The sequence below is a fragment of the Sarcophilus harrisii genome, chromosome 5 (assembly GCF_902635505.1).
Source record: "Sarcophilus harrisii chromosome 5, mSarHar1.11, whole genome shotgun sequence".
Taxonomy (NCBI): domain Eukaryota; kingdom Metazoa; phylum Chordata; class Mammalia; order Dasyuromorphia; family Dasyuridae; genus Sarcophilus; species Sarcophilus harrisii.
Window position 1 is genome coordinate 282795 of NC_045430.1, and position 72089 is coordinate 354883.

Genomic DNA, 72089 nt, shown 5'->3' on the forward strand with positions numbered 1-72089 from the left:
ATAATAAATATGGTTTTTAAATAAATAAATAGAAGAATAGCTTCTGTAATTGTAAAAATGCCTTTTCTTTTTTCCTTTCATCTCTGCCCTTGAATGGGGAATCTCTTCTTATCTTGAGAATAAATCTTACCAGTTACATTCTTAGTGTTTCCTTTTCTCCCTTGACCGATTCCCTTCTTTCGCTACTGCTCTAAAATGCTTTCCTGGTTTGCCCCAAGTCCCTACAGAATATTGTTATTTGATGGCCTGAAATTTACAGAAGCACCGAATCTTTATCCCAATAACCTGAGTCTGCTCCCTCTGACAAGTAGCACCGTTATCCTGGCCCATGACATTCTATATAGCAGGGGCAGGTCACAAAGGCGGGTAAGAGGTATGGGAGATGTGGAAGAGGAGAGAAAAGGGAGCTCAAGAAGGATTCCCTTAACTTTTTTTTCTGTAAAAATGAGAGTTGAGAGAGTTGACGGAGGGAAGCAATGAAAGGGTTGAGGAGGGGTGAGCAGGTTTGGGAGATCTGCTGTGGAGAGTGGGAGAGTGAGCCAATGAGGGTGATCTATCGTCTTGGAGTCTCAGGGGAGAGTTGAGTGCCAGGTGGATCCCAAGGGTATCCAAGGAGGATGAGTATCTCTGGTGTGAGGGCTTGCCAAATGGTTCTGCATGTATTTATAGTGTTACACTTTGAATGTCAAACTTTTTATTGAGTCTTTTGGTTGAGAGTATAAGAACAATTGGTGAAGTGCTCTATAAAAGTCAAAGCTGCCTCAGTGATCCCCTACGATGGTTTTCCAGGTGAGCCCCAGTCTGGGCCTGTCTAAGGGACCTCTCTCTCCCCAGAGGCCAGTTCTCTACAATCCAGCCTGGATTTATACTACTGGCCATCCAGGATTTATACAAACAGATTTGTTCATCCGCAAAAGGATCCCTGAATTAGGGTACAGGCAGGTCATGAACCGCCTCTAATGTTTCAGGGTAAAACAATTCCTAGCTGTGTGCAGGGGAAAGGCTCCCTAGATCAGCATCCTGTTTACAGCAGAAAGCCCCAGGCAGTCGAGCAGATAACCCACATGGTGCTCCATAAAGAATCTGCTCCTTAAGAAAAAGAGAGAGAAGAAGTGAAGGGGATGATGAGTGGTGATGGGGAAGGAGGAGAGAAACACGTTAGGGAAAAGGGAGAGAAGATGTAAACAAGATAAAAGGAGGCATTTCCCCTAGGAAACCCTGTTAGCAGTTGTGGCTTCCTTGAAATCATTATGGAAATTGCCACAGTGCCCAGAGGGCGCTGGCTTTGGGCCTCCAGTAAAAAAATAGATGGCAGGAGAAATTCTACAGCAAGCCCCATCATCTTGGGCTTCCTTTCAGCAATCAAGCTTGGAGGGCGAGAAGAGCCTGAAGGGTGAAGGGGTGTCCAATCCCCTGACCTCAAGCAGGTCAGCAAAGTTCTCTGAGATCTTTCCAATCCTGAAATCCCAGCTAGATTTCTAAGCCGTGAATGGGGGTGTAAACGAGCCATTACTGAAATTACTTGATGCTGATTCAGAAAGGGAACAGCTTGGAAGAGGAAAGATCATGAATAATGACACTCAAGCCAATGGGGGATAAACCTGAGAACTTAATTCCTGATAGGAGAAGGTTGTAATCCTCTATAAGGGTCAAAGTTTGGAAAATGGAAAGCATTTTGGCAGAAATTAGGTTTAGATCAACGATTTATACCCAAGATAATCATGAGTGCTGTGCCAGATATAAATGTGTGAGCAAGGTCAAATAAAGGGAATGTCTGCATTACCTAGGACAGAAAGCAATTTCTGAATATTTTTCTCTTAGGCCTTCTTTGCCCACAAATTATAGCCAGAGAATGAGTTCAGATTCTAAGAATGGGGTTTAGAGTGGTGATTAAGGGTATGAAGTGCGGATTAGGCAAAAGAAAGCCAGGGTGACAAAGCCTGCTTTTTCCCTTTGGGCCTGCAGGACTGAGGATTTTAGTGCGCACTATCCTTTGGTGCAGAAGCACTGGCTCTTGGACCTTCATCCTTATCTCAGAATTCCAGGGACAGAACTATTCTGGCGCCAGGTTACACTGTGGGGCTGGGGCGAATAACCCTTCTGGTACATGTAGGGCTTCCCCAAACTCCCTAAGGTGTGGTGTCCCGAGCTCCCAAAACACTGCCACAGGGGATGCTTCAAAGCTCCAGCAAAGGTAAAGTAAGGTTCCCAACTGGCTTTGGTAGTGAGGGGTGGGGCTTCCCAAATTCTTATGGGGTGGAGCTTCCAAAATGAAGAAAATTCCCCCATCCCAAAAGAGTGGGGGCGTGGTTCCCGGGAGTCTTTGTTGCCTAGGGGCGGGGTTCTCCAAATCACCCTGGAGACCTGAGGTTGCCAGAAGCCCCTGTAGTACGCAGGAGGGGGGGCCTCTACTTCTCTGCTTCTAAGACCTTCCACACTTAAAGACGAGACCTGAATTCGACCTGGGTAATTTTACAGCTTCTAAAGGGTATGTTGAGGCCAGCTCTCTGTTAACAACAATGGGGTGGCGGCAAGTAGACCCCAAGTTAGTGCCATGTTGGAATATATTAATGCGGGAGTTATTGGGTCAACTGGGCTCATCTTGGGGCCGTATTATTGCGGGCAGTGCCGCTGGGCAGGCCTCCCCTGTCCCCACCTGACCCCACACAATGGTACAAACTTTGGGTTTGTACTACTGCAGGTTAAGATGAGGGCGCCCACTTTGCAGTCGAGCCGGCCAGAGACTCTCGGCCCCTTCGATGCAGGAGCTGCAGACCCTGCAGCCGCCCAAACCGAACCCCTTTGGGCTACATTACTGTGGAGGAGTATGGCTGTAGAAATAGCACTATTCTTGCCTCCTAAGAGCCTTCCAAATTGACTCCGGGGTCTTCTAGGTCGTGAGGTGTGAGACGGGGGCCAGTAAATCAGAGAGTGTTTTGGAGAAGCCAGCCAGAATGGGAGGGCCTGGAGCCCATGTACTCTAATGGGTTTGGAATTGTTTCAGAAGAGCCAGGGGATTCAGAGATTTCCAGTATCTGAAGTTCTGTCACTGAGGGGAGGGTTCAGCCTTGTTCAGCCGGGTCCCAGAGAGCTGAAAGGGGCCGGGAAGAGGATTGGCAAAAAAGCCCACTGAGGCTGGAAGTCGGAGGAAAGTCTTCCTCCAGAGAGGTGACCTCCAGTGAAATGGGCTGACTTCTTGCAGTTTCTTTCTTGCAGCCTGGAAAGTAGACTAGAGACCACTTGAGCCCCTCCCAGTTCTCATGGCTTCTTGTGTCCATACCTCCATAGGTGATCCAGACAGACGCAGAACCAAGATGTATAAGTTGGTGGTGATGGGCACCTTTTGTGTGGGCAAGACTGCACTGATCATGCAATTCACTAAGAATCATTTTATGACTGAATATGGCCCCACCATCCAAGATTCCTACCGTAAGCACACAGTGGTGGATGAAGAGCAGTGCCAGCTGGACATCTTGGATACCACAAGCACTGAAGCATTTTATTGCCTAAGGGATGAGTCCATGCACTGGGGAGAGGGATTCCTCTTAGTCTATGCAGTGAATGACCTCTACTCTTTTGACAATGTGAATATCCTCTGGGACCGTCTACAGGGAATCAAGGGCACCAACCGTGTACCCGTGGTGTTGGTGGCCAACAAAGTAGACGTAACTGATAGGCTGGTGAACCATACAGTGGGCCAGGAGGTGGCCAGGAGCTTCGGGATCCCTTACGTGGAGACATCAGCCAAGACTGGGCAAGGTGTGGAGCAAGCCTTCCATGACTTGGTCCGAGAAATTTGTAGGCTGCGAGCTGAGGAGGAGCTCAAGAGTCTCCCTAATACTGAGCAGAAGAAAGTCTGGGAGTTCAAGTTTTGCACAATCCAGTGAGCAGGTACACCCTTACCCTGATCCTGCCCCCTAATTCCCTTCTCACCTGGCCTAGAATACCTTCAAATCCCCTAGCCACTCCCCAGCCTTTAACACCTTCATCTGGACCCTTCCTTCTGCCTGCTCTTCACTGCCAAGTTCTTTTCTGCATTTTCAGGATTTCTCCAGGAACCTTTTGGAGGGAGTCATCTGCGTTTCTGTGTTAAGGCCTTTTTGGATTTTTACTTTTGTTGAGCAGGAATGACTACCTCGGTGCCTGGGTATCCTGATCAGGCAAGAAAAGACTCCATTCCTCCTTGAGTGGGCAGCCTCCCCCTGCCTCTCAGCCTGCCAGAGGTCCCAGAGATAGCCAGCTCCCTGGCTGCTTTCTCTCCAATATGGCACTCATCTTCAGCAGCCTCCTCTGCCTTCCTGAAGGTTGTGTTTGGGATTTTCTTTATTGGGCTTTCCCCTCCTCCCCCAAGAGAAACCCTTCCTCTGGAGACCAGGGCAAAGTGATTCACCATCTTGCCCCTGGATTTTGTGTATTTGTTGTCTGGAGCCTGATCACCACCCCTGTCGTGGCCCAGAAGACCTTGTTTGTGGTGATGGTGAGCAGCCCTGTTCTGAAGTGGTCCCTATTCAGTGACCCTCAAGACCAGACTGGGGGGATATGGGTAAGGTTTTTTTTGTTACTCACCTTGAGCATGTTTATTCTCAACTTGGTTTTCATCTGGAGCACTTTGGATAGCAGTAAGAGGCTGGGTTGAAATGGGGCTGCCTCTTACCAGTAGGATGCCTTTAGACGTAAGTGCCATTAAAATTATAGTTTCTGTTTTAGCAGCCAGATAAAGACCCTCAGACATTGCAAGTTGAATTAGTTTAATTGCCTCCAAGAGAAGTGGAGTGGAGGGGCCTGTCTGTAAATGTTCTGAACAGATACCTCACAGCTGCAGTTCAAGTGGGGGTCTGCTTAGGAACCTTCTGACAGGGACATCTTTGTATTATCTCAGGAGTTCTGGTGAAAAGGGCAGTGGGTGATTCTCCTGTTTCAGTTAAAGGTATCGAGGATTCTAAAGCTACCTGTTTGGCTTTTGTTGGGGGCAGGGTGAATGAGGAAAAATTCATTTTAAAGGGACTTCTTTCACACTTGAATTCAAAGTTGATTATTTTTCTTTTTCTAGGATTTCTTATAAATAAAGTTGTTTGTTTATATGTGTGTTTCTGGTAGTTTCTCATGGGTTGATATGTTTGGGGTAGGAATCATACAAGGGCAGTATGGCCTACTGGAGAGAGAGCTGGGTTTGGGAGTGAGGAAGGCATGGGTGTTGTAGCTGTGGGACCTTGGGCTTCAGTTTTCTCACCAATAAAATGTGGGGGAAGAGAAGTGGAGGGTTGATCTAGACTCTCAGGACTCACTTAACTCTACCACTAGAGTGGTTTTCAGTCTATGAAGCTTAGCTCAATGAGATGATAGTGATCCCTGGAAATAGTCTTATCTATCATCTGGCCATCATGTATCATAATATTTATCTCTGAATCTCTCATCTCTATATTAACTAATCATCTCTATTAATGTCATCTCTCATTTATTATAGACCAGTTCTATATCACCTATTCCCTCATCTTTTTATATAGTTTTCATTTCTTTCTCCACACTCTTCCAGCGCACCTCATTTTTAGATTAACAATCAAAAACACTCATTTTGCATTTCATAATGTTCTCTAGTTCATTGTCCAAAATATCCTCCCTTCTCCAACGATATGACAAGGTAGACTATTTTTTATTCTAATTTGCCTATAATATCTCCCTTTATGTCTAAATCATGAACCTATTTTAACCTTATGTTGGTGTAGGGTGTTCTATGTTAGTCAATGCCTAGGTTCTGCCATAGTATTTTCCATTTTTCCTAGCCATTTTTTGTCAAATAGAGAGCTCTCAGCCCAGAAACTGGCGTCTTTGGGTTTAATCAAACACTTGATCACTATAGTCATTGACTATTGTGTCTTGTATGACTTCATCTATTTCACTGATTCCCTACTCTTAATACACCAAAAGATTTTGATGACTGCCTCTTAATAAATATGGGATTAGGTCTGGTATGGCTCCGCCACCTTCCCTTTTAGCACTCCTTTTACAAGATTTTGAATTCCCAAGTTTTCTCCCTCCTTCCTTCCTCTCCCCTCTTCTGAAGAAGGGATGTAGTTTGATCTAGTTTATTCCTGAGCTATCACGTAAGACACAATTCAACATTAGTCACAGTGTGAAAGAACATGATCAAAAGAAAAAAATGAGAAAAGAAAAACAACGCTTTGATCTGCATTCAGAGGCCATCAGTTCTTTATCAGGATATGGATAGCGTTTTCTTTCATGAGTTCTTTGCACTTGTCTTAGATCATTCTGTTGCAGAGAAGAGCAGAATTTCTCATAGTTGATCATACAGTGTTGCTGATGTTGCACACAGTGTTTTCCTGATTCTGCTCATTTCACTTTGTATCAGTCTGTACAAGTCTTTCCAGGTTTTTCTGAAATTTGCCTGTTGATTTCATGGTGTACAATAATATTCCTTTATATTTCTATACCACAACTTATTCAGTCATTCCCCAACTGATGGGTTTCCCCTCAGTTTCCAATATTTTGTCACCCCACAAAAGGACTCCTATAAATATTTTTGCATATTCACATATATGTTTATGTATGAATATCATTTCCTTTTTGCATGATCTCTTTCGGATACAGACTTAGTAGTGGTATTGCTGAGTCAAAGTGTATGCACTGTCTGGTTGCCCTTTGGGCCTAGTTCCAACTATCTCTGAGAATGGTTGGATCAGTTCAGGACTCCAACAATGCCTTAGGTGTTTCAGTTTTTCCTGTCTTCAACATTTATCACTTAATTTTTTTTTTCTTATTGCCCAATCTGATAGGTGTGAGGTGGTATCTCAAAGTTGTTTTAATTTGCATTTCTCTAATCAAGTGATTTGGAGCACTACTCCATATGTCCAGAGAAAGCTTTGATTATTTTATTTGAAATCTGCCTGCTCATATCTTTATCTAGTGGGAAAATAATTTTTATTCTTTTAAATTATGCTTATATTTCATAAATGAGGCCCTTAACAGAGATACTTGTAATGATTGTTTTCTAGCTTTCTGCTTTCCTTCTAGTCTTGGTAGCATTTGGTTTGCTTTGTATAAAAGCTTTTAAAATTTAATTTAATCAAGATGATCTATATGCATTTTGCAATGTTCTCTCTATTTGATCAAAAATACTTCTTCTTCCTATAGGTTTGACAGATAGACTATTCTTTGGTCTTCTAATTTGCTTGTGATTCCCCTTTATCTTTAAATCATGTAGCCATTTGGACTGTGTCTTAATATAAAATAAGAGAAACTAGTCTGTACATACTTTGTATCCAATTGCCCCCCCCCCCCGTTTTCCCAGTTTTTCTGAAATAGTGAGTTCTTACCCCAGAAGTCTTTGGGTTTATCAAACAGTAGATTACTATAGTCTTTTACTATTATATCTTATGGATCTAATTTCTTTCACTGATTCACTATTTCTTGGCCAGTACCAGATGACTTTGATGGTTACTGCTTTATACTGTAGTTTTAGATCTGATATTGCTAGACTACCTACCTTCTTTTGTTATTTTTGTCCCCATTATTTCCCTTGATATTCTTAACCTTTTTTTCATCTAGATGAGTTATTTTTTTTATTATAATAACTTTTTGTTGACAGAACCCATGCCTGGGTAATTTTTTACATTATCCCTTGCACTGACTTCTGTTCCAATTTTTCCCCTCTCTCCCTCCACCCCCTCCCTCAGATGGCAAGCAGTCCTATACATGTTAAATATGTCGCAGTATATCCTAAATACAATATATGTGTGCAGAACTGAACAGTTCTCTTGTTGCACAGGGAGAACTGGATTCAGAAGGTAAAAATAACCCAGGAAGAAAAACAAAAATGCAAACAGTTTACATTCATTTCCCAGTGTTCTTTTTTTGGGTGTAGCTGCTTCTGTCCATCATTGATCAATTGAAACTGAGTTAGGTCTCTTTGTCAAAGAAATCCACTTCCATTAGAATACATCTTCATACAATATTATTGTTGAAGTATATATAATGATCTCCTGGTTCTGCTCATTTCACTCAGCATCAGTTCATGTAAGTCTCTCCAAGTCTCTCTGTCTTCATCCTGCTGGTCATTTCTTACAGAACAATAATATTCTATAACATTCATATGCCACAATTTACCCAACCATTCTCCAATTGATGGGCATCCATTCATTTTCTGGTTTCTAGCCACTACAAACAGGGCTGCCGCAAACATTTTGGCACATACAGGTCCCTTTTCCTTCTTTAGTATCTCTTTGGGGTATAAGCCCAGTAGTAACACTGCTGGCTCAAAGGGTATGCACGGTTTGATAATTTTTGGGGCATAATTCCAGATTGCTCTCCAGAATGGTTGGATTTGTTCACAACTCCACCAACAATGCATCAGTGTCCCAGTTTTCCTTCCAATATTCATCATTATTTTTTCCTGTCATCTTAGTTGATCTGACAGGGGTGTAGTGGTATCTCAGAGTTGTCTTAATTTGCATTTCTCTGATCAATAATGATTTGGAACACTTTCATACGAGTGGTAATAGTTTCAATTTCATCAATTGAAAATTGTCTGTTCATATCCTTTGACCATTTATCAATTGGAGAATGGCTTGATTTCTTATAAATTAGAGTCAATTCCAGATGAGTTATTTTTTTAAACTTCTCTTAGTTTTTTTTGGTAGTTTGATGGACATGGCACTGAATAAGTAAATCAAATAGAATGTATTTAAAATCAAGAGCTAATATTATATATAATGGAGATAATTACAACCTTTTCCCATAAATTCAGGGTGAAGCAATGTTATTCATTGTCACCATTTCTGTTTGATACGGTATGACAAATTTTGACCAGCACTAAGATGAAAAGAAAATTGAGGGAATAAGTATAGGAAACCAAGAGGATTCGCAGTTATCACCTTTGTGGATGATATATTGATGCACCTAAAGAACTTAGAAATTCAAGTAAAAATTAATTGGAACAATACTTTTAGTAAATTTGCAAGAGATAAAAACATCCACACAAATCATTGTTATTTCATCCTAACTCCAATAAACCTCAGTAGGAAGATAAAGAGAATATATCACTTACAATTACTATAAAATATATAAAGTACTTTGGAATTTCCTAACAAGATATATACGTAAGAATTATAAAAATACAATCATAAGTAACTGCTTCCTAACAGAACTAAACAATTGGAAAAATGTATATTAACTGCTCATGAAATTCAATAAAACAGTTGCTGGCAGTTGTGTGCCTCAAGGTAGAAAACATTATTCATATTAACATTTTGTATTATATACTAGTAGCATCCCATAGCATCCATTGGGGGAGAAGGGTTATTACTGCTCTTGTTAGTTATCCCCATTGCTCTGGGAATTTGTGGGAGCCAATGAAGGAGGGATTTTTTTGTAATCTCTAGAGCCATTCTTGGGAGATGCAGAGCTTAGAGTCCAGTAGAGCTTGTGGCTAGCTTGTGGTGTGATGGTCACCAGCCCAATCCTTTGGAGAACATTTGGAGAGAATCCTTAGCTCCCAGGTAGGATAGAAGCAAAAGAGCCAGATGACTTCTTGGCCTCTCTGGCCAGGCAGGGATGGAGAGAGAACCCATGGAAGCAAGGCAGAGCTGTGTAACAGTGTCAAGCAGGAGATTCTTTTCACCTGTTAGTTAGTCACTCTACATATTATGTGCCAGGTGCTGTGTTAAGTGCGGCCACAATTGCTTCACTTTTCTCTAAAGGTGGGAACCACTTGGCCACTCTGCCTTTCAATTATCTCCTGTTGCTTTCATAGGCTCTAGGCAAGTAAGCTGTGCCTTGTTATGGTTTGCTCTTGGACATTTCAAGTAAAATATTAATGACTGATATTTTTGTCAGTCTTTTTCATCCCCTCTTCCTTCCCCATCACCACTATTATTTTCATTTAGATATGGAATCCAAGTTTCGGATCACTTAATCCAACGGACTTATTTTAAAATCAAAGAGTTTGTGACTCACCCAGACCATAACTGACATGGCTCATCCAGGTCTCAACGGACGTGTAAATATTAGGTGCTTAGTAAATGTCTGACAGATTTTCATTGAAATGCCAAGATGTATCTCATTGGAGATGAGGTCTTCCCACCTTCAAATCCAGGTCCCTGGGTGAGGAAATTTCTCAGGAGATCAGCAGTGGCCACTGAGGACTGATCGAGGGCCCAGGCCCAGAAACCCCGTCCCTTCTGACAACTTTTGGCACCAAGCAGATCAGGACTCTGGAGAGCTCCTCCAAACGCCTGCACTAACTGGGTGCGGCAGAGAGGCGGAAACTGGCAGGCGGGAGTCAGCTGGTGCTAGTTCAGATCAAAACCTGGGTCCAAAGTCGCCACAAGAGGCTGAAACGCCATTTGCAGCACTTGGGGGCCCCCGACCCCCTCCAGGCTTCCCCCTCCACTTTTACAGCCCCCTGCCCCAGTGCTCAGCACCAGCGCCGCTGCGGGCCTGCCGTACATGTACCCCGGTTGGCCACAGCTCCGGGCCCGAGCTTGCCAAGAGCCTTTTGCCTCTGCCCTGGTCCTCCCCCTCTACTCCCTCTGCCCTTTCCCCGGCTCCTGCAAAGTTGCCCCTCCTGCCATCGCATCGGTGCAGGCTCGTCTGCTAAGCGGCTGTCCGGACCAGGCCTCCTTCCTGGGGGCCATGTGACCTTAGAGGCCTGTAATCCCTCCTGGTGGGGGTTGACTGGTACTGAGAGAGGAGAGAGAATAAGGGAGCACCAGACAGATCCCTCGGGGAGAGAGTCTAACTTGGAAAACTTCAGAAAATAATGGTCTGCTCTGTCTTCTGCCCCTGGAAGTACTCCATACATCAACTTGTACATATTTGTGAAATTATTTGAAGTAGATTATGAACAGAAAATTTTTATGGACATGTTAAATAATTATTTTTTAAGTAAATAATAAATAAAAGAATAACTTCTACAATTCTAAATGTACTTTCTCTTTTTTCCTTTCATCTCTGCCCTTGAATGGAGAATCTCTTCTTATCTTGAGAATAAATCTTACCACTTGCATTCCACATGTTTTTCTTGTCTCCCTTGGCTGATTCCCTTCTTTCTCTTCTCCTCCCTTCCCTCTATAAATGCTTTCCTGGTCTGCCCCAAGTCCCTACAGAATATTGTTATTTGACTGTGTACTCTCAACGGGCCTGAGATTCAGAGAAGCACTGAATCTATATCCCAAGAACCTGAATCTGCTCCACCTAACAAGTAGCACTGGGATCCTGGCCCATGACATTCTATCTAGGAGGCTCTAGTCACAATGGGAGATGTGGAAGAGGAGAGAAGAGGGAGCTCCTGGAGGATGCCCTTAACTGTTTTTTTTTTCAAAAATGAGGTATAAAGTTCTTAGTTGACAGAGTTGAGGGAGGAAAGCAATGAAAGGATTGAGGAGGGGTGAGCAGGTTTGGGAGATCTGCTGCGGAGAGTGGGTGAGTGAGCAATGAGGGTGATCTATCTTCTTGGAGTCACAGGGGAGAGTTGAGTGCCGGGTGGATCCCAAGGGTATCCAAGGAGGATGAGCATCTCCGGTGTGAGGGCTTGCCAAATGGTTCTGGGTACATTCATAGTGTGACACCTTGAACATCAAACTTTTTAGTGAGTCATTTGGGACTCATTAAATGAAAACAATTGGCAAAGTGATCTGGAAAAGTCAAAGCTGCCTCAATGAGCCTGGATGGTGGCTTTACCTGGCAAATCCATCTGGGCTTTGTCTAAGGGGCCTCTTCCCCTCCCAGAGGCCGGCTCTCTCCTATCCAGTCTATATGTGGCCTGGTGATCCAGTATTTATAGGACTAAGGTTGTTCATCTGCAAAAGGATCCCTGAGTTCAGGTGCAGGCAGGTAATGGACCGCCTCTGATGTTTCAGGGTAAAACAATTCCCAGCCCTGTGCAGGGGAAAGGCTCCCTAGATCAGCATCCTGTTTATAGCAGAAAGCCCCAGGCAATCGGAGCAGATAACCCACATGATGCTCCATAAAGAATCTGCTCCTTCAGAAAAAGAGAGAAGAAGTGAAGGGGGGAGGAGAGTGGGGATGACAAAAGGGAAGAGAAACACCTAGGAGGGAGAGAGAAGATGCAAACGATAAAAACGAGATATTTCTCCTTGGAAACCATGTTAGCAATTGTGCCCTCCTTGAAATCTTTATGAAATTGCCACAGTGCCCAGAGGGCACTGGATTTGAGCCTCCAATAAAAATAGCTGGTTTGGGAATTCCTGCAGCAAGCCCCAGGATCTTGGGCTTCCTAAGAGCAATCAAGCTTGGAGGGCAAGAAGAGCCTGGAGGGCGAAGGATATCCCATCTCGGGATCTCAAGCAGGTCTGCAAGTTCTCTGAGATCTTTCCAATCCTGAAGTCTGAGCTAGATTTGTAAGCCTTGAATAGGGGTGTAAAGGAGCCATTACTGAAATTATATGAGGCTGATTCAGAAAGGGAACAGTTTGGGAAGAGGAAGAATCATGAATAATCACACTTAAAGCAATGGTGGATAAATCTGAGAAGCTAATTCCTGGTAGGAGAAGGTTGTAATCCTTTGGAATGGTCAAAGATTGGAAAATGGAAAGCATTTTGGCAGAAATTAGGTTTAGACCAACAACTTATACCACAATCCACAAGAAGTTCCAAATGATGAAAACATTAAGTTACACCATTTAAAAAAATACAATCACATTAGTAAATTTTTTTTTGGTGAGGTGGGGATCTAAAGTGTGCGTTCAGGACATGTTGACAACTTGGTGATGTGTTGGTTGGTTTTAATTAACTATGTTTCCCCTTTTTGTCTAAATGAAAGGATAGTGTGCTGTGTAAGGAAGTGGGGGAGACTCCTGTATGAGGGTGATATGAAAACATAAGATAGAGATTTTATAGGAAACTGAAAGGGAATGTGTTCCAATACCCTTGTTTTCCACGAGGAAAGTTGAGGATGGTTGAATGAATGAAGCCTTTAAGGTTCTGGAAAAGTGAAGAGATCCATGGCCCTGGAAATGATTTAATCGGCCCAGAGGAAAAAGATCAGCACCTCTACTTATTACGGATTTTAAAAAAAGGAAGATAGAGAAAAAATGCTTTAAAAGGCAGTACTTTCAATAACCCCAAAGCATTACACTTTTTTCTAAGGAGGAACTTAAAAATTCTTATAATGTCAGCCCTTTTCTGTTGGCACATTTAAAAGAAAGCCCTCTCAACACAGCATTTTCACTCTTTTTCTTGTTGTTGTTGTTTGCTTTCATTTTATTTTGTTTCTCTCTCTCTTTTTTTTTACTGGTTTGATTTGCTTTTTCTTGTGTGGCACAATAATTGTATAAATATGTATACATAGGGGCAGCTAAGTGCCACAGTGGGTAGAGATCTGATACTTACACTTAAACACTTCCTAGCTGTGTGATCCTGGGCCAGTCACTTAACCTCAATTGCCATATATATATATATATATATATATATATATATATATATCTAATACATATATATATGCATATGAGGAAGCTGAGGCTGAAAGCAGTTAAGTCATTTGTCCAAAGGAAATGTGAAGGGCAGAACCGAACTCTGCTCTTCTAGACTCCAAATCTGGGCCTCTAACTGTTTTGCCACAATTCCCTTTTATTGTCCTAACTCAGTTTCCCCAGTTGTCCTGACTCAGTTTCCCTAAATTGTCCTGCCTCGGTTTCCCTGAATTGTTTTGTTTCAGTTCCTAATTGTTCTGCTCAATCCCGCAGTACCACCCCTCCCTCCTAATTAACACGATCCAGATAAGGAGAAAAAACTTCTCTTAGACATCATGACCTCAGCCCTTCCCAACTTATCAGAATTCCTGGTGCCTCCCCCAACCCTGTCAGAACCGGATTGATGGTCTGCTCTCTCCCACTCTCAGTGCTCTGATTCTGCCCCTACCTCAGTCTACCCCTTGGTAACTTGGAGCCTCATGCATATATATGTCATTGAACACTCACATCGTCGCTGGATTCAGGGACACCATAAAATCATTCAGCCCTGGACCAAACTATGGGTCCATTCGTTTGGTCCCAGTAAATCTCTCCCTTTCAGATAAAATATGAAAAACTCTCTAATCTCTATCTTGCCTCAATTTCTCTGGCATTACATAACTGCTCTGCTCTACTGCCTTTCGTGTTGCATATTTGGCTCATAACCTGGCCACCTAGTAAAGGCTCCAACCTTTTAGGGGGGAGGGAGTGAGGGAACCTTCTTTTTTTTGGAAGAACAGACCTTTGCCCTGTATCTCCTGCTCTCCAAATGCGTGCAGAGCACGTGTCTTTGGTCCCACGCGCAGGCTTCCATATTCATCTCCATGAAACTCTGTTCCTGGATCCAGCCCTTCATGACTGACCAGCCATTGGTCAGTCAGTCCACAAGCATTTATTAAGTGTAAGGTCTGGAGAGAGAAAAAACAGACCCCGAAGGGGAGTTTACAAGCCAGCAGGGGAAACAGCCCCCAAACAACTCTGTGTAAACACGTTAGGCCAGAGAAATCAGAAGGGACCAGTAGCTGGCAGGGGCTAGAATTAGGGGCGTCGGGAAGGGCCTCAGTTTTCCCTTCCCCTACAACGCCCCATGAAGGGATCACTTCGCAACCACTCCAGATTCAATGGGCAGGAAAAGCACCAAGAAATAAATGGGAATGAAAGGGAAGTAATGACCTCCCTGGGTCCTGGGGATGCCATTGTCCAAAGTACTCAAGCCAAACTGGAGGAGGAAGTGTTAGGAACAAAGGGGATGTTTTCTGGGCGACATGGCCATAAGGTCCGGGCACCATGGAAGCTTCCCCGCTGCCCAGCTGCTGGGGTCCCGGAGAGAATGTGGGAGCAGGCGGGTTCAGAACAGGGGAGATCATCGGGGGAAGATGAGCCCAGCTTTGGACACTGTGTTTAAGACAATCTGGGAGACATCCTTTTGGAAAGGCCCTTAAGAGATGAAAATCTCAGCAAGTGGGACGGACAAGAGAGAGTCAGAGAGACAGAGAGAGAAGCAGAGACAGAGAAACAGAGAGAGAGACAGAGAGAGAAAGAAACAGATAGAGGGACATAGAGAGAAACAGAGACAAAGAGAGAGTGAAGCAGAAACAGAGAAAGAAACAGAGACAGAGATAGAGAAAGAAACAGAGAGAGGGACAGAGAGAGAAAGAAACAGGGACAAAGAGAGAGAGAGAAAAGCAGAAACAGAGACAGAGATAGAGAAAGAAACAGAGAGAGGGACAGACAGAGAAAGAAACAGACACACAGAGAGAAGCAGAAACATGAAACAGAGACAGCGATAGAGAAAGAAACGGACACACAGAGAGAAGCAGAGAGAGAAAGAAACAGAGACAGAGATAGAGAAAGAAACAGAGAGAGGGACACAGAGAGAGAAAGAAACAGAGACAAAGAGAGAAAGAGATAGACACACAGACAGACAGAGAGAAAGAAACAGAGACAAAGAGAGAGAGAAGCAGAGGCAGAGAAAGAAACAGAGAGAAGGACACACAGAGAGAAGCAGAGACAGAGAGAACAGAAAGAGGGACAGAGAGAGAAAGAAACAGACAAAGAGCGAGTCAGAGAGACAGAGAAAGAGAAGCAAAGACAGAAAGAAAGACAGAGAGAGAGAGAGAGAGAGAGAGAGAGAGAGAGAGAGAGAGAGAGAGAGAGAGAGAAAGCGCAAACAAGAAGATAACAAAGAAGCAGGAGCAGGAAGATAAATTTAGAGGGAAAAGTTGAAAAAATAAGTGCTACACGTCCCTGATATGCTCATTTTTATGGCTTGGAGGTAGAGTTGAGGAGTGGTCTGCCTTTGACTTTGTGTCCAGATGCAGTGTCCATAGTTCGCTGGGCAGAGGTGAAGGAGGGAATGTGTGTGAGATATGGAGAATCTTCCAAAGGTGAGTTGTTAGTGGCAGATGCCCAATTCTGATCTGCACGTGCAGCCTTATCTGCAGCCTTATCTGCAGCCTTAGCATCCTGCTCACATAGAGTAAACTGGGCAGCATAGCCTGAAGGAAGAAATCTAGCACTTCTAACGACACCATTCCCAAGGCCAGGAGGATTTAGGATAATTGTTACATTCTTCCTAAAATCTATACCACAGCCCTCTTAACTATCCTACCTGGATTTTATATTTTAATTTTCTATCAAGTTTCTTTAGGTTGAAAATAAAAAATCAAGCAAACAGAAAGATAAGCTAGAGGTAGCGTGCTCCTTTAGGGGATTTGGATTCAGAAAGATGTGAATTTGGTCTCTCTGTAGAGGTTTTTATTTAGGTAATCCTAGGTAAATGACAATCTCTCCTCCTCATTTTCCTCAGCTATAAAATGAGAGAGAAGAGTGGCTATCATATAGGGTTGTTGTGAGGATATTAGGTGATGTATAAACTTATTTACATACCCTAAACCCATAGATAAATATGATTTATTCTTATCACTTCACATCTGTAAACATCCTGGGCTCTGATAGGCGACCCCTCCGACTTTCTTTTGCCCCAAAACAGGCCCCCACCTCATTTCCGGGCCACAAGCTCCAAGCCAAGCTGTCTCTTCCTCCCTGCCCTTTTCCAGCTCCCTTTTATGTGTTATCTTGCCTTTATTAGACTGAAAACTCATTGAGGGCAGGAACCCTCTGGCTTCCTTGCCTGTGTATAGCCAGGGCAGTTTTCAGAGTCTAATAGGCATGTAATAAATAACACTATTAATCTCTGTTAACAGTTGAGGGAAAATCATCTCTCATTATTACTGCAATTTTACTTCTCAAGTCAAAGCAGTGAATCTAACAGGTGATATTTATGAGCTGATGATCTACAGTACAAACGATGATGAGTTTTCATATTTTGATTTAATTAAAAGTCAATAACCTAACCTGGTGCTTTACGAAGATGATCTTATTTGGTCCTCAGAAGCCTCAGGAGGGAAGCGAGGCATTTTACTGGAGGGAAGGACAAGGAGGCAAACGCTGAGTGACCTTACCTGGGGTCACACTGGCAGCACTTAGAATTCTGGCCTTAACTCCAAGTCCTGGGTCTCAGACCTCTAGCTAACTAGCTATTGATTAATAATCAAAGACTATAAATTCTTCTCTGTAAGAAGGTCTGCCTTGCCCTGGGACTTGCTCCTGTGGAACCTTCGTGCTTCTCTTTGCTCAGCATAAAACGAGGTGCTTGGACTTCCCAGAGTCTTTCTAGCTTGAGCCCAGATCCCCCTCATAGTAGTAATTTACCACAGTTCTCTTTTATTGTCCTCACTCAGTTTCCCTAATTATCCTGACTCAATTTCCCTAAATTGTTCTATCTCAGTTTCCTTAACTGTTCTGCCTCAATCCCCTTTAGAATTTATAGCCTCCCCCCCCCCCATAGTGACAGAACCAAATGGTTCTGAAAAACTTCCTGCTCTTCTTTGTTTGAAAAAGATATAAAAAGATTTGGGATTCTCACATTTGTCATTGGGTACTTTGAGACCAGAGCCCTATCCAGTCGATTATACTTTCCAATGAATAAAATATTAAAAACTCTCTAATCTCTCTCTTGCCTCAGTTTCTCCGGCGCTACAGTAAGTCAAGTTCTATGTTGAGTTTCTCTAGTCTTGCCCTTTATACTTGAGCAGGCCAGGCCATGTGCTAACGACATCATGCTACAAAAATGTTCCCTTGCATTTCCTTTTGGTGTAACGGGAGCCAACAGGTTTAGAGAGGATTAGAGGTGGGAGGTCTTCTACCAAGAAAATGGAAATGAAATCATAAGGAGTGAATGTGATTCTTTGATTATTCTTCTCTGAAGTAGATCTGGGTCAGTGTTCACATCTAATAGGAAGAGAGCAGGAGGGTCAGAGAAACAGAGGCAAGGGGAGGGGGCAGAGCATCTCAGGCCTGATAAAAAAGCTAGTGCCCAGGCAGGAGACCGGACAGAGAAGGCTGTATGTGTGGTTGTTGTTACTCTGCAGCTCTTTATGACACCATTTGTTGGCAGATACTGGAGTGTATCTCCAGCTTAATTTACAGATGAGGAGCCTGAAGCAGAGCTGGGTGACTGGCTTAGGGACACACTGCCACTGATTGAGCTTAGATTTGACCACAGGAAGAAGAGTCTGCCTTACCCTCATCCCTCACTCCATCCTACCCACTGTGCAGTTTAGCTACCCCTTTGGGGGCGGAAAGAGCATTGACTGGTGGCCATGTGCCATTGCTGTCATTAGCTGACTAAACTGGCTGACCTCGGGACCCTGATCACTACTGTTCTCTATACCAGTAAAAAGCAAAGAATTAATTCGGCCTGACGGTTTTAAACCTGCATCTCCAAACACTGTTCTGTTCACATCTTCCTGTGTTCTCTTCCAGTCCTTCAAAGGCTCCCTCTTTTACCCTAGTTTTTTGAGTCATCATCACCATCACTTATCACTCTTTTCCTCCCTAATTATCACCTCCCACAGTATTTTAAATCCTCTTTTGTGACAATGAGAATAATCCTGAGCAAGTCCCTTACTCCCGTTTCTCTCAGTTTCCTCAAGTGTAAAATGGAAACAATGACAGAATTTACCTTGCAGGGTTTTTGTAAAGCATTTAGCACATAGTAGGTACTATAGAAATTCCCCTTCCCTCCCTTTGACTCTTCCCTTGGGACATATGGGAAAAGAAAATGGGTTTCTAAAAAGATTATAAAAAGCTCTGAGGTATAAAGGAGTCGAATTGAGGAAATATTGGGAGAATGATCGAATAGTTTTAGGGAAGCAGGTCATGAGCTGTGAAAATGGTATGGGAGAGGAAGTAGGGGATGGAGAGAGAAAAAAACAAAGAAATGGGTCATCGGCGAGCAATAGATGGAAGGACTGCTGAGCCCCTGAGTAATGATAGAATGTCGCCATGACACGTCCAGTGGGTATGACTTGACCAGGGGGAAAATGTGAGATCACAAGAAAAGATGGAGGGGCTCCGCAGTGAATGAAAGGCAGTAAAGAATGTCTACACGCACTCCAATGGCTCCCATCATTCAATCAACCAACATTTATTAAGCATCTCTGTATCAGGCACTGTGACAAGCTGGGGATACAAAAAGAGGCAAAAGCCAGTCTGTCTTCAAGGAACTTACATTCTCATAAGGGAGACAACATGCAAACAAATACAGACAAAAATAATCAGAGAGGGAAAAACACTAAGGTGAAAATTTGGAAGTGACTAAAAAGGATGTGAATAAATAACTTTACTTCCATAATTCCAAATTGTGTTCCAGAATTTCTGGATCTTAGTTTTGTAGCCAAAGGCTAAATCAAAGTTTTTTTTTTTGTTTGTTTGTTTTTGTTTTTGTTTTTAGTGAGTTGGATAACATTAGCAGCATCTTAGATGAAGTGTACATATAGCTTTTTTGCTGCTTTTATAATCTTTTTTTTTTTTTTTTACCTTGGAGACTTCAGACCTTGAGGTCCTACTTAAATAATCCCCCAAATGGCTATTGTATTTATCTCTATCATAGGTCAATTTGATAGTGTGATAGTTGATGCTTTTCATAGCACAACATAGGGTTTCCTCCACTGAAGACCACGGGATCTTCCTCTGTGACTGTCCTGGAGGAATAGAGCTAAGACAGGTTCTTGAAAACTAGGCCAACAAATTCTAACTCATTCTGCCTAAGGTAAATAAGTTACAAATACAACAGACCATGTCTACCTCACATATCACTAGACTCATGGTAGGAGGCCTGGTCAGGATTAATTTAATGGTCCCAGGAGTTCATTAAACTTTCTGTGGAGGACTGGCTGGGTTTCGATTGTTGTAATGAAAGAATATCCATGTTTTGTTGTTGTTGTTGTTTTTGTTTTTTGCTGAGGCAATTGGGGGTAAGTGACTTGCCTAGGGTCACACAGCTGGGAAGTGTTAAGTGTCTGAGGTCAAACTTTAACCCAGATCCTCCTGACTTCAGGGCTGGTGCTCTACCCACCGCACCACCTCGCTGCCCCCATTATCTTTTTAAGCACTGCATTGTTATCGGATTGTTATTGTTTCATAGCTATTCGTCTTCTTCCTCTGGATTTACAGCATATGGGTAAAAGAGGCGGGTACGGTAAAGCTGCTTTTAAGTATGTATAAAGGAACAGGCTGATTTCAGAAAAACCTGGACTTAAACGTGAGCGGATGTTGAGTGAAGTTAGCGGAGTCTTGCACAGTAACGGTAAGGTGATGCGCCGATCAGCCCCCCTTCGCTCCTCAGCGATACTGTGATCCAAGATCATTCCAGCAGACTTGGGATGGAAAGCGCTGTCTGTATTCAGAGAGAGCCATGCCAGGTATACTTATTGTGTATCTAAGTTCTATTTTAATATATTTAACATCTACTGGTCATCCTGCCATCTAGGGGAGGGGGTGGGGGGGGGGGTAAGAGGTGAAAAATTGGAACAAGAGGTTTGGCAATTGTTAATGCTGTAAAGTTACCCATGTATATATCCTGTAAATAAAAGGCTATTAAATAAAAAAAAAAAAAAAAAGAGAGAGAGAGCCATGAAGACTGCACGCACACTGAAGCATATTCTTTCACTTTTTTTTCCCTCTGCTGATTTCTCCCTTTTTTTCCACACTATGAATAATGGGGAAATGTTTTAAGTGATTATATATGAATAACATCAAATTTTTTTTACTATCTTGGGCAAACGAAGAGGGGGAAAATCTGGAACTGCCTTAAAAAGTTAATGTTGGAAACTATTTTAACATGTAATCAGAAAAAATAAAATACTAAGCGGAGGGGGGGGTTGTTAAATAAACTGTTACAAATCATCCCCCAAAAAGCACAAAGGGTTATTGGCTGCAAATCTTCCAGAACTCCCCCGGATTTAACTCCTTGCAACCAGGCAGATGAGCCAGTGGGCGGTAACGTGTTTCCGACGGGGACCAAGAGCCCTGAAAGGCAGCTGTATGTGGGGTCCCTGCACTGTAGACGCGCTCGTAACTTCCGCTGGGTCGCTGCCGTCGTTCTTAATCGTGCTTACTCAGGGTCGGCGTCGAGTTTTATTTTTTACATTATTCTTGCCCAGGCGGGAAGTTCGTTGCTCTCCCGCCCTGCTCCGAAGGAGCGCGAATAAATGCAAATAGCGTCGCTGCGCAGGATTCCCGCGCCTCCGTTGCCCCGCGGGCACGTGCCCGGTTCTGGGCCGCGCGCAGAGCCCCGGGCGGGGCGCGGCTTCCGAGAACGTGGCTGCGGCTCCGGGCGGGGCGGGGGAGAGTGACAGGCGCGCGCGCGAGCGATAGGCGCGCGGTTTCCGGTGCGGATGCACGTAGCCCCTCGCAGGCCGAGAGGGGCGCGACGCGCGCGGGGCTCGCGACTCCCGGCGCAGCCCGTTGGAGGGAGAGGGCGCGTGCTCGCTGCGGACGCCCAGCAGCGCGCGAAGACCTGCGCGGCTTCCGGCTTGGGCCGCCGAGGGGCTTCTTCCCCTCCCCCCAAGGCCCTCCCAGCGTCCGCGAAGCCGGGCATGGCGCCAGAAATGCCCATCCGGTGGCTGTAGGGCCCCGTTCCGCCGGGGGGGAGGGGGCGGGCCAGGGCCCCACGGCCGGAAGCTCCCTTCAGCTCTAGAGCCGGAGGTGAGCCTGCGGCCGCGGGGACCGTCACAAAAATGAAGCAGACCCCCCCCAGCGTCGCCCTGCTTGGGGGGTGGGGGCGGGGTCGAGGGGCGCCCGCCGGTGGCTACTCTCTTCGGGCCCTTGGCGGCGCCGAATCCGAGGTGTGAGGGTGGGGCCTAAGGGGCGGGTTTGAAGCCGCGGGCGGGATTGGGAGGGGGTCTCCGCGTCCGGGGCAAAGGTAACCGGAAATGGGGGCCGGCGAGTGGACGGGCTCTCCCGCCTGGCTGGAAGGGCGCGCCGACAGGTGCCGGGCCTCCCGGCGGCCCAAAGGAGACACCGGTGCGTGGGCCCGCCCCGCCCCGCCCCGCCCCCGAGTCAGCTTTTCCCGTCGGGAGGCGGGCATTCACGCTGCAGCCGCAGTAAGCGCCGTTACTTGGCGGCTTTGGTGCCTTAGGAGACGCGGGCTCAGACCCGAGGGAGCTCCTCTGGCCCGCATCCGGCCACCGGGGGAACTGGGGCCGTAGAGAGTAGCCTGAGTTCCAAGTGGAGGGTTCGGTATCGGACTCTTTGGGGCCGGAGCGGCTGGAGATCGGCGGCCCGAGCTCTGCGGCTAACGCACTAACGGAGGCGCGCAATACACAGTGCGGGGGAGGTGTTTGGGATGCAGCAGCCTAAGGCGATCGCAGGCTACATACAATGAGGCGAGGCTTAGGATCCTTGCACCCAGAGGCTTACCGGGAGCATACAATGAGGGGCGTGGGCTTGGCTGTTTGCACCTGTTGGGGACGGGCTTTTCGGAAACACTTCGCTGGTGGCGGGAACCGGATCAGCAGCCGAAAACGGGGAAGGGTACTCATACACTTGTTTTCATCCACGGCTAAATTCAGGTTCTCTTGAGAAACTTGCAGGGTCCTTTTTGGTTCAGCACTCGCGGTAAGCAGCTTTTCTTTCCTGGCCACCCTGGGGTGCCGCATTTCTGTCTTCTGCCCTTTTCCTGGATCGTTTTACTCTTCATTTGTGAGCCTGGTCGTCGTCTTATTTTGTTCACTTCGGTGAACGCTTTAGGTTTTCTTAAATTTGTGTCATTTGTGTTTTTCAATTCCCGATTTTAGGCGCGTGTGCAGTACCAAGATGTCTTCTGACACTGACGGTACCTTCAGCGCCTCACAGATTCCAGCTTCGGAACAAGAGGCTCTGGTTCGTATTTTTATCAGACGTTTTCAGATTCCCTCGGTCCTTTCCTGCTTGGGGCTTTCAGCTAAAAGTAAATAAGATAAAATAAAAGAACCATCATAGTTTGGTTTTTCTCTTCTAAAGGTATTAATTCAGATAGACTGGTAAAATTGTCGCCCTAAAACAACTCCGTGCAGTAAAAATCAGAATCTTACTTTTGACTGTTTAATCTTATTTCTGATAGCATTAACAGTAAGGGGTTTCCCCCCTTGCCCCATAAAACTAGCTAAAAAATTGAAATTTATACTTTAAATTTGTGCCTTAAGTCTTTCTCTTTCTCCACCACTTTTAGCTGTTTTGAGAAGTCTAAGTTTTTTTAGGTTCAAATGACTAATATACCTGGTTAAGATGTATTTTGTATTAATTTTATATAATGGATAGTGTGCAATTAAAGAATTTTAGGAACAATTTTTCTAACTCTGCAGTGTTTATTACATTTTAAACTATAGAAGTCTTTTTTCCTTCTTACTTGAGGAGTCAGTCCTTTAACTTGTATATTGCCTGGCTCATAGTAGACACTTGCTGGCTGACTGGCCTGAAAAAGTTGATAAAATTTCAGAGCTTTGCGATCAGGCATTGATTCATTCTATTATTATCATCTGTTTTGCCTTTAAGTTCTGTTTTAAAAAAAAGATTATAGATAACTTTATAAAAGTTTGTCTACATTATGTTTTTAATGTTTTAAAATTGTTTTTTAAATGAACACTTGTTTAGCATTTGAATATGAACTTGCTATTTCCATAAGCAGAGGTTTTATGGTTTGATCTCAAGCTGTGATCTTATAGCTCCACAAGTTAAACAGTCTAATTGATACTATTTGAATGGAAAAAACCCAGAACAATGTGCCCTATTGTTGTTTTATTATGATCCCAGTGGGTTGGTAAGAACTACCAAAAAAATTTTTTTTAAAGTAGAAGTATTTTCTAAGGAATCCTGAAGTTAGTTAGTTAGTTTGTTTGTTTTAGCAAACTTTGAGTACCTATTTGCAAGAATCTAGTTAAATGTTGTGAGAGATATTAAATGTAAAAGAGAAGGCTTCAGTCTTTATAACTTACTGTCTAGTAGAAATTCATAAACTGAGTATTTGCAATGATGGGGTTCTAAAAAAGTAATTTCACACCTTAAAGAAAACCATGAAAGTTTTAGAAGTTATTACACTGGGTTAAGGTAAATCCCAGGCCTTTTTTCCCCACTCTCTTTTCTAAATATTTTACTTGAGAATGGTAGGAGTTTATCACATTTATTTAGTAGTTTATAGTCAAATATCTCTGAAGCTGCAAAGGATCTTAGCGATACCTATCTATAATCCAACCTTTTCATTTTGTTGGTTAAGAAACTGAGACCCATAATAGTGTATGGCATGCCCTTGGTTAAACACCAGTAACTTGTGGAGCAGGTATTTGAGCTCAAGTCCTGTAACTCCCAAGTTTTGTTCTCTGTAAGCAAAGTCTCAGGCTATATAAAAGCAGTGTGGCAGAAAGACCTTTGGCTAAGGAGTGAAGAACTTAAGTTCTAGTTTGAATTCTGTTTTCAGCTCATCTCATAATCGTGAATGCCTAATGCTTTGCTTCTCTGGACCACATTGCCCTCATCTGTAAAATTCTAGATACTGTGATTCTTTTATTTAGACTTCCATGACAGTCCATGAGGTGTCTGGTTAGAGAAGAGGAACTAATAGGGAATTTGTAAAGGTCATCTGGTCTTACTCCCTCATTTTACAGATGAAGAAGCTGAGGCTCCAGAAGTTGCATAGCAAAGTTTTGAACCCCAGTCCTATGCCTCCAAATCCAGTACTACCATACCATACTTTCTAATTTCATTTATTGTAATTATTATATGTTAAGTACTAAGAAACTCTTGGTTGTAGAAAGATCTTTTAAGTGTTATAGATTTTTTTTTTATTTTCTAGGTTCGACCAAAACCATTGTTCTTGAAGTTATTGAAGTTAGCTGGTGCACAGAAAGACGCATTTACAATGAAAGAGGTAAGTTATATTTAGAAATTATAAAGGAGGTAGGTTGTATTTTGAGATGAAATACAACTAAATTTCTTTTGTTTAGCCTAATGTAGCATAAAGTAATGGTGAAAGTTGCGTTGTGGAGGAATTTTTTCAGAAGCTAGGGAGGTAACATAATGGAAGGAATTTGACTATTTTTATAAGTGTATAACACTTTAATATACTGCTTTTACTACTCAGTGGAAAATAGTATCAGGTTTCAAGTGGAAGACACAAGGAAGACATAATAGGGAAGATAATGTTTCTACCTTGAATACATTGAGCTGCTTTACCTATGGACACTTTGTATAATATGAACTGCATTTTAACTCGTGGATTATTCTTCTATTTACAGTGGTATCACATCCAAAGTTGTGGTCTTCTCCAAAATTCTCTGCTGTAGAAATTTATTTTCCTAAGTTAGAAATTTTATTCTCATCCTGTTATTTAAAAGTAATTTTATACTACTGTGGTCATTGTACTATTCTCCTTCCTTGGGGTAATTACAATTTTCTGTAAAAACATCTTTTTAGTCCAAAAGAATCTCTGTTGGAATTGTGATGGGTAGAAGAGAAGGAAAGAGACTTTTAGCGCAAGTCTTTGGTTTTACTCAATACCTATTGTGGGTTTCATGGCTTTGCCTTGATTCAGTGATCAACAGTTGGGTAAGTGGGAGTTAGGGTGCTTTTTTCCTTTGAGTGTGATCTATCAGAAGAGATGAGTCATTTAGTTGTTCATCAGGAAGAGGAAAGAGGAAGATTATCTTCTAAGATTTTTTTTTATCATTTTCACCTTCCCAAACAGGGGAATTCTTAAAGTAGTGTGTGTTTTCTAGCCTACGTGCTTCTTTAAATTTCATCAGGTTAAGTAGTTTTGTTTAAGACCAATAATTCAGGTTGTACTTTTTTCCCCCCATTTCATATTCTGCCTCCAAAGAAATTTTAGATTTCAAGTCATTGTACATTTATTAAATGCTTAGTATATGCAAAGGTTCATGGTTTCAGAGACAGTGAAAATAGTTTTAGTGTTGAAGAGCATGCTTTCTCTTGGGAGACTGGAAAAATACAGCATTTAATTAACTACTGGCAAAAGGAATTAGGAAAAATGTTGAGGCTTTCAGAAGGAAATGGCACTAAGACTTGTTTGGAAGGAATCTAAAGTTTCTGAGCTTTAGCTAAACTTAGAAAACCAGAATTGGGCCAGATGGGGCGGAAGAGAGAATACATGAATGAAAAGGATGTTTGAGATGTTTGGAAGGGGAAGCAGGAGTTAGAAAGGATTTTAGATTCCATGTTCTGAGAGGTTTGTTTTTTACCCTAGAGCAAATAATTCTGAAGTAATATGACTGGACTTCCATTAGTAAAACTGTTATTTGGCAGATGTATGGAGGATAGATTGGAAAGGGGAGAGATTGGAATAAACCAGTTACGGAGTTACTGGAATAGTTCAGGCAGTAGGTGATAAGGGCCTAAGGTAAGGTGATGCTGCGCAGGTGAATCTGAAAAGAAGGGGATGGATGTGTAGGAGACATTATGAAAATAGAGTTGAGAAAACTTGACAACAGTGTGGAATTGGAGAGGGAAGAGAATCAAGGATGTCTTGAGTTTGTGCACCTGGGTGACTGAAAAGGATGGTGCTCAGCAGAAAGAGATGTTTGGGAAAGGGGCAGATTCAAGAGAAAAGATGGGTTCTTTTGGACATTTGGATGTCATTCATGGGAAATATACTTGAACCCAAGAGATTACTTTTGATAATATTGATTTTGTAATTATCTGCATAAAGATAATAACTGAACTCATGGGAGATTATGAGTGACTGAGAAAGGTCAAAGATAGAGAGGAGAAAAACAAAACAATTTGGGGATTTCATTTCATTAGTGGATGAGGAAATTGACATTATTTAGACTGGCAGGAGAACCATCACAGAGTAGGAAAAGAACAGGGGGGAGAATTCCATAAAAGGAGGGGGTGTCAGAAGTTGAAAGTAAAAAACATAGAGGGAAGAGATGGGATTAATCTACTAATACATATGTAGCAGTGACACGTAGGTGGTTTAGTGTGAGACTCTTAGATCTTGAGGTGTTTATTCAGGGTTGTGATGAAGGAAGGAGAGAACAGAAAGCATACTTATTTAGGGATTTAAGGGAGTCCTAGCCTAACTAAAATGAGAGGAGACAGTAAGAGTACTTGATCGAGTTCTTAGTTTTTTTAATTTTGGTATTTATGAAAACAAATATCCTTGAGTGTAGATAATATTTAACTTGCTTTTTCAATGAGATCCCTTGGGAGGCTGTTCTGTGTTGTTAGTCAGCCAGATGGTTTGTCTGATGATAATGTGCTCACAGGCTCTTGAGCTTTGTGACTGCAATGAACAGAAACTACAGGAAAAAGATGCTAAATCAGAGTAGTTAGAAAACCCTTGCAATTTTAATCACTTTTGATGGCGGTCACTGAGAATATAGGAGATGTATCCGTTCTCTGAAACTATTTGGTAAAAGGGCAGGATTTTAGAGGAAGGCAAAAGCTGCACTGCTTTCACTTCCTCAGACCCACTTAATGAAACACATTTAGTTGTTTAGTAGTAATATCTGAAGGACAGTGTGATAAGCTGGAGAGCATGCAGAGAGTTTTGAGTTCTGGACTGATTGTTCAGTGGAAATAATGGGATATGTTTAGCCAGGAGAAGCGACCACTCGGGAGACATGACAGTGAGATCTAAGCGCACTGTAATATGGAAAGAGCACTGACTTGTTTCATTGGACTACACAGGGCAGAACTTAGGGACAGGGTGGGAAATTGCAAAGAGGTATTTAAGCATTAAGAAAAAGTTTCTAATAGTTGGGCCAGGCTGGAGTGGGCTGGCTCCAGAGGTGACAGACTACCTTTTGGTGGAGGTCTTCAAGCATAGGCTGAATGTGGATTGCTGGTTGGGGGTGGATGTTACATTGGAGATTGCTTTTGTCTTTGACTTGTATTAGAGAACAGTTCTATTTGCTCCCACTTCTCCACACCTATCCCTGAGTATACTCTGGTGGGAGGGCTACATTGATTAGTACTCTTGTAATACATAATCTGCTTGTACTCTCTGGCAGGTTCACTCTCACTTTCTCTCTCCTACCTTCTGTCCCTCCCTCCTTCCATATATATATATATATATATGTGTGTGTGTGTGTGTGTGTGTGTTTTAAATCATAGTATTGGTTTCTCAATATTTATGAATTTCATTTCTTTTTCAGGTTTTATTCTATCTTGGCCAGTATATTATGTCAAAACAGTTATATGACAAAAAGCAACAGCACATTGTTTATTGTTCAGATGATCTTCTTGGAGATCTGTTTGGGGTACCAAGCTTCTCTGTGAAAGAACCTAGGTAGGCTGCTTCTGTTGATTCATTCCATTTAAAAATTTAGCTATGACTGGTTTTTTAATTTAACCTATAAGGTCATCTTTGTTTAGTGAGAAGTTATTATAATTATATATCATGCTAAGTATCATGAGATAGTCTTAATTAGAAATTTTGTATTTTGTGAAAAATTCTGAAATGTGATTCTTCAACTTTGCCTTACTCTGTCCTTACTGAACCATTACAGCTTACTAATCACTACTGCTACAAAGAGTCTACATCTTAGCTACTTTCTGAAATACCTATTTCCCTTTTTGACATGCTGCTATGAAACTCTTGTTTTCATAATTAAATGGAACCTAGAGACCAAGTATTTTCTTGACATCTGGAATTCATAATTTTGCTTGTACGTGACATTAATTTGTTAGGTAATATTTGATAGTACAGCTTCTGTTGTGTATCGTTTTAATTTTTAAATGATTTTTCAATGGACGTTTTGTACATCATTTACTTCCATTTTCCCATTCAGCAATTTTATTGAAATGCTAGAAGGCAAATTATGATGATATTTAACTTTTCTCCTCTTTTGAGACCTAGAAATAAGATAATGATATACATGTTAGTCTCCCAATATACTTTACATATGTCTGGTTACTTAAGTGATTTTTTTTGTAGATGTTAAACTAATAAAAAAAAAAGCATCAAATGACTAGCTTAAGGTTAATATTAAAGTAGAAATAAAAGATCGAAATTTTTTTCCTGTTTTGACAAATTCATAAGAAACTGCTAAGAAGGGTATAGTTCTCTAAGTTCTGAGACTAAAAATACTGTCTTCTTTTTATTAGCTTACTTTAACACTAATTAATATAGGTCAGTTCTTTAGATAGTTTGAATCCTGTTGGTAGTATGCTAGATTGGACCTAATATTTCAATTCAGTTTGAAACTTGTTTAATAGTAAAACCCATTTTTCCCCTCGATATTATTTTATTTTTCCAATTACATGTAGTTTTCAACATTGGTTTTTTTGGTAAGATTTTGAGTTCCAAATTTTTTTTCTCCCTTCTTCCCTTACCTTCCTCCTTCTCAAGACAGCAAGCAATCTGATAAAAGTTATATATGTGCGATCATTTTAAACATAATTCCACATTAGTGTTGTTGTGAAAGAAAAAAAAAAGATAAAAAGAAAAACCACGAGAAAGAAAAAGCAAACAAAAAAAGGTGAAAATAGTACATTTGCTTCCATCTTCATCCAGTCTCTATAGCTTTCTCTTTGGATGTAGATGGTATTTTCCCTCCCAAATCTATTGAAATTGTCTTGAATCAGTGTATTGCTGAAAAGAGCTAAGTCTGTTATGGTTGGTCATTTTGCTGTCACTATGTGCAATGTTTTCCTGGTAGCATAACTGTTTTAAAATGTTTGGTTGTATTAATTTGAATTCAATCAGTATGCAGATTTCCCATTACAAATGTACTTTTTTCCCCTCCAAGGAAATTATATGCAATGATATCTAGAAACTTGACAGCAGTGAATCAACAGGGTAAGTTGATTTTGAAAGAATTCCGAAGTGTTTGTTGTTGTTCATTCTCCAGCATTTCATAACTAGTTTTCATTAAGCACTGAATTATATGAAATTTTAATTTTAATAATATGAAATAATTTAATGAAACTATACAGAAACTAAAATTTATGTAACATTTGATAGGTTTTAAATTATTTTCATAATGTATGAATTTTCATATTCCTCATATGTATAAATTAGCTTCATTAAGTTGGAAATTATTGATTTATTTTGAAAGTTGGGTAAGTCAGAAGTCCTCAGTTTGTAGAAAAAACACTATAAGTGGATTTCATGTCCTGGTTAGTAGTGTATTAACTTTTTATCAGTGGTCCTAGTAGGATCACTGAATAAGTATTTATGTTTTGGAAACTAACAGTATCACATGGATCATTGTATCTGGATAAATGACAGCTTGCTTTTCGGTCCCCAGTGTGTGGTTCTGTTTCAGCATAGTCTTGATAATTCCAGATTTTCCCTTGTCTAGCCAGCTCCACTTACACTAAAAATACTTTTGGAGGTCAGATTGGTTTTAGCACTGACTTGAAATTAGCAATCACTAAGCTTGAATGTCTACCTCATACCTGCTCCCTAACTTCTCTCTAAAATCTCTCTCCAGAAGAAGCCAAATCCCCTTTCCTAGGTCATCGCAAGACATGGGTATAAGAGAAAACATACTCTGTGTTTAAAGTCAAGTTAAATTAAAATTAACAAGCTCTGAGAATGCAGAGATAATAGTAATTGACATCTTTATGTAATGTTTGTGCTTACAAAAGATCTTAAATACTATGTCATTCAGAGCTCTATTTTCTGTCCCAAATGTTCCTTTTTTCCCCCAAAACAAAAATATGTAAAATTTATGCCAATATACTAGGCTATTTCACTCTATGTGTTAATAATGATAATAAGTAACACTGAAAATGTGGCATATGTAATATCAATTAACCTTTCAACATTGGTGAAGTGTAGGGGGTACAGTTATATACCCCATTCAGTAGGGAAAGATACAGGTTTAAAGATGCTAACTAACTGTCTCATGGTCATACAGCCTCCCAAATTTAGCCAGAAGCACAAATTTTTAATTTAGACATTTTAAGGGGGAAAATGGCATTTTAAAGAAATATTTTTGTGCCACCTACGAGGGGCATATTTGACAAGGATTTCAGCTGCATAAGAGATTTTGTCTTGCTGTTTTGGTTTAAATTATCTTTTCAAAACACCTTAGTTGCATATTTTTTCTTTAGAATTTGCTAGCGCAAACACATCTACAAATGAAACCAGGCATCTCCCTGAAATTGGAAGTGATGAAGAGGTAATCTTTAAACTTTAATATTGTACTGGATTTACACTTGAAAGTGTATAATTTGTATCTGAATTGTATTCTTAAGCTTAGTATTTATTTAGTTCTTTTGTGTTGAATACTTAGGCATCTATGCAAGAATTGCAAGAAGAGAAACCACCGAATTTGAATGCTACACCGACTACCTCATTCAGAAGAACACATAGTGAAACAGGTATATGGTAGTTAATATTTAACTTAATTTTAAAATTCTACTTCATTGCTATCTTGAAATTAAGATTTACATGGATGATAGTTGATTTACTAATCAATGCTGAAAGGATATTTTGTTTGTTAGGCTGATGGATCTTTTGAGTTCTTTCTTTTCATCTTCTTTCTATATGATATATGCTTATTTATTGAACACGGGCTAATTATTTAAATTCTTTCCAATTTCTTTCCTATTAATGCATTTTAATTTTACTGCAGTATATTTTAAAGTACTTCTGTTGTGTTTTTGTTAACCACTGATAGGTGACTTCATTTGAGAAAATGAAAATGGAAGATCTCTTTGGATAGAAACGTTAAAGGATAAAATTATTTAGAAATGTGTAAAATTAAATTCAATATTACATTGTTTACTTCCTAGTAAAACAAAAAAATTAAGCATACACCCTCAATAAAATATATTGACATAAACTGCTTACATGAACAATTGTACTAATATGTCATTCATTATAAGAACACAAAAATAGAAGTTAAAGTATGACAAATAAACAGTAGTTAAATTTTTAAAAAATGGTACATAAAATAGTAATATTTTTGTTGAAAGCAATTGAATATACTGTATTATCTTTGAAAAGCTTGGTAATTTAAGGTAAATCATTAACATCATTAGTAATAATGAGTAGAAATACATATTTTAAAGAATTTTAGTAACTTTAAATTATTATTTCCTAAATGTTTTTTTTCCCCCTAAAACAAAAATATGTAAAATTATACTAATATAGTGGGCTGTTTGACTCTGTGTTAATAATGATAATGAGTAACATTTAAAATGTGCTACATATAATATCAAGTAACCTTTCAACCTTGATGAGATAGGGTACAATTATATACCCCATTTAGTAGAGGAAGAAAGAGCTTTAAAGACACTAAATAACTGTCCCATGGTCATGCAGCCTCCCAAACTTAGCCATTTTAAGGGAGAAAATGGCATTTTAAAGAAATATTTTTGTGCCACCCATTAGAAGCATATTTGACAAAGATTTCAACTGCATAAGAGGTTCTTTCTTGCTGTTTTTGTTTAAATTATCTTTTCGAAACACCTTAGTTATGTGTTTTTTCTTTAGAATTTACTAGCCGAAACACATCTACAAATGAAATCGGGCATCGCCTTGAAATTGGAAGTGATCAAGAGGTGATCTTTAAACTTTAATGTTCTACTGCAGTAATTCTTTTACACTGTAAAGTATATGACTTGTATCTGAATTGTATCCTTAAGCTTAGTATTTATTTAGTACTTCTGTGTTGAATACTTAGGAATCTATGCAAGAAGAGAGACCGCCAAATTTGAATGCTACCCCAACTACCTCACCCAGAAGAATGCATAGTGAAATAGGTATATAGTAGTTAATATTTAACTTAATTTTAAAATTTTACTTCATTCCTACCTTGAAATTAAGATTTACATTGATGGTAATGGATTTACTAATCAATGGTGAAAGAATTTTTTGTTTGTTAGGCTGATGGATTATTTGAGATCTTTCTTTTCATCTTCTCTCTGTATGATATATACTTATTTATTGAACATTGGCTAATTATTTTTTCCAATTTCTTTCCTATTAATGCATTTTAATTTTACTGCAGTATGTTTTAAAATATTTTTTTAACCACTGATAGGTGAATTCATTTGAGAAAATGGAAAATTGAAGATCTCTTTGAATAGAAATGTTAAAGGATAAAATTATTTACAAATGTGTGAAATTACATACATTCATACTACACTGTTCTTAGTAAAACAAAAAATTAAGCACACACCCTCAATATAATACATTGATGTATAAATTGCTTACATGAACTATTGTACTAATATGTTATGCATTATAAGAATACAAAAATAGAAGTTAAAGTATGATAGATAAAAAGCAAAAGTTACATTTTTTTAATGGTACATAAAATAGTAATTTTTTGGTAAAAGCGGTTGAATATTATACTTCATTATCTTTGAAACCTTAACATCATTAATAATAATAATGGGTGAAAATGCATACTTTAAAGAATTTTAGTAACTTCAAATTATTACGTACTAAATGGTCTTTTTTTTCCTAAAACAAAAATATGTAAAATTATGCTAATGGGCTGTTTGACCTCTATATATTAATAATGATGAGTGACACTTAAAATGGGTCATGGATAATATCAATTAACCTTTCAACACTGGTGAGGTGTAGGGTACAATTATATATCCCATTCAGTAGAGGAAAAAACAGGTTTAAAGAAACTAACTAACTGTCCCATGGTCATACAGCCTCCCAAATTTAGCCAGAAGCACAAATTTTTGATTTAGACATTTTAAGGGGGAAAATGGCATTTTAAAGAAATATTTTTGTGCCACCTATGAGGAGCATATTTGACAAGGATTTCAGCTGCATGAGAGGTTTTGTCTTGTTGTTTTTGTTTAAATTAACTTTTGGAAACATCTTAGTTATATTTTTTTTCCTTTAGAATTTGCTGGCCCAAACGCATCTACAAATGAAACCAGGAATCTCCTTGAAATTGGAAGTGATCAAGAGGTGATCTTTAAACTTTAATATTCTACTGCAGTAATTCTTTTACACTGGAAAGTTATGACTTGTATCTGAATTGTATTTTTAAGCTTAGTGTTTTAGTTCTTTTTTGTTGAATACTTAGGCATCTATGCAAGAATTGCAAGAAGAGAAACCACCGAATTTGAATGCTACACTGACTACCTCACCCAGAAAAACACATAGTGAAACAGGTATATAGTAGTTAATATTTAACTTAATTTTAAAATTCTACTTCATTCCTATCTTGAAATTAAGATTTACATTGATGATGTATTGGTCAACCTGCCATCTCAGGGAGGGGGTGGGGGGAAGAAGGGGAAAAGTTGGAACAAAAGGTTTTGCAATTGTTGATGCTATAAAATTAGCGATGCTTTGTAAATAAAAAGGTATAATAAAAAAAAGAAAAGAAAAAACATTAACCAACTAGAAAAAATGTAAAAAAAAAAAGATTTACATTGATGGTAGTTGATTTAATAATCAATCCTGAAAGGATTTTTTGTTTGTTAGGCTGATGGATCATTTTATATCTTTCTTTTCATCTTCTCTCTATACGATATATGCTTATTTATTGAACACTAATTACTTAATTTTTTTCCAATTTCTTTCTTATTTAATGCATTTTAATTTTATTGCAGTATATTTTAAAATAGTGTTTTTTTTTAAACCACTGATAGGTAACTTCATTTGAAATAATGAAAAATGAAGATCTCTTTGGATAGAAACGTTAGTTAAAAGATAAAATTATTTAGAAACGTGTAAAATTACATTCATACTACACTATTTACTTCCTAGTAAAAGAAAAAATTAAGCACACACCCTCAATATAATACACTGATGTATAAATTGCTTACATGAATTATTGTACTAATATGTTATACATTATAAGAACACAAAAATAGATGTTAAAGTATGACAGAAAAAACAATAGTTAAATTTTTTAAAATTGTACATAAAATGGTAATTTTAGTGAAAGTGTTGAATATATACTTCATTATCTTTGAAAATCCTGTTAATTTAAGGTAAATCATCATTAACATCATTAACAATAATGGATGGAAATGCACATTTTAAAGAATTTTAATAACTTCAAATTATTATGTCCTAAATGTTCTTTTTTCCCTCTAAAACAAAAATATGTAAAACTATGCTAATATAGTGGGCTGTTTGACTTCTATGTGTTAATGATAATGAGTGACACTTAAAATGGGTCATGGATAATATCAATTAACCTTTGAACAGGGGTGAGGTGTAGGGTACAATTAATATACCCCATTTAGTAGAGGAAGAAACGGGTTTAAAGACACTAAAGACACCGTCCTATCAGCATTTAACCTCTAAATTTAGCCAGAAATATAAAATTTTAATTTTGACATTTTAAGGGGGAAAAATGCACATTTGACAAGGATTTCAACTGCATTAGAGTTCTGTCTTACTGTTTTTGTTTAAATTATCTTTTCGAAACACCTAGTTATGTTTTTTCTTTAGAATTTGCTAGCCCAAACACATCTTCAAATGAAACCAGGCGTCGCCTTGAAATTGGAAGTGAAAAAGAGGTGATCTTTATACTTTAATATTCTACTACAGTAATCCTTTTACACTGGAAAGTGTATGATTTGTATCTGAATTGTATCCTTAAGCTTAGTATTTATTTAGTACTTCTGTGTTGACTATTTAGGAATCTATGCAACAATTGCAAGAAGAGAGACCACCAAATTTGAATTCTAGACCAACTACCTCATCCAGAAGAACACATAGTGAAATAGGTATATAGTATTTAACTTATTTTTAAAGTATTTAACTTAATTTTAAAATTTTACTTCATTCCTACCTTGAAATTAAGATTTATATTGATGGTAGTTGATTTAATAATCAATGCTGAAAGGATTTTTTGTTAAGACTGATGGATCTTTTGAATTCTTTTTTTTTTCATCTCTCTATGTGATATGCGCTTATTTAATGAACACCGGCTAATTATTTAACTTCTTTCCAATTTCTTTCCTATTAATGCATTTTAATTTTACTGCAGTATGTTTTAAAGTACTTTTGTTGTGTTTTTGTTAACCACTGATAGGTGACTTCATTTGAGAAAATGAAAATGGAAGATATCTTTGGATAGAAACGTTAAAGGATAAAATTATTTAGAAATGTGTAAAATTACTTCTATTCATACTACACCATTTACTACTTAGTAAAACAAAAAATTAAGCATACACCCTCAATATGATACACTTGAACTATTGTATTAATGTTATTCATTATAAGAACACAAAAATAGAAGTTAAAGTATCATAGGTAACAAACAATAGTTAAATTTTTAAAAAATGGTACATAAAATAGTAATATTTTTGTTGAAAGCAATTAAATATACTGTATTATCTTTGAAAATCTTGGTAATTTAAGGTAAATCATTAACATCATTAGTAATAATGGGTAGAAATACATATTTTAAAGAATTTTAGTACCTTCAAATTATTTTGGTTGACTTTCTGCTTGATTTAATTACTTCGTTGTATGGTTATTTTTATCTTCTAATATGACTGATAAATACTGCTAGGAATAAGAAAAATGACAGCTCTTCCAATTTGTTCATTTGTTGCCCATGCATTATTACTATCTTAATCCATAGTTACTTTCTGGGAATCTTTTTTAAGCTACTTGTCTATTTTGTGAGGGTTAGTCTAGATAAATCCAGATAATACTGTAAGTCCACTTAACTGGCTACAACATGTTATTATATGCTGAAAGCAAATAAAGGAATGAGGGTAGTAGTCTCAGTCTTTTTGTGTGGAGTCTCTCCCACTATTCCCTTAGAACATCTCACATGTTAGTCATGATATGTAATTCATCTTAGGTGAGAATATTGGTATTAAGTTTTATTAAATCTTAATAAAGCTTAATTTTTTTTGCCAAAAATAAACATATTTAACATTTTTAGTGGTTTATCTTGTGCACACGAGCTATTGCAGTCATTGGCAACTATCTTGGCTTCCCCTCACCTTTTTTAAGTCTTAGAAGTAAAATCTTTTTAAAAAGTAGTTCGTTGAGCAGCTAGGTGGGACCGTAGATAGAGCACCAGCCATGAAGTCAGGAGGACCTGAGGTCTAATGTAACCTCAGATACTTAGCACTTCCAGCTGTATGACCTGGGCAAATCACTTAACCCCAGTTACCTCAGCCAAAAAAAAAAAAAAAGAAAAAAAAAGAAAGAAAGAAAGAAAAGAAACTTATTTTGATCTATTCTGCCAAAGAAATAAAATTGTCTAGAAATTGAATGACTAAAACCTCTTTTGCAATAAACTTTTGTTGTTTTCTTTTTTTGGCATAACCAATGATAAAAAAAATAATTCTAAAATACCATATTTGTCAAGGTAGAGGATTTAATTTAATTTTTTAATTAAAAATTATTTAATTTTTATTCTCCTGTTACTTATAAAACAATTTTTTACACTTGTTTCAAAAACTTTTGAGTTCCATTTTCTCTCCCTTCCTCCTCACCCTCCTCCCATTGAGGAAGTACATGTGAAATTATGTGTAAAACATTTCCACAAAAGTTTGTTGTAAAAGAAAACAGATTTCTTGCCTCCCTTTCCTCTTAAAAAATAAAGTTTAAAGAAAAAGTATGCTTCGGTCTGTATTCAGACATTATCAGTTGTTTCTCTGGATAGGGATAGCACTTTTCACCATCATTTCAGTCTTGAATCATTGTATTGTTGAGAATAGCAGTCGTTCACACCTGATCATTTCCCAACATTGCGATTACTTTGTGCACAGTACATTTCACTTTGCTTGAGTTCATGGAGGACTCTCCAGGTTTTTCTCGGAGCACTCTGTTTACCATTTCCCATAGAACAATAATAGTCCATTATTATCACATACCACAATTTTTTAAAGCCATTCTCCAATTGATGGGTATCCCTTCAATTTCCAATTCTTTGCCTTGAGAAAAAATATTTTTATACATAGGTCAAACAAGATGCATGATATTATAGTCCTTTGGGTATAGATCATATCTTTTCATCCTTGGTTAATTGGAGAATGACTATTTTTTATTAATTTGATCCAATTTCCATTCATTTGAGAAATGAGAAATTCCCCAGAGAAACTTGCTTCAAAATTATTTTCACAATTACTATTGCTGATTGTATTTCCCCTTGTATATTCTATTTTTTCACGGTTTTTCCTCAAGTGTATTGCTTCTGTCTACTTCCTCACTTAATATGGCCTCTTCTGTCACCTTCCCCCCTTTTTGTATCCCTTTCCTCTGCTATTTTCCCAAAGATAAGATAGATTTCTATATCTATATTGGATATAACATACAAAGGATTTTTTTTAATTAAAGCTTTTTATTTTCAAAACCAGATTTTAAAAAGAAACTATGAATTTTACAAATTATTACTTAATGGAAATACAGTTCTGTAAAAGATGTTAGATAACTTTTTAAAAGATTGAAAAAAAAGGCTCTACTGAAACTTCTCAAACATTTGTGTCTCATTTCAGTTTATTATGTGTATAATTCTTTTTAATGAAAAAAGTTTAAGTATAAATGTAAATAAAGCATTTTTTAGATGATCATAATTGTATAAATTAACACAATTTTTTTTTATTTTCTTACAAAGAAAATTCGGATGAACTGCCTGGTGAAAGAGACAGAAAACGGCATAAGTCAGATAGTATGTCCCTTACATTTGATGAAAGCTGTGCTCTATGTGTCTTAAGAGAGATATGCTGTGAACAAAACATTACCAGTGACTCAACAGAAATCCCTTCAAGTCCGGTAATCATCGTTTATTAAAATAGTTTAAATATCTTGCTCAGCAAAAATGTAGGTAAAGGTCGTTTGAAAGAACTTTTTCAAAGATAAGTATGAGCTTATAAAATGGAAATAAAATTTTCTATTTAAGGGAAACAATTGTATAAAAACATCCAGTTATTGGGGGTGTGATTAATATTAAACTTGATGAAGGATATTTAAAAGACTCAAACTTACATGGACTGTAGGAACTTGTAGCAATTTCATTCTAATGATTTGAAAAGTTTAACAAAGGCAGACCCCTCCTTGCCACCCCCCCCAATTTTAACAGATATTCATAGCTCTTACAGTTCTGAGAGCTGTAGCTGGTTTCAACTACTAGAATTTGTACATTTTTTGGGAAATCTTTAGTTACAACTTAAGGCAATGCCTTCATGTTTCAGCTACCATCAACTAAGTCACCATCTACCCACCTAACACATATAGTGTGATAGCTTTGAAAATGAGCAAAAAGCTTCACCTGGATGATATGATATTATTGTATATGATAAGACAGTGTCAATATTTCTTGATTTCCATGTAAATTTAAGAGACATTTTATTTGGTACCTACTATGTATTCAGTACTGTGGGATATGTTAATGGAAAATTAAATCATGACTTTGGTTTCCAATTTATCCATTTAGCTGGAGACCAGTGTCTTGTATCTTTGAAGTTAACTGTATTGTTTCAACTGTGTTCCTAACTATTTCACTATGTAACTGGTTGTATCTATCCTTGACACCATGTCTTTTAGTCAGAGAATTATAGATTGAGAGCTAAAAGGTAACTTAGACATCCTCTTGATTAATTCCTTCCTAGTTCTTTCATTCCAGGATGTCTAATCATTGATCCTTCAGCCTAAGTGAAGATTTCTCTGATGGAGAACCCATTAATTTTTAATGTGGGACATTGAATACTCTCATTTTTAGGAGATTTTTTTTGTTTGAGCTAAAATTTAATTTTTAAAATTTCTTTAATTTTTATCAATTGAGGGCCAGACAAAACAAGCATGATCTTGCCTCCACATGGCAGTGCTTCATATGTTTAAAGATTACTGTATCCTCTATTAAAGGTTATTTTTTTTCTAGGCTAAACTTTCCTATTTCCTTTAATGAAACCTGTAGTCATTTAGAGTATTCCTCCCATCATAGTCATACTCCAGGTTGAATATTAACTTTTCACCATTCCTTCAAACAATGTAGTACCCAGAACTGGTTATAATACTCTTCTGCTTGTCTGACATACTTGTCATAGTATAATGTAATTATCAGCATCTTGTGGTAAAACACTTTTTTTGGTAGTCTTAACCACATGATCACATTGATCTCAGATAAGGAGGCATCCTCTCTAGTCATGCAAATTAGCAACTATTCTGTCACTTAAAGTCTATAGAATTGTTTGGAGCACAGAGTTCTGAAACCAGTTCTATTTACTATTTGTTCTTGACCTGGTATATATGGACCCTCTCCATGTATAGATTTCAGGTTGTCCATGATAAGACTTAAAATGGGAAAAAAAATTGCAGCTTTATTTTCACCAAATTTCTAAATAAAATTCAACATTTTCTTCAATTACTTTAAAATATTCTTCTGAGGAGAGGATCCATGAGTTTCACTAGACTGCTAGGGTGGGAAGGCACAGTACAAAAAAAGTTAGGAACTTCTTCATTGTAACATGCTGCTGCTCATTGGATACTTTTACTCCCTTCACTGATAGTAAGTGATTTTTATGGATTATTTTTCTGTTCTTTAACTAGTTTCAGGGCCTTGATCAGTCTGTTGTAATTTAGAGTATCTGTTGTTTAAAACCTTAGTCTCTTTTCATCTGACTCTTTAGAACTGGACTCAATATACTCATTCAAACTTTAATCCCCCAATTTCACCCCTCCTTGGAGAGGCAGGCCTTATGAGAGAGAGAAAGGCTAGTAGATTACTAGAATAGGTTGAGTCTGGCAAAAGGCCTTTTTTCTCCTAGATTTATGGATTGGGGAGAATAAATACAGGAAGAGGGGGAGAATTTTGCTTGGGTCAGAACTGAGAAAAAGAGATTTGGGTTTGATATCAAAGGCAAATGAGAATATAAACCAGGGATTATGAAAACAGTACCAGGAGGAAAAGGAACTTGGTAGGCTATTTGGAGAAAAGGCCTGGCAAAAGAGGGAAGAACCTATTTGCAATAGAAAACAGATAAACCAGATCTCTTGCCTTAAGATCAAAGTGTTACAGCTGAATTGTTATGAATAATAACTTATGGATTCTTTGTTTTACATTGCCCCCATTTCAGTTTATCTTATCTTCCCTCCCAACTTAGGTAGAGTGAATGAACCCTTCCTTGTGACAAAGAAAAGTAAACGATACCAACTGTCAGCAGTTGTGTTTGACAGTATTCTACATCATTCTAAACACACAGTTACTTATTTTGTCAGAAGTGCATTTATTTTTTCCTGGGAAAGGACCAATATTGGTCATTAGATTTTCAGTGTTTGACTTTAAGTGTTGCTTCTATTTACGTTGTTTATCACGTGTATATATTGTTTTTTGAGCAGCTACATGGTGCAGTGGATAGAGTGCCGGGTCTGGAACTAGGAAGACTTATCTTCCTGAATTCAAACCTGGCCTCAGAACGTGTGCTAATTATGTGGCTATTTAACTCTATACCTCAGTTCCCTCATCTGTAAAATGAGCTGAAGAAGAAAATGGCAAAGCATTCCAACTGCTTTGCCAAGAAAACCCCAAATGGAGCCATGAAGAATAGGACGTGACTGAATGACGTTATAATATATGCTTTCCTGGTTCTGCTTGCTTTATATTCTGCTTCATATTAGTTTAGTGGGTTTTTTCTAAATTTATCATATTGTTTTTCATGCTATACAAGGATGTTTTATATTCATATTCCACAATTTGTTTAACTATTTCTCCCAGCTAATGGACACTTGACTTTGTTTCCAGTTTTTGTAACTGCATAACTGTGTTGCTATGATTGTTTTTCTGTATTTGTATTTCTGTATTTGAGATTTGTCTTCCCCTTCTCCCCTCCCAGCAATACTTTCTGCATTGAGATCTCTTGAGTCAAAGATTATGAATGGCTTAGGGGTTCCTCATTATTTTGCAGAATGGTTGGACCAGTTTATTAGGTCTGTCAACTGTGTATTCATCTGTTTGTCTTCTCCATATGTCCTCCAGCATTGCCTTTTGTTAAGATTTACTGAGTATGAGATGAAATTGCCCCCTTGTTTTAACTTTGCATTTCTATTATTACTAGTGATTTGGAGGATGTTGTTTGTTTTTGTTGAGGTTACTATTGAAGTGAGCAGAGGTTATTTGCATATAAAGGGGTGTAAGTTGCTACTGTCTTCTCAATTCTTTCCTTTTCTTCCTCTCTCCACACATTTTTGTTCTGGAAGGTAGAGTAAAGTAAGATCAACAACTTTTCCCAATCTTTAGGACTCTTTGCTTCTTTTGGTTATCTTGGCTATAATCGATTCTTGAGGGCTTTAGAAATTGTGTCCTGGAGCACAGATTTCTTGTGTTTTCAATTTGCCAATTCTAGTAGCTTCCAACTTCTGGTTTTAAGTATATTTGCCACTTCTTTACTAATTTATTGTATATGAAACCTGGATGTGGTGATTTCATGCTTTTCCCATTTCCATGGGAATGATAGACTATCATAAAAATTCTCATCATTCTGCTATTTTATGTCTGTTTGATTTCCATCTGTTTTTACCTGTAATTTCAATCAGGATGAGCTGGTTTGATTTGGATCTCACAGGGTCATTGTTGGATTGTTTTCTTAACTGTTTTTCACTGTTTTTGAGGTAATAGTGCTTGTGGTCTTCCAACATTTTTCTGTAGTTTTACAATTGATCTTTTATTCAATTGCTGTCATTTTTCTGTAGTTTTATAATTGATCTTGTATTCAATTGCTGTTGCCTTTGACTGCCATATCTCAGTTTGCCAATGAGGTAGTATTTGCTAGTTGAGGTGATTTCTGGGCTTTTTGTTCCTTTCACTTCTTTGTTGTGATGACTGTTTTATAAGAGTCAAAATTCTTAGAAATGGGATTAGTGAACTTCCGTGAAGATGGAAGAGTAAAAGATCAATGGAGAACCTCCTTTCTAAAGATCCCAAATGATCCAAAAATCTTCTGTCAACAAATTGCCCCCAAAGGAGAGAGAAAGAAACTACTATAATTTTTCAAGAGAAAAATTTTAGGGAAAAAATATCCAAGGTTTGAACAAATAGGAGAAAAGGTTCTGATATAGTCAAAATAAACTTAAGAATAGAAGCAAAAACACCAGAAAGAAGTATATATAATGCAAAAAACCCCCCAAAAACCTAGGAAACAGTGGATATTGGAAGATTGGATGTAGTGAAGGAATTTAAGAAAAAATACCAGGAAGAAAAAGGAATTGATGAGAACTTGGAATACCTTTCCTGAGATTTCAGAAACAACAGCTTAGAAAGAAATATCTGAAGAAAAGGTAAAAATTTTAAAATAGAATTATTTCCCTGGGGGACAAAACCAAAGAAACTGAGAAAGGGAAGCACGGTCAAAAAAATTAAACAACTGGATAAAGATATAGCACAATTGGAAAAATTGAATCCACAAGAGAGAGCAAGAAAAAGTTTTAGTATTGTCAGGGAGGAAGATGGTTTTGCAAGTAACTTAAGAAAAAGCATCTCATACTAGAAAGCATCAGTTTAAATTATGTAAAATTTTTCTACCAAAACAAAAGAGAAAGGACAAAATTTGAAACCTGTTACTCCTGAAAAGACTAAAAGTCATCCCTGAACCATTTTAGTTTTCCATTTGTGCTAAATCTCTAATACAATCTTTTTGAAGACAAAAAGATGGTCATTATGCATCCATGGGAATTTCAAGAATTTGTGGAGGAGAGAGCCAGTCTTGAGGCAGCTTTCAGAAGGAGATCATCATCAAGGTATGAAAATCAAAGTGCGTTTTATCATTTAACTCAATGTAATCACCATAGAAAGATAGTAAACCATGTAATATGTAAACATTTTGAGTTTTAGGGGTGAGGGAGGAGGGAAGAAGAGAAATTGATTATGAGCATCAAAAGATGAACAAAGTGGAGAATTAATAGTAAAAAGAATAGGAGGAATAGGGAAAGGGAAAGCAGTTTTAATACTTGTCTCAAAATGGGAGAGATAGAGAATTTAAATTTTTAGAAAACTAATAGAATTTAAAGGGAGCCTTGTTTATTTAGTGTGATTACTGCATATTAAGATTGGAATCAGATTAAAGTGAAGTAAGAACATTTTTGTTCCTTTTACCAAAATGAATAATAAAATATGATTAAGGATAGTCCAGAATTAAGATGAGAGGTTGGGCCTAGAAATGGTGATAGCCAGTTTCTTAAGTCTATTTCCTATGTTTTATATTTGAATAAGATTTGTGGAAGTTAGTATCATCATATGTAGTGTCTGTATTTTTATCCTCCTTATTTGTTGCTTGCTTCAGTTTCTAACTGGTTAACTGATTTCACAGACAGCTGATTTGATGTGATTTGTTTCCTGTTGAGAAATGGCAAATTTAGATTTTTAATGTTGTTTCTTGCTTGCCCTATTTAGTGCCCCTTTCAGCTCTTCCAAATGACTATATTTATGATTTGATTTATATGAGGATTCTTAGCAGTCCACTTAGACTTTGGCTTTTGATTTCTTGATCCTAAGCCATATTTACCAGTATAATTTTCACTCTACTCTGTGTCCACTTGTTTTGAAGTTGTTGTATTTCAAAGTTTATGATAATTTAGCTTGAGAAGGACATTGTCAAGTTCTTTAGTAGAATTTCTCTACTACTCTATGTAATAGACATTGAGACATAAGGTAATTATCTTAATGGTGGTATATTTGCTTATTTTTATTTTGAGTGCTACTAGATGACAGTCTGTTTTGAAATGATTTTGAGTATATCGGGAATCCCACACAGCCAGCTTTTTTATTCATTGCCTTCAGAGTAGAACCTATTAAGCTGCTCATGCGTTTAGATGTAATATCTTTTAGTATGCTCTTCATATTTATGAGAATGTCAAAATGGATGTATTAATTTTTCTCCTATTTGATGTCAGTTTATTGGGCATTAAACATAAAGTAGACATTTTTCTTGCCAGATTGAGATTCTACCCTTTTTATGCTATGCCAAACTATGCCAAGTCACATAGGTTTAATTAGAAACAGAAAAATTTTACCTGTTTTCAGATAGTAAATTAAATGCATGTCTTTTCAAACCTTTCCTTAAAATGCTTTATGAATTGTAAAAACCGAGTTGCAGCAAAATATTTGAGAAATAATATTCACAAGCTCTGTTACAAAGCTCTGAAGAGATTAAAAAGGTATATACAGAGTTCTTTAATGAACTGTTGTTAGCTTAATCTCTTTGAATATAAAAGAGAAAAGAATGTTCTTTCCTTCTGGTTCTTTATTACTAAAATAGTGCTATCTATCTATATGTGTTTTTTTTTTTTTAAACTATGTGGGGCATTTGGAAACTGTTGATTCCCTTCAGTATGATTGACATATGTAGTGTTGTACCCACTTTATGACTGAGACACACTACACTTCCGGTATAGGAAAAAAATGGTTTTATATATTGACATTTAAGATTTACTTTATAATTCTGGCAATGATTAGATACGGTAATTTGCTTTTCCAGTTTGACCCTTTTATGTGTTAATGATTTTTTTTTTATTCTTAGGTAAGGTAGGTCTGTATTTAATGCTTATCTGTTCAAGTGGGTGCTAGCTGTGGAGATACAAAAAACTCATTTTTAGTTTATTTGGTTACTGTTTATTCTCCTTTAAGAAGCAATCACCTGTAAGACAGATATACAGAATAGTCTCTAGAGAAACACTTCTGTGATTTAAGATTTCTTAATTTCAGCTTTCTCTTGGAGAACTCTGGAAATAATAATAAATGTTCTGCTGCCCAGCTTCATCTCTACCCTCCAGATAAATGACCAGATTAGAACATAGTGGTATTCTTTCCTTGTCGTGCATTTAAGCTGGAACCATTTTTGTCATTGAAAAATTGGAAATGAATTTTAGTTTAGCTGCATAACAGACAAATCATAGTGATCAAAAAGGGCATGGGGAAAAGAGGAGTACAATTGGAGGGAGGAGGAATGATGACTTTATTTGTTGGAATTCTCCATACTAGAGAAATATAGCATCAGATATGTTGGCTACTACTGTGGCTGTCCTAACCTGCTGTGCTTACAAACTTGGTGGTTATTGTTTGTCCTTCATTTTCAAAGAGGACCATGACATCAGGGAGGGGATGCCATGACCTTCAAGTGAATTGGATTTAAGTGGGGGGAGTGGGGCTGGGCAAGGTCATCTGCTGAACTTTCCCCTCTAGAGCCCTCTGGGTCCAGTGATCAGCTGTAGATCAGGACTGGAGATGGCCCTGGTTGTATAATTACTGGTGCCATAAGCAACTTATGTTACAAATGGAGAATGTGGACTTGTATTAGAAAGACTATATATATCTGGATGATGGACCAAAGAAGGAGTGTATTGAAAACCCCCCTTCTACCTCTACCTTTTCTGGGATATAGAGTATCAGGTAGGGGCTGATTACTTAATTAAAGTAATTTTAAAAATTGCGATCCTTGCATTTTTCTGTGCGCAGATCCAAAATCCATAGAAGTTGTGATTAAATTGTCATACAATTTCCATCGATCTCTGTAGTTATTACTTGTGCTTTTCATAGTTGACAGAATTTATAAGTAGGAAGGCACTTTAGAAATATATTAGTAGACCTCATATTACAGATAGGGAAACTGAAATCTCCTAGTTAAGTCATTCAGATATTAATGACGGAAGTAAGATTCAGATCCAAATTTTTGGAATCCTAAATCCATTGTTCTTTATATCAGACCATGGGACCTTCCACCATAGGATCCTTGTCACACCTTGCTTAACAAATTTAATAGATCTGGGGCTCAGAATCTAAAAAAAAAAAACCCCATCTTTAAATCTCTTGTACAAGACACATAATGCTGATGAACATTAGTCTTTCCTGCTTCCTGAAAGTTTTGGAAATAGCTACAAAAGGGAATTATCTCAAAATCAAGGACTTTAGGAGGGTTTTTTTATGAATAGTCTCCATCTAGATTAACATGAATAAAAGAATAATATAACATGACCACTTACTTGAATTTGCTGGGCAAGGCTCTCTGGTAAGTGCTAGAATTTTGTAAATTGGACCATTCTTTTACCTCTCCAAGTTCAACCTGTAATCTTATTTATTAAACTGTTTGTTTGAAATCTACAGATTAAACACCAAGTATGCACAAGGCTTGTGCTAAGTTTTGTGGGGGAGGGAGGTAAGATAATGTGGAGATCAGTTACTGTCCTCAAATATGTAATCTACTGGGAAAATAAGATAAACCTGTGAAAAGTGAATAAGGAAGTAGAATATTGAGACCAAATGAATAATTCAGATGAGTCACAATCATTCACACAACACAGATCATTTTCAAATGTGTGACTGGTAAAACTTCCCAGGAACATGCTACTTGAGCTGGTCCTCAAGGACTGGAGAAGTACAGGATGAGATGGGGAGGAGGGAGCAAGGTGAAACAAGAAGAAAGATTAAAGCTAAAGCCTGAAGGTCGGGAAAGGCTCCAAGGATTTGGATTTTGAGGCTATCAAGGGTTTTGAACGTTAGCATTATAGAATGCTGGGATAAGGGAGTGTAGGTTTAGACCTATTTAGTACAAGGAAAATATTTTAGGAAGAATTAGTCTGATACACTGAGTACATTTGAAAGTAGGGGAGAAGAGGATTGAAGAAGTAAAGAGAGAAATTAGGGAGTTATAGGTCTTTCTTTGGCTTGAGTTAAAATTCCTTTTCTTTTGTTTAGGATATTGATACTGGTATATTAAATGAAGATTCAGGAGATTCAGTTTCAGACCAATTTAGTGTTGAGTTTGAAGTTGAATCTAATGATTCAGAAGATTATAGTCACAATGAAGAAGGACAAGAACTCTCAGATGAAGATGATGAGGTAGGTTTTTTTTTTTTTTAATCTACCTGCTTAAGGAATTGGTTAAGTGTTTTCTATGTTTAGTGCTTTTGTACAGCAAATTGAAATTTTAATTCCAATTTCAATGTAATGAATCACTTTTAAAATCCCTTAAATTTCTTTTCATCTCTGTTAACCCCTCACGAGTAGAAGAAAACCTCACATTGATTGTATTTGAAAGCATACAGTCTGATTACCTTGTAACTGAGAAGCAGAAACAAGCATTGTCATTCACATTTTATGGGTAAAGTTTAAAAAGATGAAATGACTTGCCATCTCCTCACAGATCCAAGTGGCAGAGCTGGTAGGGACTCTGCTCTGCTCCCATGCCATGTTTCTGCTTGGTTGAGGGTCAGTTCTTCATAGTCAGAACACAACTTCTATTAAATCTAAAAAACTTGTCTGGATAAAAATGAAGTAATGAATTTGTATTAATGGAGTTGTTGGGCCTTATTTTAGATATGCCAGATCTATCAGGTAGAGGAAAGTGATACCGACTCATTCGATGAAGACCTTGAAATATCCTTAGTCGTAAGTATAAACTTTTCATTTTCTGTGATACCCCCAAAATTGCAAATGAGGTATGAATTTAGGGTTAAAATTAGAAAAATGTTTCTTCTCTTTTTTAAGAGGTAAGAAATTTGTAAAATTTGCTTAATTTTTAACATTACAATACATATTAATGACTTAAAGCTGCCAGTTCTTGCTATTTATTGTAGGTTTATTGGAGCACCATTAAAATTTTTCTTAAATGTTCATTTTTATATTTACTTATAAGATTTCCTCTTCATTAATTAACTGATGTAGAGAAAAACTTTGTTCATTAAACTATATGATTCTAACTTCTTCCTTGGTTAATATTGCCAGTTAGTTTTCCCTTATGAGAGTAAATTAGTAGGAAAGTGTATTTTCTTATGCTAAATATGAGAAGAGATGATATACATTTTAGAGATATCTGTGCTTCCTTTGATGACTCGATCACTATGCGGAGGACAAGGATGTGTAGGAGGATGACTCAAGATTCAGTTAGAATCCTTGTGCCAGGAAGCTTCTAAAGCAGGTAGACCTCCATGGTGAACTTAGGGAAGGATATGGGCAAACAAATTGAGGAGACTTCAATGAATTTGTGATGTGTATTCCAGTTATAAGGAATGTTCAAATCATTGAGATCACAGATCTATTTGAAAATTGTAAAAACAACCATAATGTATGACTTGAAAAAAATTGTTTTAATTTCATTGTAATGTTGGAAAGCAAAATTGAGAGTTAAGCTGACTTCTTAATATTGAGATATTGAGGTTGAGTTGGTTGAAAAGTTTCAGATAATGTCCCATATATAATTATTTTGAAGTCCCTAATCTGTTTTGCAGTAAATAATCTAGGAAGTACATAATCAGTAATTTTATCTCATCCTGCTAACAGAAACTTGAATATTATATACTCTTAAATTTTTAAAAGAACTTAGTGAAAACAATTTTATCACTTTTTATGATTTCATTTTAATATTGCAAGAAAGCATTGTAGACTCTAGGCAAGCTTAGTTTTGTTTAGATGATGTTTTTTTAAAGTAATCAGTTTTGGTTTTTGGTGGTCCATTGATCTCAAACTAAAAATGGGTCATTGAGCTGTACATCAGGATCTCTGTGGATTACATATTGACTTAGTTTTTGTTATTTGTTTTATTGCATTTATTTATTTTGTAACATTTCCCGGTTATTTTTTCATTTGGTCCAGGGAGTACTTGGGAGTGTGGTGCATCCCCGACATGTGCATTTGACATCTCTGGTCTAATCTCTGAACTCTTATTGGTCAGAGAATTTTGCTTTTAGCTGTCTCATTATTCTTTCCTAATTCCCTGCCTCTCTTCAGAGTGAATCATATTGGTTTGCCAGTGAATCAAGGTTCAGGTTTTTCTTGTTCTTTTAATTTCCGTTGTTGTGTTTGCGTCATTTCATGCAGTTCTTCCCAAGTTATTCTCAAAGTTACTATTTCTTACAGGGCAAGACTATTCTGCTACATTTATATACTACAATTTGATGACTAAGCAGTCTCTTCTTGGCCACTACACAAAGTGCTGAATAGGAATATATGTATTGACCACTTGGCTTTTCTACCTGTGTCTCACACTTTTTTCTCTCGGGGACTCACTGCTCCAGCTAAACTGGATTATTTGCTGTCTTGTATCTCATTGCTTTCTTCAGGCCGTTTCCCGTTCCCTTGCATGTCCATCTAGCTAAGTGGTACAGTGTATATGGTGCTAGGCTTGGAGTTTGGGGGATCCGAGTTCACATCCAGCTTCTGACAATCGCTAGTTATGTGACCCTGGGCAAGTCATATATTCTCTGAGTGCCCCAGTTTTCCCCACTATAAAATAGGTGCTAATAATAGCACCTACCTTGCCAGCGTTATTGTAAGGATCAAGGGAATTGCAATGTACTTTTACCCAAACTTTTTTTTTCTTTTCTTGTTTCTTGTAAGCAGAGGCCTTCATTAAAGTCTTAGTCTAACGCCTTGTTATAATATTATACAGTGATCCTGACTTCTCAAAAGTTATTCCACTGAGACTCGGACTCTAGCAGATTTTTACCAAGACAAGAAGTCTAGGCCTAAGTGAAGGGCTGTCAATGTGTGTTCTCTCAGGACCAACCTTAAGTAAATTTAGAGAGGTTTGTCACCAGAAGTGATAAATTGGGGAGACTACAAGTAACTCATTAAACCTTGTGGTAATGGAGAGTTATATTTATGTTTACATTTATTATTTATATTTAGTGATGTGTAGGGTCTGGAGACCCTAACCCAAAATTGACTACTGGCAGACTCCTCAAAGTGAAGGTAGGAAGTTTTTTAGAATCTGGGAAAAGCGGGAAGTCCAGAACGAGCAGGGCCGCCTTGCAGAAGCAGAGAGCTCCTTTAAATAAGCAAGTGCTACCCAACCCTCCCAAAGAAAAACCCCCTGATGGAAAACTTTTTCTATGCTGGGTGGGGGGATAATGGGCTGAATAGAGATGAGGTAACTACCAAAAAAAATTTCTTCCAGGTCACTTGATTTCTAAGAAAGCAAAACAGAGGGCTAAGGCTTCCCTTACTTTAGCGGACAGTCTCTGAGAAATTACATGGCTTGGCCCACACAGCGAGATTATGCTACGGGGGTGAAATCATAGATCTCTGAAGTATAAGAAACATTAAAGTTAAGCCTCGTGTTCAACAGGAAGAGAAGAGATTACTGAGTGTCGTTTATCCCTCTAGCTTAGGTAGAGCTAAGCAGTTGATAAACTTACAGAGAAGCAGCTGTTTAGCAGCCCTTGAACCTATTCCAAAATATTTTCTCTTCCAAAAATTCACTTTCTGAATGCTTCCACTTCACTTTGTCCCTGAAATAACTAAGGATTCTTTTCAATTTGCAAGTCTTTGGGGGAAAAAAAGAAAGAAAGAAAGCAATGTAAGGATTATTCTGCGAGGTTTCCAGGGCTCAGAGTCATTACATTGCTTTAATTCAGGCTTTCTTCCTAATACATCTTGACAGTTGGATTAAACGTTTTGTTTCGGGTGAAAATATCATAGTTAATTTGGGACCATGAAAAACATCAGAGGGTGCATATGAGTGAAATGCTAAGATGCACCACCTTAGGATACCAGGAAGATTTACCAAGAGATGAGAGAAAAATGCTCAGTGGTAATGAAGAAGATGTCAGAGACAAGCTTTACCTCAGGCTAGTTTCCACAGTGCAAAGGAACTAGGCTGTCCATTAGATGATTTCTATTCATAATTCTAGCCACCTTCTCAGCCTTTTCCACCTTTACATTGTTTAGTACCTAGTATTATTAATTAAACTGTATTATAGATAAAGTAGACTTCTCTGAATTGGGCCTGCAAACCTAGTTTCCATTTGTAGCATTATTTCTATGAGAAGATTGAATCTTTTCAAAAAATCGATTTGTAACAATTAACACAAACCATTTGCAAGGTGAGAAACTATCTATGAATAGAATTTGGCCAGTTTCCTATAAAATTGCTTTAATCTCTGTTTTATCTCAAAAAAGACAGGGGGAAGGAAAAGGGGGAAATGGCTGCTTAGAATTTCTTCTGAATACTGCATAATAAAAATAGGCATGGTAGCTGATGGATATTAAGAAATCCTGCCAGAAAATAGAGATGAATTCTTATAAAAAAAAAAAGATCTACAACTAACCGAATTTAGAATGTCTCACTGTAGAGTCTCTAAAAGATGAAACTAGTTAAGTACAATTTCAATTTCAGAAATTAGTTGCTAAGAGTTAAAGGTAGGGTAGCATTTGAGATATTGCAAAATAATCTACAAAATCTTTTTTTAAAAAGCTTTTTACTCTCAAGACATATGCACAGATAATCAATAATGCATTGACCCCTGCATAGTTACACTTCTCAGACTTTCCCCTCCTTTCCCCCCCCCTTCCCCTGATGACAGGCTATCCAAACATGTTAAACATGTCAAAATATATGTCAAATCCAACATGAGCAAAACATTTCCACAATTCTCTTGCTGCACAAGAAAAATCAGATCAAAAAGGAAAGAAAACGAGTCAGAAAACAAAATGAAAATGAACAACAACTAAAAGGGAGGGTGCAAAATCTTTTCTAAGGCAAAACTGGCAAAACAAACATTTCTAAATAAACAGACTAAGTTGTGATAATTAGCATTGTTATTCATAAATGTTTAAGAATTATTGAGACTGATTCTACTTCTAATTTCATTGCAGGATTATTGGAAGTGTCCTTCCTGTGACAAAATAAACCCTCCACTTCCACCACATTGCCACAGATGTTGGACTGCCCGAGAAAATTGGCTTTCTGAGGAGAAAGGTGAAGTTTTGGAGAAAGGCACAATAGAAAATCCCACACAAGGGGAAGAAGAGGGCTTTGATGTTCCAGATTGTAAGAAAAATAAAATCAATGACTCTCAAGATTCATGTGTTGAGGAAAGTGATGAAAAGGTAGTACAGACATCAGACTCCCAAGAGAGTGAGGATTATTCCCAGCCATCAACATCTAAAAGTATCATGTGTAGTAGTCAAGAAGATGCTGGAGAATTTGAGAGAAAAGAAGCACAAGACAAAGAAAAAAATATGGGATGTTTTCTTCCCCTTAGCACAGTAGAGCCCTGTGTCATCTGTCAGAGCCGACCTAAAAATGGTTGCATTGTCCATGGAAGGACAGGACATCTTATGGCGTGTTTTACATGTGCTAAGAAATTGAAAAAGAGAAATAAGCCTTGTCCAGTGTGCAGGCAGCCAATTCAAATGATTGTGTTAACTTATTTTCTCTAAATGTGTTGTACTAAAGGTGGAACCGTAGAGTCCTGTACATGAAACGCTCTTTTAAGAATGTTCACACATGGCTGTGAAATTTTTTGGGAATTTTATTTTTGTGCCTTTTTTTCTGAGAAAATGAGTATTTTAGTTCTCTCTGGTGCAGTTTGCTTTTTGGAACGAATTTTTTTATTTTCCTTGAGGAAAAAAAAATTTGGTTACTGGTCTTTTCCAGTTTTGTATTATTTTTATTAGCATTCATTTGTATTACTTACAGAGACAGCAGGGTATAGTGGATAGAATACTAGTCTGGACAGATCTAGGTTCAGATAACACATTGGACACTTGAAACTAATTTGACCCAGGATGAATCACTCAACCTCTTCGTGCCTTAGTCGTTTTTTAAGGTTTATTTTCTAAGTCAGATAATTTGTAAGTCATAAACCCATTGGGTTTGTGGAAACTACAGCTCATTTACTGTGTGCCTCATTAAGAATTACTAGTTTGAAGACTGACTATTTCTATTTGTTAAATAGTTCTTGTCTTCTGGAGTTTGGGAGTGTCAGGATTTTAAAAAAATTTTTTGTAAATGATTTAATAAATATTATTTAAGTTTAATATTGTTGGGGAAAGGTAATGATAATTCGTGAAAATGATTATTTTTGAGTTGCAAATAAGATACTCTTCAGATTTCTGCTTCTTTGACGTTTTAAGTACCTATGGATAAAAATCTGTTCATTTACTACCTCAAGTTCCTTTGCTATTGTGTATGTAAACACTATCTGTCCGTGGAGCCTTGTAATTCATTCTTTTTACATTCCTTTGCACTAAAGGATCACAGTAGACAAATCTTTTTAAGGGCCTCCTGTGCAATTTAGCATGGACCTTTTGACTGAATATTAGCATATCCTAGACCTCAATTAAAGTTCGATTTTGAATTGAAAAGTGTTTTTTTTTCCACCAAGTTAAAAGTAATTCAGATATGACTGAATAGATATATTATCTTGGTCTGGATACATGGCCATGGGTAGGTGTCTTTTGAGTTTTAACATAAACTTAACAAATTGAAAGCTGCACACATGAAAGCACATTCTTATAGAATCTTTTGTTTCCTCCACATCTCCACCCCCCCCCCCCCCCCCCCCCCCCCCCCCCCGGCTACCTGCCAATTAAGTGTTTACTAGATTTATATAGTTGTTAAACCATTTGCCATATGTTTGATTTCAATGTGTTAATATTAGAAGATATCAGTCTTGGTTATTTAAAACAGATAATTAATGTGAATTTCTACTTTTCCATGCTATTGAATGTGAGCTTTGATCCACATTTACGATTTTGGATATGGGCACCTGCAACATAAGTACATTATGATTTTTGTTTTGGGGAGCAGGTTTATTTTCATAATTATTGTTGTTTAGTCTGTGAATTCTCTGAGCCTCAGACTAATTTGCTGACTGGAAAGCCAATTCAGATTTGGAAACTTGTCATAAAAATTCATGTAGCTAATTGAAAGTTCATTATAAATGTGTTTGTGAAAGTTAATAAAGAAAATAAAATACACTAGAGCTGGTTTCTTCTGTTTGAATTGAAGACTGTTAGTGAACCAGAGAGCTAAAGATGCAGATCATTTCCCTAGAATGTGTGCTCCAGCCTGATGTGTGTGACAGTGCCATTGGGTACAACTAGGGCAGGACTGGGGTAAAAGAATTGCAAATTTGGGGACAGCTCGATGGCTCAGTGGATACTGCCCCATCCCTGAAGTCAGGAGGACCCAAGTTCTAATCTGGTCTCAAGACACTTAACACTTTCTGGCTGTGTGACCCCCGGGCAAGTCACTTAATCCCAATTGCCTCAGCAAAAAACAAAAACAAAATAAAACAAAAAAACCCTGCAGATTCCACTTAATAGAAAGAAAAATGTCTTGATCACTAGAATTATCTAAAACTCAGACCCGACTGCTTTGGGTGGTCTTGAGTTTTTTTCATTACTGAAGGATAATGTAGATAGAGCATTCTGCAGTTCTGTACCAGGACTGGAATATAAAGTGACTAAAAAGGCGAGCAAAGAAACAAAGCTAATTAGAACATAAAATGTTACTGATTTGAATAGCTGTGAAACTGATTCACATAGATGTGTATATACACAGTATGAGCACAGGTTTTTTGTTTTTGAGTTCTTTGTGAAAACATCAACATCTCTAGAAACAAAATAAATTGTGGGGAAATGGAATCGTAATGGATTTGAAATTAAAGCCTGCTTCATAAATTTTAAATTATTTTTCCTCTCACGGGGAAAAAAGATAAAACGAAACTTATATGCATAGTCAAGCAAAACTGATTCTTACACTGGCCTAGTCCAATAAATAGGACTCAGGCTGAGTCTATCACCTTGCTGGAGTGAAGTTGCAGTTTGCTCATGAATCTTCTGCAAGTGTGTTTGGTCATTGTATTCAAGTCTGAAAGACTTGTCCTTTACGGTGTTAAAAATACAAGTTTTTTCTTTGGTTCTCAATACTTTGTATTAGATCATAGAAATTTTCCTAAATGTCTTTGAAATCATTTCTCTTACCATCCTTGTATTTCTTATAACACAATGGCAATTCCCTTATATGTTCATATACCATATTTTGTTCTGTCATTCCCCATTTGGTCAGTATTCCCTTAGTTCCCATTTCTTTGCCAACAAAGAAATTGTGTTTTTGTTTTGTTATTTTATAAAAAAGGAATTGTTATATTTTTGAACATTTGGATTCTTTATTTTAGCAGTATATATTGCATATATACTGATATATAACAGTATATATTCGTTTATAGATTGTTAGGCTGCTAGATCAAAAAAGGATGCATAATTTAGTCACTTTTGGTACTGAATTTCAAAGTAATTTCCATTATGACTGCTCTGGAAAAAGTTCTATACAATGGCATATTAATGTATCTGGTCCGTACAGCTCTCCAGCATTGGTCATTTCCTTATATATTTATATTTTTAATTTGGAACAATGATCATTGCTTTCTTTAAAAGCTCCTTTAATGCTTCATCTTTAACTCTGGGTTAGACTATAGGATTTCTGGGATGCCTTCCGACTCTGATTTTCTGTGATTGGTCACAGAAGAAATTTAAGATCTGGGCTTATGGAAAGAACAGGCTTGACTTTTCATTCTGTCTTGTTACATTTTCAGTGGTCTTTTGGATGTATCCATTGAGAGGTTCTACCATTCCCTGACACTATAGTTAAAATTGTTTTAAGTTCATCTCGATTTATATTCATTATAGCAGCAAAACTGATAAGCTAGTCAAAATTTGGGTAAAGATTGAATTAAATAATGTCAGGGACCTTATGATTGCATACCATCTATGTGTTAAATTATTAATTTTGCACCTGTCTTTGTAAAATCCCCTTCTCTTTGTCAACTCATCCATGTTTTTGTTCATTCGTTTCAGTCATGTCTAACTCTGTATGACCTGTGGACCCTTGCACAACGGTACTGTCCACAAAGATTTCTTGGCAAAGATATTGGAGTGGCTCACAGGTTCAGTGACTTTCCCAGGATCACACGGCTAGTAAGTCCCCGAATGTGCCCTAAGCCACCTAGCTCCCTCATTAAACTTGTTCATATAGCTGCTTCCAAACCAGAATGAAAATTATACCAGGAATCCTCTATGTTGTATGTCTTCAGCCAGATTGAGATTTGTGCTGTCTCTTATCTCTGTCCTACTACTCTTCTATGTATAACAAGGATTAAATAAAGCACAGAGGAACAGTAAAATTTCTGAGTTCAGATAATTAAAGCATGCTAACTCACTATGTAGTTCTCTTAGAAAGAGAATTAAAATTATCTTACAGGAATTAAAAAAAACACTGGTAAAAAGCGGTTTTGCATTCCCAAATTTAAAAATATAAAGTGATTAACAAATCTGGTATTGGTTCAAAAGTAAATCAGTAGGACTAAGTGGATTTCAGATGCCTAATCCCCAATATACATTAGGGTTTGATAAGCCTAGAGGGGAAAAGATACACCACCAGAAGTGTTAAATGTCTAAAGGCAGATTTGAACTCCGGGTGCTGCTCAAAAGTTGAACATTTATTAGTAAGAAAAACATGAATGCAGCACTGGGGAGAACGGAAAATCTGATGCAAACTTTACATCTTAATGTATGAGAAATAGGTAAAAAATGTACAGCAGCAATTTTCAGCCTCCAATGTATAAATAAATGATCAGAGTTTATTTTAAAAAATTTTTATAATTGTTAAAGTTTTCTCTTTTCAAAAGATAGATAATTTTCAAAATTCACCCTTGTAAAAAGTCACCTTCTCTTGCAGATCTTTATCCCTCCCTTCTCTCTAGTCCCTCCCTTAGATGTCAAATAATACATTCTTCTATAAACCCTACATAATAGATCCCATTACTATGTTCATTTTTTTTTCTTTTTCTTGGTTTTTTCCTTTCATTCTCATTCATATGGAAATATTTTTAAAATGAATATACTTGTATTTTTTTTCCTTTTTGAGCTGATTTTTCTCGTACAGCATGTTAATTTTGGAAATATGTATAGAATTTTGAAGAGCAATCTGACAATATGCTATAATTGTTTAAAACTGTTCTAAACAGTCTAAATGTCCCACGGAAAGTCAATGGAGCAGCATATTGCAATTAAGAGTAGACAAGTATGTAAGCTAAAGGAATCTAAAAGGACTTTTATGGAAGGCAAAATAAAAAAATTGAACCAATAGACTTTGACTTTGACTATATGTAAAGAACCCATTTAGAGACAGAAAACAGCTGAAAAGATGTTTACTTTAACTAATTATTCATTTATTTAAAATGTAAATTGGTGCAAAACAAGGTTAATTGATGGAATCTAAATTTCTTGAGAGCAATTGTTCTGTTATCTATGTCCTCATATGTGCTTGGTGCTTAATAAATATTTGTTGATGGACTGAATTGGTTGTATTAATGTTTACTATATAGTAAATTATTTTTAAATTGCTTTACAGTCAAATATGGTAGTGGTCGGATGTTTCATTGCTACCAGGAGAAATGAATCTGATGGATTTAACAAATTCAGATATTCTGGTGCCTCAACATCCTAGTTACCAATATGATGAGCTCCCAGGAGGAGTTAGGAACAGAGTCAGACCCAGCTTGGAGACAGTGAGGTCAAAACTTAAATAGGAATCCATGTTCTTCCATTCAGGCTCAGAAATAAAACAAAAAGCCCCTTCTCCTGCATAATGACAGCAAAAAGAAAGGGCTTTAATGGGGGGTGGGGGTCAAAGGTACTCACAATCTAATAAAGTGATCTTTAGAAGCCAGACTTAGACAAAATCTTTATAATATTAGACTTGCCAGATGTAGAACCAGAAAAGTTGACTTCTCTTTAAAAGATGTAAAACTCCATAGCCCTCAAAAGACTTAAATTTTGACATATACACATTTAGACAAAACACTTCATGTAATTGGGCAAAACGGAAAATTACAAAAAAATTTTCCCCTTTTACAAAAGGATAAACTTGCTCGCAGGTTACCACCCTGCTACGAGGAAGGAGGGGATGCTCGTATAGGAGACACATATCACAACTCGAGCATCTCCCTAGAGAAGATTAAAGAGCTACTGAAGTCCTCTAATGATATCAGTAGAGTTGATTGATCAGAGTCTTTTTGGCTTAGCTGAGTGGACAGCACTTTACTGTTAAAAATAATTTAATATTTTCCCCAATTAAACATGTGAAAGAATTTTTGAGGTATTTAAAAAATTTTTGAGTTCCAAATTCTTTTTCTTCCCCTGTTTCCCCTCATGGAGAAAGCAAGTAAATTGATATAGGTTATATCTGTACAGTCATGCAAAGCATATTTCCACATTAGTCATGTGAAAGAAAGACTTCCCCAAAAAAGAAAGTTAAAAGATAAAAATATGCTTTGTACCATGTTTAGACTCCCAATTCTTTCTCTGGAGATGGATAGCCTTTTATTACCATAATTTCTTTGGAACTGTCTTGGATTGTTATATTGCTAAAGATAGCTAAGTTGTTCACAGCTGATACGATCTCCTGTTCTACTCATCACACTTTGTATCAGATATCTTTTCAGGTATTTTTGAGAGCATCCTGCTCCTCATTTCTTACCGTACAATACTATTCCCTCACAATCGCGTAACAACTTTAACAGCTATTTTGCCATTGATGGTTACATCCTCAGTTTCCAATTCTTTGCTGCTATAAAGATATTTATATATATGGATCCTTTTTGTGTGTGTGTGTGTTTTAATCTCTGGGATACAGATCTAGCTGTGGTACTGTTGAGTCTAAAGGTAGGCAGGATTTTATATTCTGTTAGGCATAGTTCTAAATTTTCAGAATGGTCGAATCTGTGTTTCAATTTTTTTACGTTCTGGTCAACATTCATTATTTTTCTTTTCTGTCATATTTGCCAATCTGTTAGGTATGAGGTGATACATCAGAGGTGTTGTAATTTGCATTTTTCATATGATTATAGATAGCTTTGATTCCTTCCTTTTGAAAACTTCCTGCTATATCCTCTGACCTTTTAGTCAAAGGTTCTTATTTTTACAAATTTGATTCAGTGCTCTATATGTTGGAAAAATGAAGCCTTTATCAGAGAAACTTGCTATATAGATTTTTAAAAATAGTTATAATTACTGTTTTTTCCTCAGTAACATTTCCCTCCATTCCATTTATCCTACTCTTTCTCCTTTTGCTTGGAGTCTTGTGTTTGCAGAAACAGTACTCTTTTTAAACCACAAGGTTGAAGCAGCGACTTGGGAAAATTCCACTTCATACTTAAGGAAACACATTGGCTCTAGTAACCCACGTGGTAGTTGTACACCAGCTTGAGACTGAGAAACTGTAAAAGAGAAGAGGAATGCTTCTGGAGAGGGAAAGCAAAGATGCAAAAAAAAGAGATTATCAAGATCAGATTTTGACAAGTTCATTTTCTCTAGGAGTTTATACAAATGGCACTTTTAAAAAATCCCTTAGACTTTAAACTCTTTAAGGCAATTATGAGTTAAGTTCAGTACCAGGCATAGAATGGACACATATAATTTCCAATTTTGCAAATAAAGAAAACTGGTATGTCTAAGGTCTGCTTATTTAGATGTTGTTTTATGTGAGTAGAAAACTGATATAGGCCCTGTGAAAAATCTACTTTGATGAATGTACATAACCATTTTTTCAATAAAGTATCTGGATCTGTTATTTTATTGGTGTGAAAACTAACTTGGTGATTTCAAAACACTCTCCTAATGTGCCTAGAATAACATTTGTTTATGTATATAAAAGCCCTTTCAAAGCTAATCTAATTTGGAAACTAAAATTGCTTTTTCACACGTACACAAATGTGGAAATTTATTGAGAATCAGAGTTATTGTACATCCTGTCACCAAATTGCAGTTCTTATGGCTCCTGCCCTATGGGCTTATCATTTAGGAGCGTATTTGTACTAAATTCTTAGCTTCAGAACAGAAACAGTACACTTATAACAATAATTTATATTCTCATATGTAGTATTTTATTTTCCAATTTCATGTAAAAACAAATCTTTATATTTATTTTAATGAAATTTTGAGTTCCAAATTTTCCCTAAGATGGTATGCGATATAGGTTGTATATGTGCAGTCATGTAAAACTATTAGTCATGTTGTGAAAGAAGTAAAGGTTTACAAAAAAATTAGTTTGGAAAAAAAACAAAAAAAATTGAAAATAGAAGATTTAATCTGCATTCAGACTCCAAAATTCTTCCTCTGGATGTTTTCTTGTCTCATTTTATTCCTGAGAAGAGTTAACGCTAATTATAGTTGATCATTGCACAATGTTGCTGTTGTTATGTATTGGTTCTGCTCATTTAATTTTTCTGCATATATATTTATATAATTGTCTTTTAAATTTTTTTATTAAAGCTTTTTATTTACAAAACATATGCAAGGGTAATTTTTCAACATTGACCTTTGCAAAACCTGTTCCAAATCACCCTCCCCCACCCCATCCTCCAGATGGCAGATAGTCCAATACATCCTTAATATGTTAAGATCTATATTAAATCCAATACACACACACACATATTTGTACCGTCCTCTTGCTACACAAGAAAAATTGGATCAGGAAGGAGCAGAGTCCAAACCTTGTAGCCAACACACATTCCCATTCCTCCTTTTTTCTTTTCTCTTAAGGTCCCAGAAAGGGGGAGGATGAGGCAGGAGGTACTTATGAGTCAGAGAAAGAAAAGAGACCTCCAGACTTTGGTCCAACTCCAAGACATTTGTCTAAAGCCCACTTTTAAGAGCTGAAATCTTGTACCGAACAGGTATGCGTGTCCTTTTTGTTTTGTTTGTTCAGTTTTATAGGGTCCCGGGAGGGAGAGAGACGGGCAGGGGAAGTCTGTGAGTTTGGGGAAGAAGGGCGATTTCTAAACTCTCCTAAAAGCCCAAGAGAATCCCCAAAGCCCACGTTTAACAAATCAAGTCTTGCCTCAAAAAGACAAACATGTTTTTTTCTGCCTGAGCTCCAATAAAAATTTTAAAGCCCATTTATTTCATGTTAGATTAAAGCTTTTTATTTTCAAAAGATGCAGGGACAGTTCTTCCACATTAACTCTGGCAAGTTTCCTTACCAAACAGGTCGCTTAAAGCAATTTGTTAAGAAGCACTGGAAAGAAATTGACGGAAAACACCCAGCCCTGGCAGAAAGCTTTCCAGCGTTGATGATTTTGGCAGCATGTTCTTGTCCTAGGACTTTGCCCGCATCTTTTCAGTACTGACAATGCCCCCCTGGAACCGAGGTATCCATATAAGCAGGCTCTGGCACCCCAGAAAACCAGAGCTGATCATCTGAGTGATTTGAGCTTTAGTTTTTTTTTTTTTTTTTTTTTTTTTTTTTTGCTTTCATCAGGCACCAAGCACATACGCACACACCCCTTCTCCAAGTAATAGCTCAAAATAATGGAGACAGGAAGGAGGAAGGCTCTGAATTGGGGGAGACGCTGGGGCCGAGTCTCTAGGTTAGAATCCTTCAGAGCGGGGTCCCTCAGTTAGGTCTTCCTCCCCCTGTATCTTATAACCGTCAAGGCCAGTGGGTCTCGCTGTCTCTCCGTAATCTTTAAAGCGCGCACAGACACAAAACAAGGATCCCCCCGGCCAGAGCGCTTTCCCTCCTTGCACTTTTAAATACAGCCTCCTGGTACAGACTGGGAGCATCCAGCCCAGGGAAAATGATCGGGGTGACGCGGCTCGGCCCCTGCGGGTGCCAGGCAAGGACACTCCCTTTCCAAGCTCCGGGACAAGCTGACAGTGGTCCTCGGACCCGGTGCAGGCTAGAGGTGACGCCATCAAAGGTCCGGGCTGCCTCCTGGTGGAGAGGGAGAAGGAGGAGACGGGCCGGGAGGGGATGCTGGCCTGGGACTGGACCCCTAAGTGGCTGCGTTGTCACTGCGGCGGGGAAAGGGGAGAGAAGGGAGAAAGGGGGTAATAGGAAAGGAGGGCTGGCGTCGGGTCCCCCTGCACAATCCTACAATCCTGGTCCTTCTTCTTTTTCTCCGCCTCTGGACGCCCCCTACCCCGTCCCCCACCTCCACTCCCCAATTGGAGGGGAGGAGTATTATAGAAGGAGCACCTGGAGTTTGGACGGGGGCGGGAGGGGCGGAGAGAAGGGGGGTTGGAGAGAGAAAAAACTCCTCTTCCGCCCCCCCCCCCGGGGGGCAGGAGCTGAGAAGCGGAGAAACCATGTGAACAGGGAACTAGAAGGTGGAGAGGGGTACCAGGGTGGGAGGGGGCAGGGAGGAGTCCGAAGGAGAGAACTGCAGTCCAGCTACAGCTGTCAACCGCGTAGGTCTCCGCGCTCCAGCGGGCGGGCAGGCGCACACGAGCGCCAGCGCAATAAGCTCTTGGGCCCGGCTTCCCCTCCCCTTCCCCTCTGCGCAGTCTCCCTGCTATCGGCCGAGCTACTGCGGGGCCACCCCCTGCCCACCCCGCTTTTCGGCCCCCCCCCCATTTCTCCAGCCCTTTCCTCCCCCTGTCATTTTGAAAAGCCTCTGTCCGCGTGGGCTGCGGAGGAAGGAAAACTGCAAAAGAGGCGAGAGAAGACGGGCTCCCACAATTTGAAAGAGGCGCAAAATCAGCACCAGCTGATACCGTGAAGAAGGGATGGATTGGGGCCCTCACATCCCTTCTTTCAGATGGAGCTTTATGGCGATGATCTTGTTAATTCCCTTTCTCATTCTTTTCCGTGTCTGCTGGTGCTTTCCGTTGACATTGGTGTAGTCCCCGGGCCTCGTTTTCTTGGCTCTGCTTATTCCATTCTCCATCAGTTCCTATAAATCTTTCCATCCTTTGTATTCATCACATAGGCCATTGTTGTTACAACACACCGATACTCTGTTACGTTTGGGTACCAAGATTTATCCAGACATTGCTTCTACCTTGTTTCCACTCCTCTGCCTGCACAGAAAGTGTTACTGATAAATATTTAGGTGTGTGTGTTGGGGGGGGGGGGGGAATTTTTTTCCCCTTATCAATAATAGCTTTTTGGCGCTTTAAAGTCCAGGAAGTGAGTTTGTGGTTCAAAAGACAGGAACAGTTTCGTTAGTTCATTTGCACATTTCCATGTTGCTTTTCAAAATGATCTTGCCGTTCTTCAGTTCCAGCAGCAATGTATCAGTGCACCTGTCATTCCATAATCTGAACAAGCCGAGAACTCCCACGTGATTTTGTCATCTTCCGCCAACTTGCAGGATGTAACGTGAAACCTCGGGGTTCTTTTGATACCCATTTCTCTTCTTAGTGATTAGGAGTATTTTTTAAAACCTGTTAGTGTTGACCATTTCTCTCTTAGGGAATGTCTGTTTTATACACAGGTATACATGCATATGTGTAAATTATATATATATATATATATATATTACATATTTTTATACAAAATCTTATTAGACAAATTTAATATTAAGATTTTCCCCCATTTGACACTTTGTTTTTTATCCCAGATTCATTCATTTTGTCTGTGCAGACGCTTTCTAATTTCATGTAATCCATACTCCCTGTTTTATCCTTTCTCATTACCCCATATTTTCTTTGATTAAATATACTTTTCCTAACCATAGTTGTGAGAATCATATGATCTGCTTCTCATCTACATTTTCCTGATCATTTATATTAAGATCACATATCTATTTAGAAAGTATTATAGATGTGTTGGTCTAAACTCATTTCTGCCAGATTATTTTCCAATTTTCTCTCCAAGTGTTGTTCTTGTTGTTGTTTTTTTGCTTGTTGTTGTTTTATATTTTCCACTTTATTAAACACCTACCCATTAGTACCACTTTTTCTAATTCTTTATTTTCTAGTTTATTCCATTGATCCATCTGTTTTGTTTTGTTTAGTTTTTAACAAAAACTGAAGGTTTTGAACACTACTGCCTTATGATAGGATTTGGAGGTCTGCATGTGTCATTTCCCCTTCACATTTACCTCTTTCCATCATTTCCTTTGGTCTTTTATTTTTGTGTTTTTCCAAAGTAATTTTGTTTATTATTTAGAAAATTCTATAAAATATCCCCATGGCAATTGATTACTTTTGCATCACAATGCAAATTAACTATGGAAGTATTCTTATTGCAGTTTAACCTTAAGATCGTGCAATAACCTTAAGATCATGGAATATTTTGATTCAAGGGATATGAACATTTTAATTACTTAATTTGCATAATTCCATATTTCTTTTTAAAATGATTGTCCCATTCTCTGATTCAAGCAGCAACGCATTAGTGTGCCTGTCATTGCATAATCTATCCAACCTGAGAATGGCCACGTGTTGAGATATAGAGAGAAAAGACAGTCCTGGCTCTTCAGGAACTCACAATCTATTGCTTCCGGAAGTAGAGTGCTATTTTTAAAAGCTATCTCGTTCACACAGAGATGAATATTATCACAATTGTGGAAAACAGGTAAGAGCTCAGTAATGTAAGAGTATAAGGTGAAATAACAGCTATCACAATGCACAAATAGTCAGAACAAGCTGTTAGTTAGAATTGAATTTACCCACTTTGTGGGTCTATTATTTTAGTCAGAGGGTAATAGAGCCTTTGTTTTAAGTAGTTACAATTTTCTCGCAATTATTTCTAACGAGTAAGTCAATGAATTCATTACGATAGAATTTGCAGGTTTCAAAGTCTTAAGCAACAGTTTGACCTTGTAGGCTGGTTGGATTCAATTGCTGTCTCTGACATGGTACCGCCTGTGTGCTTCTAGGCAAATCACTAAGTTCCTCACTGTTCCAAAGCTAACAATTCATAAAACTAAATTACAAAACGGGTGGCAATTTATATAAGTAGTAGGAGTTTCTCTATCAGGAATTTCCTATGACAATAAAATCCAAGGTCTAGCTAAAAATACAAGCAATAAATTTAACTAAAAATGTTAGACATTATTAAATAAACCTTTAATTAATGCCATATTCTGGGCACTCTACTAAGCATTGGCGATACAAAGAAAGGCAAAGAACAGTCTCTGCTGTCAAGGAATTCACAATCTAAAGGGAGAAAAGAAGAGAAAGAGGGGGGAAATCCTGTAAACAAAAGGATAGTGATGCAAAAGGCAGAAGTAAACAATTGCACGATAGTGGGAGAGGATGGTCTGTAATATTCTCTCTAAAATGTCATGTTCTCGGGGAGCAGGTTTCTTGGGTGCTTCTGCTTATTTAACTCTTTTACCAGTTCCAAGATCTAGGTACGGGACTAAATCTGGGAACAAATACCTCTTGAGAGCCTCACTTCCCTTCAGATTTTAGTTAAACCATATCCCTTTATATGAAATCTTTCTGAGGCTCCTGGCTGCTATCGTCGTTCTCCCCAAAATGCCTTAGTTCATGTTTCTCCAAATAGAATATAAGTTCCCTGTTGGAAATTCCAATTTCACTTTTGGCTTTGAACCCATGGAATCCAGTCCAGTGCCTGGCACATACTTAATAATTATTTGTTAAATTACTTGATTTTACTATAATTATCCCTTTGGGTATCTCTATTTCCCCTCAAAGGAAAGTATCGAGTCCTAGCTAAAATTTCTAGCTCCCTCAGAGCCAGAGTGTCAAAAAACACACAGCAGGTGCTTAGAGTGAATGAATACTTACACATGCCCAATTTGTTGGCCCCATGGATTCTGTGTGGGATCCTGACTTGATCCCTTCTGGGTGCTAGTGAGATCAGAGTGGGCCAGGACTGACCAAAATGTGCAGACTCTTGATTACATTCCAGTGGTACCTGAGTTGGCTTCCAGATGGTTGAATTATGATGATGATGGGATAAATCATCATGCATTTTTAATTTGAACGCTAATTAGCTCACAAATCACTGTCTGTTACCAGGCTTTAAATTCTGGAGTTCATGCCTTGTTCAAGCTGATTTTAAGACTGACAATAGTAAATCTGCTCATTTGGATGTCCTCAGATTAGTGCTGGGTGGGAAATGGTAGCGATTTATAGTGTGTTCCTTCACCAGAAGGTTCTATCTGCAAGCCTAGGCAGTCTAGTTCAATTCAACAAACAGATAGATAGATAAAGAGATAGAAAGATAGAATGGAAATAGATATAATAATGGAAATAATTATAAATATCTCAATAAACTTAAGAATCTCCTTTGTGTAAGAGAGAAACACAATAGTATAAATAGGAGTGAGTCTTGGAATCAGGAAGACATGAAAGCAAATGCCACCTTTCCTTTTACTAGTTGTTTATCATTATTATTAAAGCATTTTATTTACAAAATATATGCATGGATAACTTTTCCATATGGACCCTTGCAAAACTTTCTGTTCCAAATTTTCCTCTCCTTCCTTCACTCCCTTCCCCTAGATGACAGGTAATACATGTCAAAGATGTTAAATATACATGTTAAATTCAATAAATGTATACATACTTATAGTTATCGTTCTGCACAAGAAAAATCAGATCAAGAAGTAAATAAACCTTAAAAAGAAAATAAAATGCAAGCAAATATCAACAAAAAAGAGTGAAAATGCTATGTTGTGGTCCACACTCAGGTCCCACAGTCTTCTCTCTGGGTATATATAGCTCTCTTCATCACTAAAAAATTGGAACTGGTTTGAATCATCTCATTGTTGAAGAGAGCTATGTTCATCAGAATTGATCATCATATAGTCTTATTGTTGCTATGTATAATGATCTCCTGGTTCTGCTCATTTCACTTAGCATAAGTTCATGTACATCTTTCCAAGCTTCCTCTCCTTTGGTCATTTCTTACAGAAAAATTATATTCCATAGCATTCATAAACCATAATTTATTCAGCCATTCTCTAATTAATGGACATCCATTCAGTTTCCAGTGTCTTGCCACTACAAAAAGGGCTACTACAAACTTTTTGCACATATGGGGCCCTTTTCTTCCTTTAAGATCTGTTTGGGATACAAGCCCAGTAAAAACACAAATGCACAGTTTGATAACTTTTTGAGCATAGTTCCAAACTGCTCTCCAGTATGGTTGGATCCATATACAGTTCTACCAGTAATGTATCAGTGTCTCTGTTTTCCTACATCCCCTCCAGTCATTATCTTTTCCTGTCATCTTAGTCGATCTGAGAGGTTGTAGTGGTATCTCAGAGTTGTCTTGATTTGCATTTCTCTGATCAATAGTGATTTAGAGCACCTTTTCATAGGACTAGAAATAGTTTCAGTTTCATCATCTGAAAATTGTCTTCTCCTATCCTTTGATCATTTACCAATTGGAGAATGGCTTGAGTTTTTTTGTTCATTGCATTCTTTTTTCATTTCACAAATGTTGTTTTTCACTGAATTGGTGTCTTTTTGTCTTTTTCATATCTCTTTTGTAGGGCATTATCTGCTTTTTCCGATTCTTCTTGCAATGACTTCTTTTTATTTCCCCATTTTTCTTCTCTCTTTTAAGATCCTTTATGCAATCTTCAAAGAAAGCGTTATGAAATGGGGACCAGCTCATATCTCCCTTTGGGGCTTCATCTGGAGTTGCTTTGATTTTAGGAACCTCAGAATTTGAGGTCTGTTGTTCTCTCTCTCCATAAAAGCTGTCTATGGTGGGAGTTCTTTTTGTTTTTTTTTTTAATTCATTTTTTTCCAAGGCTTGAGATCTGTTCAATGCAGAAGAGCAATAGCTGCTTTAATTTGACCTGGGGCAGTTCTGCTGATTGATTTCTGGTGCTGTGTAAAGGAGGCTAGGTCCACATTCTTCTGGGGCTCAGTGGTTTACAGTTTGTCTTTTGTAGCAAATCTACCAAACCACCTGCTTGCAATTAGGACAGAGTAGCCTAAGATGCTCATAGAAGATTCCCACCTATGCAGAAGCTACAACGCCATGACTCCCCACTCCAACTCCTAACTCCAGTCTCCCTGTGCTGCGGTCTGGGCTCAAAAGACTGTCTTCCTGCCTGTTTGAAACAGACCTGTTCTGAAGTTCTTTGAAGGTATCTTTTTCTGGAAATGTGTTGTACTCCAAAGATTTGTGGGTTCTTTGACTCCAAAACCAGTTAAGAGCCTTAATCTGCTATTGGTTAGAGAGAAGGTCAGAGGAGGTCTCCACCTCTTGGCTTTGCCCTAAGATCTCTTATCCTAGTTCTTTAATGCTGGCACATTACTAAACTTTTAAGATTCTTCAGTTTCCTTTTCTAATTGTCTTCAGTTTCCCTTTGCTCCAAGGATATAGAGAAGATGATCTCCAAGGGTCTTTTCTGCTCTGTTGAGATTTAGATGAGGCTTATTTCTACAAACTGCCTTTTTTTCTGAATAGATCATGGAGTATAAATTTTAGGATTTATAGAATCTAAAGATTGTGTGTTCTAATAGTCCTCATTTCACAGATAAGGACAGGGAGACCTCAGCTAAAGTCATACAGTAGTAAATATCAGGTGGAGATTCAAGCTCAGATCTTCTGAGTAGACACTGAATGTTTTTTGTTTTTGTTTTGTCTTTTTAAAATGCAATTTTCAAGCAAAAAAAAGGACAGAAAACTACCAAAGAGGAAGCCATATCACAACAGAGTCATTTTGATGGTTATATATTTTAGGAGTAATTTGGGGAGGGGGTCCATCTCCTTCACAATTTTCAATCTCAACTCCATACTTGGTGCCTTGGTAATAGTGGAATAAGGCTGCCGTGAATCTTGATTCCCATCAACACCGGATGGGGTTCTACTTCCTTGTCTTTCACCAACTATCTCCAAAAATCACTGCCCTACTCCCTTTTCCTGAGTCTCACAGCTAATGATTCCTCCCAGTGCATCAAGGTCCAGGGAGAAGAGTGAACTTACCAGGTATCTGGAAAACATTAACAGTTATATGAACAAATTCCTCCATATAGCAAATTTGGAGCAAGTACTAGTTACCAGTGCCATAAGATTATGGGGTGGGTTTGCTGGGTTTGCTCTGTGAACCCCATGAGTTAGTAGAAGGAACCCTTAATCAGGGAAGTTTGGAATGAATGTTGGCTCTTACTCAAGCCCAGTGGCACTAGGCACTGGCTTCTCGCTCACAGATTCTTCATCACTAAGATGGGTATAATGAAAATTTGACAAGCTCTCCTCCATGAGAGAGAAAAAAGACCTTTTCAAATCTGAAACTTTCTCTTGAGGCTTGGGAATAGCAGTAAAATCCAGTCATAGATCATTACTCATCAGTGAGAGGGGAGATGATTGTGTTGACTTAGCTCCATTTGTATGGAATTCAGAAAAGCACTGGGAAGCTCGTTGTTTTTTTTTTTTTTTTTTTTAATTAGTCCTGTGCCCTTCAAAAACGTTTGGAATGAAAAATCAATAGTAGAGTTTATTAAAAGGTGTTGATTAGTAACAGACAGGGGAAAGTAGAGGAAAGTTCTAATGGATGGAGGGTAAAGATATTATTTTAATGTTGCAGCATATGGAAGCAGAGGCATTTTGTAGTTGGAAGGATGCATTCAAAGAACCCAAGTTCAAATCTTAGACAAGATTAAAATCCCAATTCTGCTTCTTGTTACGTGTGTAAATTGGGCTAAGACATTTATTTCCTCTCTCTTTACTCTTTTTGTAAAATGATGAGGTTTAATTGACAGCTTCATGAGACTCTTTTAGTTTTAAATCTATGATCCCAGGAGGTATATAATCCTTTGTAAGGAGGAACTTCTGGTCTAGTGAAGAGAGAGCCAGTCTTGGAGGCAAAAAGATGGTGGGGAGAGGATAGGGAAAATATATTGGTACAAAATGTATTGTTAAATGAGGGATGGCATTGCTAGGCAGGGGACGTTTATGGCAAGGAACACTTTTGGGAAGTCTTTTTAGCTTTGTGAGATCTAAACTCCTTTCTCTGCCAAAAAAGGGACTTTTACATTGGCTTGGGTTGAAAATTAGATGGAACATCGATGTTTATCTAATCCTTCAGTTTTCACTCTGTGTCTGTGGATTTCATTGGATCTATTTCTATATTTCTTTGAATCTTTTTCTGTAATAATACTAAAATATTTAATTTCTAGGATGGTAAATACTGATTGACAAAGCTGTGTAAACAAAAGCTCTCGGGGTAAATCTTTAACATTTTTAAGAATGTAGAGGAATTCCAAGATCAAAAACTTTGTGAAAGCTTTGCCTAGCACAACCTTTTCTTGGATAGGTAATAAGTCTTCCTTAGTCTTAGGCTGTATAAGCAGAAAAGGTGACAACTGGTCGCAAATGCCTTCTTTATAGACGTTTTAAAAATTTGCTATGGACTGACTATTTTATATCCATTGGCCCCAGCCTAAGTATCCATGACTCCTCATGACTTACTCAATGTTTCACATATTTTGTACAAACAAAACTAATGCAGGCAAGATTAGAAGGGAAACAATAAACTGGGAAAACATTTTTACAGTCAAAGGTTCTGATAAAGGACTCATTTCCAACATATATATAGAGAATTGACTCTAATTTATAAGAAATCAAGCCATTCTCCAATTGATAAATGGTCAAAGGATATGAACAGACAATTTTCAGATGATGAAATTAAAACTATTACTACTCATATGAAAGAATGTTCCAAATCACTATTGATCAGAGAAATGCAAATTAAGACAACTCTGAGATAACACTATACACCTGTCAGATTGGCCAGAATGACAGGGAAAGATAATGCAGAATGTTGGAGGGGATGTGGGAAAACAGGGACACTGCTACATTGTTGGTGGAATTGTGAATACATCCAACCATTCTGGAGAGCAATTTGGAACTATGCCCAAAAAGTTATCAAACTGTGATAACTGTGATCCCTTTGATCCAGCAGGGTCTCTACTGGGCTTATACCCCAAAGAGATACTAAAAAAGGGAAAGGGACCTGTATGTGCCAAAATGTTTGTGGCAGCCCTGCTTGTAGTGGCCAGAAGCTGGAAAATGAATGGATGCCCATCAATTGGAGAATGGTTGAGTAAACTGTGATATATGAATGTCATGGAATATTATTGTTCTGTAAGAAGTGACCAGCAGGATGAATACAGAGAGGATTGACGAGACCTACATGAACTGATGCTGAGCGAAATGAGCAGAACCAGGAAATCATTATATACCTCAACAACGATACTGTATGAGGATGTATTCTGATGGAAGCGGATTTCTTCAACAAAGACAAGATCTAACTTAGTTTCAATTGATCAAGAATGGAGAGAAGCAGCTACACCCAAAGAAAGAACACTAGGAAATGAATGTAAACTGCTTGCATTTTTGTTCTTCCTCCCAGGTTATTTATACCTTCTAAACCCAATTCTCCCTGAGCAACAAGAAAACTGTTCGGTTCTGCACACATATATTGTATCCAAGATCTACTGTAATCTAGTTAACATGTATAGGACTGCTTGCCATCTGGGGGAGAGGGCGGAGGGAGGGAGGGGAAAAATCGGAACAAAAGTGAGTGCAAGGGATAATGTTGTAAAAAATTACCCTGGCATGGGTTCTGTCAATAAAAAGTTATTTAATAAAAAAAAATGTTTCACATAAAGCATCCTGTATCTAACATTTAAATTCCCATCTCCATGCTTTTGGAGAAATTGGGATGTTCTCCTTCCTCCCCTAATTTCTCCTTAAAACTGTGGCTTCCTTTTAGGTAGAGATCAATAGCTATGTCCTTGAAGACATCTTTCCTGATTTCCCCATTTTTGTGTGTGATCAATGAATTTCCTCAATAGAATATCAACTCTTTATGGATAGTTACTAGTTTATTTTTGTCTTTGTAACCCAAGAACCCTCTAGA

General features: G+C 38.0%; 2 protein-coding genes, 1 long non-coding RNA gene and 1 pseudogene across 6 annotated transcripts in view; 3 read left to right on the top strand and 1 right to left on the bottom strand.

The window, feature by feature from the left end:
* LOC100927252 (ras-related protein Rab-26-like) overlaps positions 1–3887 on the top strand; it is a 4802-nt gene extending 915 nt beyond the window's left edge. Inside the window, exon 3 of the mRNA XM_031938529.1 lies at positions 3289–3887. Coding sequence (XP_031794389.1) covers positions 3289–3887 — 599 coding nt within the window. The remainder of the gene's footprint in view (positions 1–3288) is intronic.
* A 240-nt stretch (positions 3888–4127) lies between these two features.
* LOC116419309 lies at positions 4128–10653 on the top strand (annotated as a pseudogene).
* A 10812-nt stretch (positions 10654–21465) lies between these two features.
* On the top strand, positions 21466–53156 carry LOC100920321 (E3 ubiquitin-protein ligase Mdm2-like). 4 transcript variants are annotated; one of them, XM_031938156.1, is made up of 17 exons: positions 21466–21535; positions 22627–22711; positions 24657–24731; positions 27979–28112; positions 29575–29624; positions 30887–30954; positions 31069–31156; positions 32274–32341; positions 32464–32542; positions 33649–33716; positions 33835–33922; positions 35217–35284; positions 35407–35494; positions 38347–38504; positions 47410–47553; positions 48031–48102; positions 52309–53156. In XM_031938156.1, exons 2-17 carry the CDS (start codon positions 22646–22648, stop codon positions 52873–52875), a joined length of 1881 nt encoding a protein of 626 aa, XP_031794016.1. In that variant the 5' UTR covers positions 21466–21535; positions 22627–22645; the 3' UTR covers positions 52876–53156. The 4 variants fall into 4 exon arrangements, with proteins under 4 accessions (XP_031794016.1, XP_031794017.1, XP_031794018.1 ...); XM_031938159.1 differs by lacking the exon at positions 21466–21535 and adding an exon at positions 22266–22447; XM_031938157.1 differs by lacking the exons at positions 32464–32542; positions 33649–33716.
* An 8565-nt stretch (positions 53157–61721) lies between these two features.
* Positions 61722–63282, bottom strand: LOC116419251. The gene is made up of 2 exons (XR_004229511.1): positions 63001–63282; positions 61722–62298 (listed from the first exon to the last, which is right to left on the bottom strand). It is a non-coding gene; the product is annotated as an uncharacterized LOC116419251 (long non-coding RNA).
* Between the last annotated feature and the right edge of the window lie 8807 nt (positions 63283–72089).

What these genes read in the sequence shown, in the direction of transcription:
- LOC100920321 (XM_031938156.1), top strand. Translation starts at nt 22,646, where the DNA reads ATGTCTTCTGACACTGACGGTACCTTCAGCGCCTCACAGATTCCAGCT. An exon ending in GACAGCAGTGAATCAACAGG is followed by an intron (nt 29,625 to 30,886) that starts GTAAGTTGATTT and finishes TTTTTTCTTTAG; the next exon opens with AATTTGCTAGCGCAAACACA. An exon ending in AAATTGGAAGTGATGAAGAG is followed by an intron (nt 30,955 to 31,068) that starts GTAATCTTTAAA and finishes TTGAATACTTAG; the next exon opens with GCATCTATGCAAGAATTGCA.